Below are 60,948 nucleotides of genomic sequence, written 5' to 3'. Positions count from 1 at the left end.
AGTTAAGTCAAGTTTTTTTTAAAAAAAATAACTCCTAAATAATTCTGCAATCTACTATTGGTACAATCTTCATGTTGCTTTTTAAAGAATAAGGTGTGAGCACTATCAACACACTGTTTTGATTTTATGTTTTAGTTTGGAGATGTCATTTGAGCTATTTCATTTCTTGAAGTATAAACTGCCTTCATACTATCTTGTCTCTTTTAAACTGCTGAAGGAGGTTTGGGGCGGGAGGGGGGGATGTGTGTGAGCACATTTGTTTACTTTCAGTGCTTCAAAAGAAAAAAGAGAACCAACTTTGTGCCAAGCTACTTATTATGGGTTCTACGGACTCCAAATATCTCATGCTCGAAGGAAACTGAGTAATCAAGACTGGATGCAATTTCCTGTTTTAAAAAATAACCGATGGGAGGCAGAGCTTTCAGGATAGGGGGAAGAGGCTGAAACTTGCCCGTTTGCAGCTTAAACTTTCTAGAAAGAACAAGGCAAGGCAGAGCTCCAGCGGCTGAACGCGTTTCCCCAGTTCTCGCTTTCTCCACTTCGGCAAACTTTTGAGCAGTGTACAGGGAGAAAAGTTCCAGCCTCTTGTCAAAGGCTAGCAGGCAATCCAGGGTTCGCAGCGTTTGTTTTCTGAGCGCTGTTTCAAGAGGGGTGAAGGTAGGAGCCGCGGAGTGGAGTAGCTGGAGAGAATTGCACGTGGAGGCGGCGAGATGACCATCCGCTGGTTCAAGCGCGGCTGAAGACTCGTCCCAAAGTGAGTCTCCTCCTCTCTGCCCAGGTTGGTTGGTTGGTTGGTTGGTTGGTTTGTTTGAAGACGTCCCTTTGGGGAAGCGGAGTGGAGAGCGGTGGGCTTGCGGAGTTTTCACCACGACGAAGAGGCGGCGGGAGGCGGCCTTTGCGTCGGGTTGGGTTTCGCGAGGGGGACGATCTGGGGAGCGAGAGATTTTTTGGGGAGGGGGAAGCCTGGGCTGGCGCGGGGTGGTTTCTCCAGCGCAGCAGCGTCTGATTCATCCCCAGGGCTGAGCGTCTTGTGGGCCGGCCAGAGAGGGAGCGTCTTCAATGAACTTCGCTCTGTCTCTCTCTCTGTCTCTGCGGGCGTCGGCGGCGTCGGCGGCGGCGTCTCCTCGCAGGGCTCCTTCCGATGTCCCAGGTGGGAAGCGACCTCCCGAGCCGTTCCACTGACTCGCCCGATGGAGACTCCCAAGAGGATTCGAAGCTCATCCCAGTCCCCAGTACAGGTGAGTGGCCTTCCTTCCTTCCTTCCTTTTTTCTCCCTTCCTTCTTTTTTTCTTTCCTTCCTTTTTTCCTTCCTCCCTTCCTTCTTTTCTTTCTTTCTTTCCTTCCTTTTTTTTTTTTCCATCCGTCCGTCCGTCTCAAATGGAAGGCATGGAAATCCATGCTCCTTCTCTCTGGTCGGATTTTCAAATACTTGCAAGCAAAACACTGCCAAGAGAGGGAATGATCTCTTCCCCCTCCCTCGCCAAACTTCGAGTGTAGGCATGAAGTTTCACAAAACTCCCTGATCCCCAGCTGCTGGCTCCCTCGCTTTGTGCTTTTTATACACATACCAACATACCCACCCTGCCTGGGGCTGCTGTCTCCCCCTCCCAAGATTCCATTTCCGAGGAAAGAAGGGCGCTGGGGCGGCACTGGAAGTCCCTCCACCCTGGCTCCTCTCAGCCTCAACTTTGCTCCTGAAAGCTTTGGTTCCGGGAGAGACCCTTGGAGAGCCAAAGGGGTGGGGGTGGGGCTGAGGGCAAGGGGCGAGGTGAAGCCGACCCCTTCCCCTTTGCCTTCTCTCCAGAAAGCACTCCTCGGGAGCCAAGTTGGCTTTGCAAGAAACTGAAGGCTCTTGCTGGCACTGGGCTTGGCCAGTTTCGGGAGGGGAGCTGAGAATCCAGTTTTTCTCTAGAGGTCTCCTGCTTTCAGCCCCCCTCTCTTGCTGATTCTGGGCCAGCACCTTTGGAGCCCTGGCCTGATTCTTTCCCTGCCCCGCCTCCCAGTCCTGAGTTTTTAATAATTGCTTGCTTGTATCCTCTCGCCCAAACTGGAGCCGAGAAAGAACGTCTCTCTTTGTTCCCTTTAATTCTTTCAACAGATCTGGCTTCAAAATGGGGCGGGGAAATCGGCTTGGTGCTCCAAACCAGGAGGTTGCATTCCACCATCCATGCAGCAACTTTCAGAGCCAAAATAGCTTTTGGGGTTTGGAAAGATACCACAGTGCTACATTCACCCAAGATGCAAAACCCCATTACCAAATTCACCATTTATCTGGCTTTGCATAAAAACACTGGAATAATCAAGCCAGCTGTACTCCGTGGAGATTCTCAGTCAACCAGGTTGTCTTAAAGGTGCTTTTTTAAAAAGGCAACTGGGATTTTTTTTTTCTTGAGGAAGAAGACCTTTTACTTCTCATCCAAGAAGGTTCATCAGTTCTGACTCTGATGAACTGGTGAAGCTTCTCGGATGAGAAGTGAAATGTCTTCTTCCTCAAGAAAAAACATAGTCCAGTTGCCTTTAAAAAACACCTTTGAGATAATCAAGTCAGGTAGGTTCAGCTAATTGGTTTAAGTCACAAGAACTCTAACCAAGATATAATTTGTGGCATGAATGCTTCTGCAGGTCTATATCTGTCTTAAAGGTGCAGTGTGAATAAAGTGGAACAGCCACTTCACACAAGAATGGAAAGGGAAAATTGAGAGAATGAAGGTTGGATTTCAGTTCTGAATGGACAGCTATTGTGCTATGCAACAATCAAGCCACAAGTCTTATTGTGGGTTATTTCCCAAATTATAACACTGAACTATCACCAAAGTAAGTTTCTGCATATTTTTAAAAGCACATCTGGGAATTCTTCCACTCCCCTATCTATGATGAAGTTGTAGCTTTCCAGAAGTGCCTGAACTGCAACTTTCAGTGGCCTAGAGGGTCATAAAAACTCCACATCCCTATTTCAATCAAACTTTACTGATAATATTATTTTCTTACTAAGAAATATTAGATATAAAATAGAGAAAGGAGCTGGAGGCAGATTTAAACAAAACAATTAGCTATGTTTGCACTGTAGGATGTGTAGGATATATAAACTTCAGCAAGCACTCATAAAATACCATTTTTATTCCATCAGTTACAGGCTTTAGATTTACCATGCTGTTTCAACTCTTACATTCTAAATTAGGACAAAACTAAAATACAGAAATTGAATTACATAGATAACAAGACTGAGACCCTTTATAGTCTGAGCTGTCTGGTTAAACAAAAAGTTTAGGTTTTTGCACAGATTAGAGGTGTGCTGATACACAAGCTGTATGCACATATAGGTATGTGTCAATAAATATTGTATTGGCCTCTGAGTGGATGGGATACAGGCAATAACATGTTGGCTTGCAATCTCAGCGTTCATACAGTAGTGTGAGCATATTTGGTGGGAAAAACTGGCCTTTGGTTATGCTTGTGACAATGGCCAAAATGTGCCAGGAGTGACTGATAGTGTCTATACCACAGATGTCTATACTCGTGGTGTCATGTTGTGATCACATGACATTGCAACTTTCTTCCCCATTGAGGAACTAGAGTGGATGTGGCCTGTGTGTGACACATCCAGCCTGCGGGCCGTGGTCTATCCTATTAGCAGAGAATGTTATAGTGGAATTGTGGTAATCTTGTGGTATTTATTATATAATTGTGGTAATAAACTAGCCTATTCATTAACATATTTTTAAAAAATTATGTAAAAGTCTCTGTTGATGAAAACCATGAGGCAGAGGTTAATATTGGTGGGTTCTGTGGTGGACACAGCAAATGGAAGACTGCAACTTCTGGTGTAAGAGGAATTAAATGGAAAGAAAAACCATGAAATAACAATGAAAGGAATAAAACTAAATTATGCTATATGCCCGTGAAACTACAAGAAAAGGAAAGGGTTTATTAGACTTGAAAGGAGATAGTCTGATCTTGAGACATGGGCTTAATGAATACCTGCTTATGGAGGTTAAAATGTTGCAGGATCCAATCTGGGTCAGTCATTGGGACCAAAGGTTTAGTTTTTTGAGCTTTCAGATTTGTGCCTGAGTCCATTCCCCCAGAGAGAGTGAGAGTGATATATATAGAGAGAGAGATATGTGTGTGTATGTATGTGTGTGTGTGTGTGTGTGTGTGTGTGTGTATATATATATATATATATATATATATATATATATATATATATATATATATATATATATATATATATATATGTTTTCTTAAGTTTTCGTGGGTACTTACATGTATGTTATTCAGCTTTGTTCGGGTATTTTCCCACGTCATTATATTTGTGCTTTTAAAGTTGTAGCTTAACATTTTGGCAGAATCTCATCTGCCATCATCAGTCTTCTGTATTGTGTTCATCTGTGAGTCAGACTTTCACAGCTGTTTCAGTTTTAAATTTGGGGCTAGCCTACTGCTGTGCCAGAATGGTTTTTTCTTAATCCTGATTGGTTGGGAGTCTTGGTCTGTGTTTATTGGTCTTGGAGTTTGCTGTGTTCTGCTTGATTGGTGTTTCTAATATCTTCTGTCTGTTTTGTGGCTTTTTTTGTCTTGGTTGGCTGGCCACATTGTGTTCCTGTATTGGAGGCTTTTAGTGCAGCTTGGCTCCAAGTAAATGGACGGCTATCATTTGTTAGGAAGCTAGATTTCATCTGGGTGCCTGGTTGGGGTGTGTTTGAGCTGGAGGTATCAGGGGGGATCTGTTTGTGCCCAGGTGTTTGCCTGGCTTGTGGTGTGGAGATTTTTTTGTTTGTGAGTGCAGGCTTCCAAATAATTGACAGTCTGGTGGAATAATCTGTTCTATTCATGCTTTCAGGTCTTTTTTCAATCTCTATGGCTTCTCTGATAATTCTGTGGCTGGGGTTTTCTATAGTGGGTAGGGTTTTGGTGCCATTGAAGTCGATGCTATGACCTGTGGCTTTCATGTGTTGGACTAGTGAGGAAGTGTGTTCCAGCTTTTTTACTGCATTTTTGTGTTCATCCAGGCGGGTACTTATTCTTCTATTGGTCTGTCCGATGTATGTGGCAGGGCATGATGCACAGGGGACTTCATATATGTCTTGGTTTTCCAGGTCAATTTTATCTTTGGGGTTTCTAAGGATGGCTGCTATTTTTCTGTCTGTTTTGAAGGCAGTCTTGATGTGATGCCTGTGTAGTATCTTACTGATTTTGTCTGTAGTACCTCTTATGTAGGGCAGGACAGCTGTTCCATAGGTCTGTTCATCTTCTAGGTCTCCATTATGTCTCAGTGTGTTTTTGTGGATCAAGCTGGTGATTTTGTTTTTGTGGAAGCTGTTGGCTGTCAGTACTTTAGTCGGGGTGCATAGTTCAGTCTTTATGTGTGTCTTGTCTGCCAGGTGTTTGGTTCTGGCGATTAGTGTTTTGGCCACGGAGTTTATCTGTGCTGGGTGGTGGTGGGATTGGGCATTCAGGTAGTGGCTGGTGTGTGTTTTCTTCTGGTATATGGTGTGTCCTAGTGTGCCATCTGTTTTTTTGTAGATTAGTACATCTAGGAATGGTAGGTGTTTGTTTGTTTCCATTTCCGTGGTGAACTTGATTTTGGGGTGTGTGCTGTTTAGGTGTGTTAGGAAGTTGTTTAGGTTTTCTTTTCCATGGGGCCAAATCACAAATGTGTCATCAATGTATCATGTATCAAGCCTGACTCACAGACGAACACAATACAGAAGCCTGATGATGGCAGGTGAGATTCTGCCAAAACGTTGCTACAACTTTAAAAGCACAACTATAATGATGTGGGAAAATATCTGAACAAAGCTGAATAACATACATGTAAGTACCCGTGAAAACTTACATTCTTAAGTTTTCGCAGGTACTTACATGTATGGCATTCAGTTGTTCGGGTATTTTCCCACGTCATTGTAGTCGTGCTTTTAAAGTTGTAGCAACGTTTCGGCAGAATCTCATCTGCCATCATCAGGCTTCTGATGAACACAATTCTGATGAACACAATACAGAAGCCTGATGATGGCAGATGAGATTCTGCCAAAACATCACTACAACTTTAAAAGCACAACTATAATGACGTGGGAAAATACCCAAACAAAGCTGAATACCGTACATACATACATACATACATACATACATACATACACACACACACACACACACACACACACACATTTTAGGGTTCAAACTTGCTCCAGGTTGTCAGCCTCAGCATTAGACAGATAAATAAAGCTCTATGGAGCTTAAGAGTTTCAGAGAAGCACAGTATATATTCCAGCAGCACTGAAATTATATTCAGCTAAGGCTTCCACACAATTACTCTTTGGTGCTCAGCTGGGATCTTGCTCCTCTGGAACAGGTACAGTCCTGAGAGCTTTATTTTAGGTAGCATGCTGCATTCCAAATGCAGTACTAAGGAGGGAAGGAGGACTAGCCAAGAACTGGCACATGGATTTATATTTTTGCACATTGGTTAAAACTACTCTTTTTCCCCTGCAAGGTTGAGTTTTCTCCTTATAGACGACAATATCAAATCAATATTGGTTCAGGACCTTCTCACAAAAACTCCAGTATCTTGGTTTCTCTAGGAAAGTACTTCTAATGATGTGGTATGAATGTGCACTTAAGGCACTTAAACAATATAATAAAGATCTGGAAATCCCTAAATATTGGGCTCCTCTAGAGAATGCTTTTTTGAGCAGTCACAACTCCCCCCCCCCCAAAGCAGCGAGATATTTATATCAAATAACCATCCCAAAAATCTGAAGGGCATTAATCTTAGCGAATTGCAATGCACTTACCACAGCAGTTTTGGAGGGCCAATACAAAAGAATACTATATGAGTTGAGATTGTGTCCCTGTGGACAAGAAGTCAATGAAATTGTAGCTCATGTCCTGCTGTATTGCTCTTGTATAAGGACTCATTGGCTCAATTTATAATATCTTGCCTGTTAAAATATCCCGGAAATTTTTATGTACAACTACTGATATCAGATCAGTATGAAATAGCTTCTCTGAATGTGGCCAAATTCTCCTATGTTGTATGTAAAATTAGGCAAACTTTAACTGCCCACTGTTAATCTACCACCAATCACAATCTATTATTCCGTCTGTCTTTTATTTTTATACTATTATTGTTTTAATGCTTTTGTTTGCTGGTCTGTGACTGTAATAATGATTGATTGATGGATAGATAGATAGAGTTTACAGGAGGGGGGTGATCAGTTATAGACCTCTTGCAGCTGTGCAAGGATGGTGGCTACTTTTGAAGCCTCCACCCTGCTATGTTTCCCAACATGCCTTTATTATTTTTTTATAAATAACTCAAGGCAGAAAATGTACATAATACTCCTTCCTTGTCCTACTTTTGTCAAAACAACCACCCTGTGAGGAGAGTTGGACCGAGAGACAGTGACTGGCCCAGGGTCATCCAGCTATCTATCAAATCTACAGTAAGACAGGACAAGAACTCACAGTCTCCTGGTGATTGACTTATATTGGCAGTTGACAATTTAAATAGACTGTGCAAGATTATGTGTAGTTGTGTTTTCAATCTGATCCTAAGGCTTCAGTTATAAGCACAGATAGTAGAGAACAAAATGTCAAGCTCCAGGGAAATCAGAAGATCCAAGCAGTTCAAATGAGTATAAACATTTTTTGCAAGCTTCTGCTATCTACAAGAATCTGAACTACTAATGGTCAAAGCAAATTGGTGTTAGATAAAGTCAAAGGAATTCAAGATGGGCTGGACTTAGATCTCTTGTAGGCATGAAGGGACTCGTAACTGATGATGCATTTGAACCTTCCCTCGGGCTCAGCCTGGTCATCTACATAAAGGCTCTAATGAACATAAAGGGGATATAGTTGGGTGAAGCCAAAGATAAGAAAATTCATGAAATGTATATGTTAGGGAAAGTTGCATAGAAAAACAAATGTGCATTATCTTGGATTTTGTATAATGCACTATTAATTTCAAACTTTCATGAAATGAAGATGTGAATGCCATATGTTCAGATATAAATTATATATTTTAAAGAATACTGGCAAGAGCTAGATATAGGATGAAGTATACTGTACATTTCTTTTGGAAAATATGTGCTATTGAATTTACTTGGGTTTATTTTGGAAAAGAATGTTTAGAATTATATTGTAAAAAAATGTTGCTCATAAGTCCTCAAAGCCCTTTTCTGCAGTCCCTAGGGCCTCCCAAAATCATGTCTCCATAATTTGGCTAGAAACTCCTGACAAACAGAGGGATAACTTCTTGCCTATTTTTACAGAAAATAAACCTTAGTCTGCAATCCTGCCAAAACAGACAAACATACACACCCAGAAGTCACTCTTTGCATGATGTCATTATATAATCAATTTGCCTACTGTTACTCTCAATCTCCCCACCTCCCCTATTAAATAAAAGGTAGCTTCTGGGCTACCCAAAGGATGGCCAGCCCTACAGTTCTTCTGGTGGATGTCTATATAATTTACACTTTTGTAAAATAATTTGTATAGGGAACTCAATTCCATGAGAAATGCAGTGATCAGATTTTTCTGCAAACTATTACATAGAGCCAGCTCACAGAAGTGCCAGCTCACAGAAGCATGTTGTGGGTTCTCTCTACAGTAATTATTTCCTGGGTGGACTTAATGTTGTAAGTATTGTCTTTCTGGATTACACAAGGAATTAATCATCAGCATAATCTGACAGATATTTATTAAGAAATAACTCTCTTTGAGTTCAATGGAACTTACTCCCCAATGCCTTTAAGATAGAAATCAAAGGCTAGCACTTTATCTTAAAATGTGGCTCACATTATGCCATAGGAAAAATGAACATTAGGAAAACAATGGTGGTTGTTTGTTACAAATCTCTGATAATGAAAGCATATTTCCTCTACCTATGGACAGTCTGTTCTGGTGGTCTCATGTTCATTTGTACAAATAAGTTAATGAATACAAGATAAAATCATGGAGGTGAATTCAAGAATATTCAGTTTGCTAGTTCCATGAATATTCCCTGTATAGATGTATCTTAAATTTTGATGCTGCCTTTATAAATCCTACTTGCTTCAACATACAAGATTCATCTATAAGGCATGAATGTGGAGCAATTAAGCGGTGAAGAATATATCCTGTAATGTATTTTGCATCAGCCTAACAAAGTTAGCAGTGGTTAATTTTGCCTTAATTTCCAATAAAGTTGTTTAGGAAACTTCAGAGAAGGAATGCAGATTGTTTATATTGTTTTATTTCAGACCCCAATGCGAGTGTAAATCCTATACCAATCAGAAAACTGACTCCCATTTCTGCACCTGCATGTTAGCATAAAGAAAAGGCACTAGCTACTCGCCCATGTTTGCATCATTCAAGATTTTTGATTTCAGAAAACAAAGCAGGGTTTGACTAGACCTGTAGGTGCACTTTGGAAATGTTTAGCTGACTGAGGATCTACAGTCTTCAAAGAGAACAGACAGCTAATTAAATGGTAGTTCTTTTTAAGTAGAGATATCTCAGCAAGTCATTGCTCAACTATCAGATTATCAGAGGAATATATATTATCCTTCCGTGTTAATCTTGTATCCCAGCTCCCTGCTCTCTTTGTAAAATCAATACAAAACTAGTATGCCTCTGCTCATATAGTAGAATGGTATCAAGCTCTTTATTTTTGTTAGATGTTTGAGGCCTTGTCATGATATGCATCCATCTTATAGAAATAACAGGAGCTGGGAGGTCTGGCAAGCCAGATGTCCCTTCTAGGGACCTCACAGTTCATGTCCGTGTGGTACTACCACACAATGAAATGTTATTCTTTATGCAGTGGCAGTCATAGCTTGAAATGAAAGTTCCTCATTTAAAGGAAAGTTCAAGAACGCAACAAAGAAAACTGGGACTTAACATGATGGTAAGCTTTGTTGTGGCATCATTGCATCATTCAGAGGCTTAAACTGACCCATGAGCAAATCTTCAGCAATGTCAGATTCTGAGAAAGAGGTTCATGGATGACTTATAACTCCTAGATTAAAAAAAAAAAAACTTGGCACTTCCAAGGTAATATCTCTATTGCAGTCTCAATGATATTTTCTTGAAATGTAGTTCTGACTCTGACACCAATCAATTTGAATAAAAGGCAGATCTACCAGTCCACTAAACAACTAGTTCACCCAAAATATTCAGGTATTTCAGATATAAAATTTAATTTAAGGCTGGCGTGTAGAAAATAGAGCCACAGATTAAGGTTAATGAAGCCCTCAGTGATGTCCTCGTTTTCTCTTGTCCTCCCACTTCATTATAAAATCCCTAGCTTCTCATCAGCTGGAGTTCTGTTACATCAAAACTAACAAACCTTAGATTAATACTTGTAATAGAATGTGTGGATGACCTTGGGGAATGAGGGGAAAACATACTGCCTAAAAAACAATCAGAGAGGCAGGAGCCCACAGTGGCTTAATGGTCAGAGAAGAAAAGACTTAGAAAAGGTGCACCTAACTGATCAAGTGATTAAAAGTAGTGGCGGGAAATTTGTACCTTCGGACTTGCAAGATTCTGTTAATGTAGCCTTACAATAAAGTAATGAGCTCATCTACAGTTTCCTGTCTGGTTTGCTTGACTAGACTGACTAGTATCGTCAGGATTTTTGTCCTGAAGTGGGGAGGTGGAGAAAAGAGCAGTTCTTAGCACTTATTTTCCAAGCTTTGATTTATGAATTCATAAGCATGAAGGCCAATCCGGGCAACTAATTAGAGAAGAATTGTTGCCCATTAGGTTCCTTAAAGCATTTTTTTGGATAAGATAACCATTGGCTTTCACAAAAGCATGAAAAGTGGAGGATCTCAATTAAGCTCAGTAGCAAATGAAAACATTTTTACCCTCTTCCTCCTCCACTCTGAAATAAGAAAAAGGGGCATTTATTTTGTGTGTGGATGTGGAGTAAGAATGAATACATAAGTCACTTAAAATAGTTATAGTAGAAGAAATGGTTACTTCATAGGCAAATATGAAAACAAAGCCCAACAAACCATGGCAGTTCTGACATGAGTGTCTTTTTCTCTCCTTTTTTCCTGACGCTCACCTTTCCATAACCAAAATTCTGTTTTTCTTTATGATTTACACAGAACTGCATGAGATGTACATGCATTCCTATAATTTTATTTTTTCTGCATCCTTTGCTCTTGTCTTCCTATTTAGCTGTTAGAACCAGTAGCTATCAGGGTTTCAGTTAACACACCCTGAAGCCACTTTGAGCAGAAACCATTTTGGGAGCTTCTTCAGGCCTGTCAGTAGCTCTGTGGTATTTTTTTTTTCTGATTAGGAAAAAAACACAATGGCATCACTAAGTTGTCATGGACATACAGTGCAGCTTTTTAACCAAACCCAGCTAATTTGCCCTGAGGTATAATGTGTGTATTAAAAGCCATTCTGTATCCAGATCCTGGCTTAGCTGTGTTGTCCAGCCCCCTCAGATGCTTCCAAACAATGCATCTTTCACAAAATACTGGGGCCTTGCTCAGAGTTAAGCCTGTTGAGCCAAGCAGAGCATTTATCTGGCCTCCAATCCATCCGTTGTTCAGCCTAAATATTCAGCCTTTTTAAAATGGCGGCCCTTAGTGACATAGGAAAGCCGTAATTTTATGTGTCAGTTTCTTGGTTTAAATCTGCGTAATATTTACGGCCTCACAATGTGGATTTTGCAGCAGGTAAAATGAGAATATTTAAGTATAGCAAAGGAGAAGCTGAGCTGATTCTTTCCCTCAGAGACCTTATTACTTTTATTATGGTGGGATATGTTTTCTTTTCTTCTAAATATGGAACGTTCCAGACAGCATCTGGCTGAAGGTGTTGTGCCAATGCAAACAGGGTCTTTATCCCTTTGCCGGAAAAGATTTGTACTGCAACTATTGGCACCAGATGTGGAGTGAGGGAGAGTCAGAAAGTGACGTCTGTGCACAAAGTTTGATTCTATAAGACTGCAAGAACCACCATGGTGGAATAAGGAGGGTCTATAATAGAGAAGACAGGTTGATCATCTGTGATTTTGGGGGGAAACTGCTAACAATATTGTATCATATAGATATCGATCTGACTCAGTTTACAGTCTGCTGATATTTCGATCTGCTCATTTAAAATACCAAATGTGTGTGTGTGTGGGGGGGGATCAATCTAAGTTGTATAGCTACTGAAACCTATTTAAACTACAGCTTGTAGCAATCTCTTAATAACAGAAGTGGAGGCAATATTGCCTCTGAAGTCAAATGACTAAGCAGTGTCCTTCAAACTTGGCAACTTTGGCAAGATGGGTAGACATGTTGGCTGGGGAAATCTGGGAATGGAATTGAACACATCTTAATAGTTGCCAAGTTTGAAAAACAATGGACTAGGGCCATGGTGGCGAACCTATGCCATGTGTGCCGGAAGTGGCACGCAGAGCCATTTCCCCTGGCACGTGAGAGCTCGCCCAGAAGAGCCCCACTCCACATGCATGTGCGCTGCCACTGCCCAACAGATGATTGTCGGGTATCTGGCACGCATGCATGGGGGTGCACAGGAGACACGCACATGTACAAAGATACACAGCGTGCTAGGGGGTTGCACGCATACGTGCAGAGATGTGTGGTGCACGGCAAGGGGATTTCATGTGCAGACGTGCAGTGTGCTGCAAGGGGATCATGTGCACAGGCGCAGGGGGTGGGGGTGGGGACCAGCATGCATTGCCTTCTGGGTGCTGGCATGCAAACATGCGAGCACCATTATCGGCATGGGAGTCAAAAAGGGTTTGCCACCACTGGACGAGGGCATGCTCTCTTCAGTTCTGCTTTGAAGAAATAATGTGTAACTCTTTTTGGTGGGAGAACTAATATAGGATACTTCAAATTCAAAGCCAAAAAATGCTTTGGAACAAATAGGTGTATACACATATCACTTTGTCTATAACTCCTAAACTGAAACTTCTCAGTTCCTGAGATTGTGCAGCTATAGGCAGCAACTGTATGATCGTAAGAAAGGTTGCAGTTATTTTAAAGAGATGAAGGTACTATGCAGGTGCCCTTAAAATTCAGTGCATTTTTTTGCCTTCACATCCAAAATCCTACAGTTTGATTTTTCCCAAAGTTGATAGATGTAAATATTGGAAATGTTTGGGTTTTTAAGGTTTTAAAATATTGTGTTAATTCTCTGCTTAACACATTTCTGATGATTTTAAGAGTTTATTGCTTTCAGTTTTTATTGTTTTATGAGCTCTTTTTATTTTAAAATATCTTGGCTGTTGTCCTCGGAATCAAAATTAGAGCAAGAATTTACAACCAATATTCAACATAATGTCACTATATTCCACCAATCTCATCACTAACAGCTTCTACACAAGGATTCTAAAACTGCTCCAATCCTTGGTAAACCCACCCAGTCCAATACATTCAGGCTGTGAGCTGGTTCATTTCTGACTCAGCTACAAGGACTTTGAGATCACATCAAAGCTATTACTGTCTTTGGTGGGAACTCTTGTCACTTTCGGCCTCCCATTTCCTGGACTCAATAAATTATCATTCCCCCTTCTCAAAAGGGTTTATCTTTGGAGCAAGTCTACTAAATATTTATTTCAAGGATCCTGATTGGAGATGGTGGGGTGGGGAGAGCTTCAGTTTGGCAGCAGCCAGCTGGTTTTTGTGAAGAGAAGATGAAAACAGAGAGCATCCTAGTCAGTTTCATGTCTGCTCCCTTTCCCTAAGAAGAATTTCAAGTCCCTCGCAAACAGTCAGAACAGCTCAGTGCATTCCTTCCCTCTTGCTGTTTCATCCACCAATTCTGCTTAAGGCAATTGTGGGAATTGCACATGCCAATGGATTATTCTTTTGTCTTCACAGCTCAGAGTGGCTTTAATATAAAAATAGAAGGAACCTTACCTCTGTTGTTAATTTCCCTGGTAGCAACTATTCTATTGTTTTCTTCTTATGAACAGAGAAATACACTATACTAAATGCAATGGACTAAAATTGTGATTGGGGGCACCAGCAGTTTTTTTAATCTCCTAGTCAGCTATTAGGAATGCTGGTTGATATGTAGTCTTAGTGTGAAATGGATGTCGGTTTAAATTGAATAAAATGAGTAAATCAACATATGCACAGGCAAGCACTTTAGAGAAGACTGCTTCCAACTTCTTTTGTGTGATTTGGGACAAGATTGGTGTGGAAGGATCCCCATTTCATTGATTTGTGAGCTGATCATTGTTTTATCACACAGAGAAACAGGGAAAATTAATGTGCAGAATGTATTCAATTGTCAGAATGTATATGCTTAACTATAATCCAAACACTGGGAAACAAGTATATCTATTGATTTTTTTTCCTTTATGAAACACCTATTGCAAGACCTATTTCTCAGGAAAAAATAATAATTTATGGTTGTAATCTGTGTATGATTTTAAACTAATATCTCTAATTTCAGCTGAAATTAAGTCATTTATTTCAGACTGAGCTCCTCTGTAATTTTGTGTCTCACTTCTCTTTCTCAGATAAATTTTTAATTCCTCTGTTGGTGTGCTGTATAACCAAGAAATAACTTTTTAAATGTATCCTGGATCATGTATAGGGGAGGTAGGATTGGGGGAGGACTGTGTCTAGAAATGTTAAATCCATATCGTCAGGTGGAGAAGGTGATTCTACTAGCTCCTTATTCTGACATTGGTGTTTTGATAGCAAATGCAGACAGAAATGTATCCTGGGAAGTTTGAAGCTGAATTAATAATTTCAGATGAGAGAAAATGTTCTTCAGGCCTGGAGTTGATATGCTCACTTTATTTCAATGTTTCTTCCTTTCTATTACTTTCAGACTATATGCACATTTTAGTTTACTGTGCCATCAATAAATGCTACTGAATGTCTCTATGTACCTGTAAAAATACATCCCAGTTTTATTAGCAAATCAATATATTCCTGTTATTATTAAATTGGCAATGCTTGTTTTATATAAAATCTTCCACATACTGAGCAAAAAACTCTTACTATAAGTAGGAAGATTAATAGGCATGGCGGAGACCCAATGAGATGATTCCCTTGGCTTGAATATAGCAATTGAAAGATACAATTTGTTCTAAAGGAACTGAAGTGGTAAAAAGGAAGGAGCAGCTGCACTATATGTTGAAAATATCCATGTGACTGAACTTGGAGATTTATTAGGGAACACCTGTTAAATTCAATGGAGGAAAGAATAAAAAGCAATAAAGTTGTTGATGTCTACTTTCACCTGCCTGTCTAAAGAAAAGATGTGGATAAAGTGTTTCAAAAGCAAATTGCAGATCTTTCTGACAGGAATAACTATTTGTTAAAAAGTCTTTATTTTAAATGTGTCCCCCCACCCCCCCAAAAAATAAAAATACCTGGCTTGTGTTACTGACAGTTTTCTTCCTTATTTATAAGAAAACAAGCTATCCTGGATCTATTGAGAGAAATTTATTGTGTGGTACTAAGTTCTAAGGCTAAATGTAATCTTATATGTATATTACATTTTTAAAACATAGATTTGAATGAATTAAATAAAATGATAACCAGGTTTCCATAAAGGAAGAGACATTTAAAGAGCTTTTTGAAGTAATTTGGGGGGGAAAGGGAGATAATAAGGGCATAGTAGCAAACAATTGAAATGAGGGAACAAAAAGTGGGTGTCAATGTGAATATATGAGAAAAATAGTGAATACCTTTTTTTTTAAAGAAATATATAGGAAATAAATGAGGGGTATATTTCTAAAGAAGGAGCTTGGAATTGCAGATGAGGTATTAAAGAAACCAAAGCTCAGAAGGAGCTGACATTGTCAAGAAAAAAAATGTTAAAGCAAAAGCGAAAAGACTTGGTATATCACCTTTTGTCGGTGAAGATGGCAAAGTAATAACAACAGCAATAGCAAAACTACATCGTTCCTGTGGTTCAGTCTTCTGTAGGAATATATGAATATTATGTAGGATATATGTTCTGCCAGCAATTATAAAAAGAGGGATCAGGGGACAGGATGAAGATTAAGCGAAACATGCTTAGGGAATACTTATTTAGTTTGAACATGTTAATGCATCTTCTGAGCCAGGCTAGAAAGCAGGAGATCATGAATTCAAGTCCTGCCTTAGCTGTGAAAGCCAGCTGGGTGACCTTGGGTTAGTGCCTCTCTCCTAGTCCATCCTACCTTACAGGGTTATTGTTGTGGGGAAAATAGAAGGAGGAAGGTGTGTTGAATATGTTTGCCGCCTTGAATGGTTTGTAAAAATAATACAGGTAGGATACTAACTAACTAACTAACTAACTAACTAACTAAATAAATAAATAAATATAAACAAACAAACAAATAATAGTTGACATGCTAAAGCACTAAAGAAATGCAAATTTTATCTTTATTTTCAAAATATAAAAAAGAAAATTCCATATATCTCTGAACGAATTAAGAAATGATCGATTTCAGATTTTTAAAAAAGATTGATTTGAAAACAAGACAGAACCAGGTCTACATAGGTTTACCAAGAACAAATGTTGTGAGATTCTCTTTGCGTCAAACCTAAGTTTGCAAGGTGAAAGACTGGACATCCCAAATGTCCTCTTCTGAGATCCTTCTAGAGCCACACATCCTGATCCTGCTTCCCTCCTTAGGATAATTGCTTGCTACCACTACTTACCTTCAATACGTTGACTGCATCTGGTGTTCTCCCTTTCTCTCCCAAGAGAGAGAGGGGGAAGGAGTGGGAGATAGGGAGGAAGGGAGGGAGAGAGGAAGACAGAGAGAGAGACTCACAACCTGTGCACCTTACTGGCAAGTAAGATAAAAAGGACAAACTTGAAATAAAATCTACCTTTATTTTAAACAAGGGGGGGGGCATTTTTAGTATTAAATAGTTGCCTGCAAGACATTCAGCAATGAATGAATGGAGATAATAGAGCTCTTAAAGTAATAGACAGCATCTTAAAAAGAAAACCAGAGACACTGAGAGTTGGTCATTATTAAACATACAAGTTTAATAATAATAATCCAATATAAAAAATATCTACCAGAAAAAATAAAGATCACAGGATGTCACTGATCTGTTCTATTCCTAAGTTAGGGGAAATTCTTATGTACAGGTTATGTTTATAACCTGTAAGCTGTGCAGAATTACCTTGTAGGGGAGATGAGTGGCATAAAAAATGTAACAAAAAATAAATAATATAATGAGGATCCGTGTTGCTCAAAAATCATCGTAACAGAATTGTATAGAAATAGAAACAATATGTTAAACATCAACAGTCAAGTTAAAAGTAATCTTATCCAACAATTCCACCTAAATGTTTGTTATTTATCCTTTCAATGATAGCAATTTTCCCTGAAACAAATTTTCCTCTCTCTCAGTTTCTCCTTGATTCTTATCCAGATCCTTGTAGTTTCCAGTCATTTAATTCCGAGGCTGCTGTGAAGATGGAAGATGTTTCTTTTCTCTTCTCAGCCAAATTCAATCTGTGTTTTAAAAAGACACCAGTTTTCTTTCTAATAACAAGGGAAGATTCTGGATAATATGATGTGGCATGTGACCAGAGTGTACAACTCCCCTTATGCAGGAGTGGGATTCTACCAGTTCACACCTATTCACTAGAACTGATCATTAACATTCTAAGCAGTTCAGAGAACCGGTTGTTAGAAGAAATTACTGGCCTAATCCTGTAAGGAAGGCAGGAAGGAAACATTCTGGTGTTGCTTACAGATACTGCCTCTCCATTAACCCTTATTGGCAGGACCATTCTTGGCAGGACTAGACTTCCTGTCTCAGAAACTTCTGTGGAGTTTTTTTCCCCTCCTTTGCTGGTACTTTGCTTGTGTGGAGTGACCATTCAAAATTACAATGGCACTGAAAAAGTGACTTATGACCATTTTTCACGCTTGTGAGTGTTGCAGCATCCCCACAGTCATGAGAGGCCAGGCAAGGAGATGGTGCCTCGATGTGAGTGATATTGAGTTGGCCACGCCCAGCCAATAATATGATTACCAAGCCACGTCCACCAAGCCACGCCCACCAACTAAGCCACACCCACAGAAATGGTTGTTAAAAATTTTGAATCTCACCCCTGTTCTTATGCAGATTAAAGTTCCATGTCTGAAATGAATTTGCATGTGGATTGAAACTCACCCATCTGGCTGTCAGTGAATAAGTACCCTGTCCATTCACTACACACGTCACCTCATTTTGTCTGGGCTATGTCACGTACATCAATGGCTGTTTTTATTTTTATTGCTTTCTAAATGTAAATCTTGCATATTCAGGTCACTGATGTTCCCAAGTGGCTTGCCCTGAAATAAGACATAGACTGATATAACTGGATATAATTACAACTCTAACCAAAGCAACACAGAAACCTTGTGAAAGAAAACACATTTTTTTCTGCAATTAAATGGTTGCATCAACCCTTGAATAGAAACACTGGAACAATGTTGGACTAGGCAAATCCCACAGGGAGTAGAGTTTTAAAGAGGCAGAATGCTATCCCCTTCCCTTGAGCCTATGATTAAATTTCATTAAACAGGACTTGGGCTTATTCAAGAGGTTTTGCTGTCCATGTAAAAGAGCAAGATGGCTTCTTCATTATACATTCTGGTTGGATTACCTTCTTTTTTTTAATTCTGCTTATTCCACTCATCCAATGGTAACAGGATAGTCAATAAAAGTTAGCAAGAAAACAACCATCCACATTCAAACACAATCCAAGGGTGGTATTTATACCAACTTCCCAAAAGCCAATTGTTAATGCCATCCCCAAATTATAGTCGAAGTCAAGAGTTGGCAAGAATTAATTGGAGTGGCCTCGATCCATGTATCCATCAATTGTTTTGCGTCAATATATCACTACAGAGTAGACAAACAGTTGTAATCAAAAACTCTATAAAAAAAAGCAAAGTTGTAAAAAAAAACCTGTACTTACCATATCTATCAGTTCCATCTCAAGCCTATTTTCAGGAGGCAATGATCTCGTTTTCTAGCTTCATTGCAACTTGTCAAGTATCTATATATGTTTAAAATAATGATAAACTGAAGAAAGGGGGAAAAGAACAATAAGCTGCCTTTTGCCCTTTTCAAAGGTTCCAATTTTAAAGCAAAACAAACAAATCTCCCTTCTGGGATCTGCTCTCTACTGCTTAGGCATTGCATTCTTGCACTTATTCTTAATTGGATTTCCTTTGAAATTGCTTAACTAGATTTTATTAGTTGCAGAAACCAAACAGTATCTCATTTGGGTATTCTTGAGTTTCATATTTTTATTTCTCATTCTTTTCCAGAATTGTAAAATCACATGCATGCCAAGCTTCAGTCTGTACTCTTTCCATCCATAGCCTCCCCCATCTGATCTAGTTTGAGCTGTCTGAGCCAAACATTATTTATGGAATGCTGTAAAATGGATGATACAAAAAGCAAACAAAGAAATCTTTTACAAAATGTTAAAGGTACAATCTAAAAAAGGGTTAATATCAAACGAAACAAAACACTGCATAGAGCACTGCACAACAACTAGACACAAGAACAGTTTTCCTCCCTGAAAGCCATCACTCTACTAAACAAATAATTCCCTCAACACTGTTCAACTATTACAAAGTCTGCACTACTACCTTGTTTCTCCAACAATACGGCCTCCACCAATAGGAAGGCCCAACATGATTTCTAGGCATGGGGTGAAATTAAGCCCCGCCCCCCAAATTTAGGCCTATTCAAACCATGCTTTTCCCCTGCCATTTCTCACATTGTTTGTTAGAACTACACGAGGTGAAGAGAAATGGGCAGGGGAAGGGCGGGGGGAATTTGGAGAAAACTTGCCTTTAGACGAGGGGACACAGGCAGCCACGCCTTGCCCCGAAGCACCTGGGGACTCTGCCTTCAAGGGAGCTTTCATCTGCTGATAGAAGCGGCCTTGTGGCGAGGGGAGTATGTGTATATGCGCGCTCACCCCGAGGCTGCTTTAACCAGCCGATCAAAGTGGCTGGTGACTGCATTTGGGGAGCTTCCATCGCCCGAAAGAGACTGCCTAAAGACGAGGGGACATGGGCAGCCATGCCTCGCCCTGAAGCGGCTGGGGACTCTGCCTTCAAGGGAGCTTTTGTCTGCCGATAGACATGGCCTCGTGGCGAGGGGAGTGTGTGTGTGTGTGTGTGTGTGTGTGTGCACTCGCCCCGAGGCCGCTTCTACCAGCCTATCGAAGTGGCTGATGACTGCATTTGGGGAGCTTCCATCGCCCGAAAGAGACTGCCTAAAGGCGAGGGGACATGGGCAGCCATGCCACGCCCTGAAGCAGCTGGGGACTCTGCCTTCAGGGAGTTTTCATTGGCCAATAGAAGCGGCTTCGCGGCGAGGTACATGCGCATGGGCTGCTCTAGGTGGGGGAGGAAAAGACGGCCTACCCATTTTTCAGGGGTAAAAAAAAAATAAGGCCCGGCCTTATTTTGTGAGAAACACGGCATTACTGTTAATCTTCTCTTCACTCCTTATCACCCATCCCCTCCCACTTGTGACTGTATGACTGTAACTTTCTCACTTGTATCCTTATGATTTATATTGACTGTTTCCTAGTATGATTTGATTGCTTATTGTACACTATGACTATTAACAAGTATTGTACCTTATGATTCTTGACGAATGTATCTTTTCTTTTATATACACTGAGAGCATTTGCACCAAGACAAATTCCTTGTGTGTCCACTCACCCTTGGCCAATAAAGAATTCTATTCTATTCTATTCTATTCTATTCTATTCTAAAAACATATAGTAAACAGTAGCTAGCCAAAGACCATCTAGTGAATGACAGAATATAGAATAATAGAGCTGGAAGGGATCTTGAAGGTTTTCTAGTCCAACCTCCTTGAACAGGAGACCCCATGGCTATCCAGCCTCTTCTTAAAAACCTCCAGTGATGGAGCACCCACTTCTGGAGATGCTCCACTAATTAATTGTTCTCACCAATAGGAAATTCCTCCTTAATTCTAAATTGGATCTCTTTTTGATAAGTTTCCTTCTGTTACTTCTTGTCCTGCCCTCAGGTGTTTTGGAGAAAAGGATGACTCCCTCATGACAGCCCTTCAAATATTGGAAGAGTGCTATCATGTCCCCCCTAATCTTTCTTTCAAAAGACTAGATTCACTAGAGACATTCCCGGTTCCCACAACCATTCATCGTACATTTTAGCCTCCAGTCCCCTAATTATCTTTGTTGCTTTTTTCTACACTCTTTCTAGAATCTCAACATCTTTTTTTTGTATTGTGATGACCAAAATTGTGGTCTTACCAGTGAAGATCCTATTTAAAATAGGAAATTTCCAGATTTGCAGCTCTGCATTACAGTTGTTGTCAAATATGTTGCATATTTTTTCTTTGGCTGAAATAAAATTAATAAAACATACAATGTAGAATTTTGAGATCAGGGCCCGACTGTCTGTAAGAAATATTGCATGGGGAGAAGCCTAAATTATGCCATCTTGAAGCAAGGATGTATATCTATTCCATCCTTTTAGCCATTGATAATCTAGTGTGTCACTTTTCTCAACATCATGCTGTCTGGGATGATAGGAATTATAGTCCATCACATCTGGGCAACACCAATTTAGCAAAGATTAACCCATCTCCCTTCTAAGAATGGAAGCACATAGGTACAATGATGCAAGAGTTTTCACAATATTTGCTTGATATAATGTAAGTTGTTGTCTATTTTTAGACAGTCTCATGCAAATCTATAATAGGTATCTATTATCTATATCCATTTAAGCCTATTATTAACTTTCAAATGGTCAGAAAGCTGAGATATTTATATGAAAATTATTTTAGTATTTTTTGAGAAGGTACTGGGAAAACCCCAAAGAAAAGATTCTGGACTTCTAAATGTTAGAGTTTAAAAAAGACTAAATGGTTACAATAGTTCGTCGATTTTTGACGTTGGATTTCTAATAGGCGCCTTCTTGATCTTTTCAAATAATAAATTCAGTTATCCATAGCAGCATGCAGATGGGGGATGTAATGGGAGATGCAGCTGAAGTAACTACCATCCAAAATGCAATGACACTCACCCCAGCCAATGTTAGTCATGCTGTATTCATTAATGGGAGTTAATAGTCTAGCACATCTGGGAAGAGCCAGATCAAGGAAAACTGCAATACAATCCGATAATGCAAAAGATGCTGTTGCCCTGAAAATAGGGGTTGTGAGAGGAGAGAATGGTGCTTATTTCAAAGCAAAACTCTTTTATCCTGTTGGAAGATGTGAGATTGCAGAAGAATTTAAAAGCAGTTGCACTTTATCCATCATGACAAGGGAAGAAAACGGAAGCACCCTTGACCAGTTCTTTACAAGCTGGCTTCTGTGCTCTGTGTAGCTCTTTTATGTTATCAATGAAAGGCCATTCTACCCTTGCCTTGTAATAATTGAAAAAAATGTGGAATTACTGCATCTCTACAGAGTCTCCAAGTCTATTTATCTGTTTTTTTAACTAATGCCTGCAGTAGCAATTACTCTGGAGAATTGGTTTTGTTGCTAAACGTTGTATTTTCTTCAAAATTCTATTGTTTAGATACATTGCACAGGTAAATTCCTATCTGAGCTTTGCACATCAAACTCTTTGACCTTTTGTCCAATATTGTGTTTCCTAAACACTATAAAGTTTGAGAGTTTAAAAATTTGAAAGAGAAATATTGTTCATTTAGAAATGGGGGGGAAAGCAAAGGAATTAGAGCCATTCATGGCATGTTGCCATCTTACATAGAGCCATGTATTTCTACACTTATCTATGTCCTCATAAACTGTGCTGTCATCAATTTTATACCTCCTGGGCTGGTGAATAGAGTCCAGTTCTTACAATATTGCCCTTGGGGTCTTTTTGTTATTGTTGTTATTGTTATTGTGCATGGTACAAAATGGCAGATTGACTTTTAGGATGTTTTTTAAGGATTAGGTTTCAGTGAATCTGTACCTTCTTTCTCTCCCTTGACTAGGGTAAGCACACCCTCTCCTGGATTAGCCTGGTCTTCTTCAGGGTAGCTACCCAGCTTGGAAACAATCTGTCATCTAATGATTGAGGGAATTGTTCATGGAGCTCAAGCTGGCTTCTGTGCTCTATGTAGCTCTTTTATGTTATCAATGAAAGGCCCTCTTGACTGCGTTGCTAGGTACTAGTGCTACTTACAGATAGCTTACAGCTTGCTCCAATGGTCACTTGTGGTTGAGGTACTTCTCTTTCCCCTGAGGTTTCTGACCACAATGCTGGTGACTACAGTTGCTCCTGTTTACAGGAAGATAATGACCACAAACAACCCTACAATCTCTATGGAAGTAGAGATTAGAGCCTATATGGGTTATAATTTGCTTTGTCTACAGACTTTGTGACTGACTGATTGATTCCATCTACAATTTTGTTTATTCATAGTTGTGACTATTGATAGTATGGTAGGTACAAAAATGTCCCATTTGCACAGTTATTATGAAATTCAGCCACTACATAGTGACTCAGGAGCAAGCTATGCTGTTATCTTTCTTTGGTTTGCATCTCAGTACAGAGTAGGGTTTCATTTGTTCCTTGTTCTTCTCTCCTATGTAAAGAAACACAGTGATGGGAAAAATAAGTTATCAGTACAAGACATAAATTGTACTTTGGATTGAAACAAAACCTGTGTATCTCTATCAGGGCCAAGGTCCAAATCTTAAGACAGTTGTAAAGTTGATCAAGATACCCCAGATAGATTTCAGAAGTGACGGGAAAGATGTTTAATGTGAAGAAGCTAAGCAGAATCTCTAGTATTATGGTGCATTCCATAATTACAGGATTAAAAGAAATTAATTCTGATTATAAATTTGTATCTGAGGAATATGGGGGAGGAGTGGAATTCCTCTTATTTTGAAATTTCTGTTAAAAATATGTTTCAAAATATAGGAAATAAATGCTGAAATCCCAGAAGCCACTAGGGAGATATGCACACTTCAGGCCACACAATATTCTTTCCACGTGATATACTACATGACTATAAAAAAATGCAAAATGCTTCCACAATTGCCATATACATGTAGATATACACATACACATATACACATACATACATACATATTATATGAGGTATATAATTTTTTTATTCTACAAATAAATTGACTAAATTACCATTAGGTAATCAGTTCTTTTAAATCATCTAGTGGATAATAATAGGAAATGTTGGAATTTTTCTCAAGTTGCCATTTTTGTTCTCTTCCATAGTTATGATCTTTATAAGTGAAGTTTGAATCCTATGCAATTTAAATTTCATACACAAAATAAGTAGAATTAGAGTTATTCGGTAACTAAAATAAGGAGAACAGAGGACAATATTACACATTTTTGCAATATCTCTAGGTTGATATTCAGAGACTGAGCATTTAGAAATTTCTACAGATGAGCATTCAGGTATATAATTTCATTTAAAATCAAATGTTGTCAAACCAATCAAATTTGTCACTTTATGATATTCTATGATCTACACTGTGGGATTAGTATGACTTACAATAAAAGGAGTCAGATAAATTCAAATTATAATTCTCATTAATAATAATGTCCCCTAGCTCCCATATATCTAATCTTCAATTAACTTCTCCAAAGATCTCTTAAAGGGTTAGAGAAGCACAATTTCCTCTTGAAGAACCTGTGCTGGTTTGACCTGAGAAGGTTAGACAATTATTGTACCAGCATGTCCTTGATTAAACTTGCCATAATTTTTGTTAGTATGATGGTCTGTTTGAAAAGTGTACAGTTACTCAGATCTGTTCCACGTTTTTTTCTCAGCCTTTAAGCTCATGTATTCATTAATACAGAAACAAAACAAAATATATAGTGCATCATAATAGGAAATGTTGCACTACATTTATTTTTATTTATTAAACAAATTTATATATTGCCATTTAACTTCCTTCCTTAAAGAAGCAACTTCCAATAGCAACTGCCACTTTGTCTTAAAATGAAAACATTATGCTGTCCTGTAATGATCTTTCCTAAATATTACCAAATAAAATAGAGGAAATCTTTAAAAAAAAATCAGAATTTCTGTAATGGCTTCTATAGTAAATGTGATTTCTCACATTGTGGTGGTAAAAGAAATCTCTGTAAGCTGCATTTTCTACCAGTCCTATAAGATACTCCCACCCTGTGTGAACTGCTTAAAGTATTCTTATAATAAAACATTCACAACACACTGAATTGAGTAATGGCAAGAGGAACAGCTAGACAGGAAACAATGGCCCAGTAAACCACACTGTTTATATTTGCTGTGACCAGTGGTGTATTAACCATTAAGTAGACTAAGCATGTGCTTAGGGCACCAGGCCCAAAGGGGGCACCACAAAAACTTTTTTTTTGTAAAAATTTTATTTGAGTTTTCACAAAACATAATAAAAATAGAATGTATTTTTTAGAGAACAGCATAATTCCAGGTTATCACATCTCCATACAGATATAATCTCATTTACATACTCATCTTTTGTATTCAATTTCATATCTCACCACTATTTTATCAATTTCTCATTAATTTTTCCTTCCCATACTTTCCTCAACCTTATTTTATAATTGTCTCCTTCCTTTCTAATTCAATTACATGTCTTTTTCTAAATTTCTATATCTTCCTAATCTTTATACTTGTACTTTTGTCTGTCCTGTTTACAATTTTCTACATTCTTTTTTCATCATCATCCCAAAAGGGAAAAGAAAAAAAAAGATCCCCTCCCCTTCCAGGCATTAAAAAGCAAGGTTTCCCCTATAATTACCAAATAGAGTGTGTCACCTTTATATCTTACAATTATTATCCTTTCAAATCTCATAAAACATTTAATGTATACATTATACAATTATACCATTCAGCTTCTAATATCTATTATGTATTATATAACTCTTATCAACCAAATTCTGCTTGGTACTTTCCCTTAAAAATACATACAAAATTTTAAAAAGAAAATATATAAAAATAATAAGTAAAATAATTATTCTATTCAAATTCATCCTATCAACTGATATTGATTTCATTACAAACCTTTCACATTTCATTTCAATTGTATTTATAAATCATTAAAAGCAATTAAGGTATTTTCATTCCTTCCTCTTATTTCCCCTTCTTTCACTTTTAATTCCCTTTGTTTCTTTATTTCATTTAATTGTTAGCAAGCATTCCATTACATAACAATACCAGTTTTATCTTTCATTTTAATCACCTATGTTTCCTATTTTCTAGCTCATTACTATTTCTAATATAACTACATTATCTCTTGTACCCTTGCAGAATCATCTCTTTTAATTTATATTTTTAACCATTATCTCTGTGCCTTTTAAATAGGCTAATACTTTTAATCCTTGTTTGTTTCCCTTGTTTCTTTATTTCCTGTTTCTGTCCCTTATAATTTCTTTTCCTTTTTATCTTTCCCCTGTTTCTCACCACCATTTTTGTCCCCATCTCTCTGTAATTCTTCATTCTGTAATCCACTCTTCTGCTTCTTCCTAATGTTATGTTTACTTTACAAACTGTTCTTTTTTTTAGTTGTTCCCTCTAATCTCACATTTTTAACTCCCTGTTATATTGTAACAAAGTTTCAGTTACAATATATCCTTTGGAAGTCTTTTAAAGTTTCACAGTTAATTCTTTTTGTTTCCAGGTAGCATTCTCTGTTATTTCCAAGTTCCACCCTTTCTTTTTTTTTCTCCACTTTCCACCCTTTGAAGGCTTTAGAGTGTCCAAAAAAATATTTATTTTCCCTTTGACACTTTAATTTCAGCTTACAATTTGCTTACAATTTGTTAGTGTCAAAGTAATTTAGTACAAATTTCTTGCTTGAATCTCTTCTTTTTAGCATTCAAAGCCAACTACAACTGTCGATAACAAGAAAAACATTTTCCCCCTCTCTTCTCTGCCACTTTAAAATCATCTTTTAGAAGTAGCACTCTTAATAATTTTAGGGTACCTTGTGTAAATGTTGTCTCTGCTTAGCCCTGTCTCACAAGCTCTCCCCTTTGTCTTCGCTTCTGTTCAATCTTGTCCAGTTGGGTTCTTCTTTGAGGTAGCCATTTCTGACCACTACTACAACCACCTTCAGGAAAGGGAGTAATGCCAAGCCAAGGAGGAGAGATGCGGCTCCCCTCAACTCAGCTGGTGATCTCCCCTCTCTTTGCCACCTCTATGGGATGGCTTCAGCTCTGAATCCAGAAGACCAGGGCCCTCCGGCAGCGAGCATAGATCAAAACCATGCACGATCGTGAATTTCAGTCCATTGCTGAAGAAGCCCGAACTGGAAGTCCCCACCACAAAAACTTTTATGTAGCCTAAGCTTGGCTTCGTTTGTACAGTATGTACAAAGGAGGGGGCACCAAGATTTGTCAGTGCTTAGGGCACCCGTGAGCCTTAATCCTCCACTGTTGCTGTCCATATCTAAAGATGGTATAGTTGGCATGCTGTTCTAGTAGGAAGGAATAAATAATAAGGCCACCCAGACATTTATCAAAAACACTCCAAGATCATATTCTAAATTACACTGTTTCTGCCTCTGTCTTGTCTTTCAACTATAGTAGGCCAAAGATATGTAAGCCAAGGTTCTGCTTTTATCCAACACTGCCAGTGCTTTGCTGGGAATCTGGTATGTAGTGTAGTTGTCTGCATGCTTAATAAATATAATTTGCATCTTCAAAATGATTTGGTTGACTTAGGTAAACTAGGTTTTGGCCAGAACACATATCGGTGAACTCCTTAGCCATTGCTGCCCTTTTACTAAATATTTTGAATGTTAAACTGTGCTAACCTGATGATTTCAGATTGAATGTAAGTGATCCGGTTGAAGAACCAATTGCTAATTCTTCAGTGCTATAGAACGCAATGAACACTTGCGAGAAACTTTAAAGTATATAAGTAACAATCTTGCTTAAATCCATGTGTTTGTTTAATTTCATTCCCCATATTAATAAAATCTTAATGTAATACAGTACATGTATAGTCAACGCCTTTTCCCATAAAAATGAAAGATAGGTTTAACTCTGACAAAATGATGGCACATGCAATAAGTTGCTGCCAGTACATGGGGTACACTTTTTAAAACTACAATATTTACCCAAAAGGAAGACAAATATTAATTTGACATCCATCTCCAAAGGAAAAGTAAACAGAAAACAAATTAAACAAGACAAAAAAAAACTTTTTTAATACCCTAGCTCTCCTTAGCTTAGCTTTCCTATACTTAGAACCGGTATGGGCTAGTTTTTGCCAGGGAAACTCCATTTTATTGAATTCATTTTGCTCACTTCTGTTCCTAGATGTTTTCACTTTGGACATTTGCCTCTCATTCTTGGGCCTCATAACCTAACATCCTTGCCCTAAAATTCCTGGAAGGCTACGTGATAGCCTTATCAAAGAGCATGTACCATTCTGAATGAGGACAGCAGTGGAAACAAAAGCTGTTCCCTTCTTACTGCTGTAAACAGATTAGTTAGAATGTGCTAACTTCCCTTTTCTTGTTGCAGATAAATTAGCTAGAAACTTTAGTATACTTAATTAGTAGCCTTATCAGTTAGATACAGAAGGGCAAGGGCCATAATATTTTAATAATGAACCCACCTGCTGGGAGGGCCATCTTCTACATGGGTGTGAATATTTTATTGCTTGTTAAGGATCTTGTGCTTCTGTTTCCAAAAGTTGTAAAAGCTATGCTAACTTGTACATTGGGGGCTCTCAATTGTGATTTAGTCCAGAGAGCACACATCTTTGTGCTCTACACAATAAATAGATCTGAAATGTCTTGCCTTGTGTGATAATTGGCTACTTTGCACCAGGGAAAAACAAATCCAGCATTTGGCTGGACTAATCAACAGTTTGGCCAACACTTTGTCAACCTTACATTGAAATCAGTCCTGGAGATTCTGTTTTCTCCTAAATATCAGCACATCTCCTATGTATATATACCTATGTAATGGTGTGTATACATACTTGCTAAAAATCACATTCCAAAAGTGAAAGAGAGAGGGAATTCATATCTATTAATTAAATTGCCTCTCCTTTAAAAATGTTTTATAAAATTGATTCACAAATCATTTTCTCAAGTAACTTTCTCTCACACATAATGTAAAAGAGATAAAGAGAGGCCTTGAAGGACAGGAGGAAGAGACAATTTCGAAGCAATGGCCAGATAAGAGAAACTTGAGCTAGGCTCTTATCTGCGCAATAGAAAAGAATATACCGTATGTAGCTCAAGGTTGAATTATGCTGTCTGAGCTTGGCTGTTCACTTGACATTTCATTACCCAAATAGGTAACATCATCAGTTACCTAGTTATCAGCGCAGGTATTGCTTTGGTAGCAGCTCTTTCTCCTGTCTTTCAAGGAGATTCCCTGGTCCTCTACACCAGTGGTCACCAACCAGTGGGCTAGTGACCACTGGTGATCCACAATAAAATTTTGGTGGTCCAAAGAGAAATTAATTAAAGCAATTAATCCAGGCTGCGCGGGAACACAAGGCTGTGCCACCCACATGGCCCATGGGAACACAAGGCTTGTGTCACTTGTGTTGTGAACAACACAAGGTAGTGAGGGGAGAGGGGAAAGCGCGGGGGGGAGCTTGCCATACTTACCTCATGTACCTCACCTGGCCACTGGGCTGCTTCTTTCCACTTCTTTTTTCTTCTGCTTTTGGCTGCATGCAAGGAAAGCAGCAAAAGTCTTTCTTTCTCTCCCCCAAACTCCACCAGAAATGATTCTTTGGGACCCTGCAAGGCACCCTGCTCCTAGAGGCTGCACCAGCATGCGAAGTCTCACAAAGATTCATTTCTGGCAGAGTTTGGGGGAGAATAAGAAATACTTCTGCTGTTTCTGCTGCTTTCCTTGCATGTAGCCAAAAGTGTCTTCCCCCCCTCCCGAGAACAGAGCTGGAGACAGTATCCTGCGATCCCAAATAAAGAATGATGGATCAGTAGGAAAACAGGGTGGGGAATTTTCCTGCAGACTTTTTGGGGATTTTCCCAGGGTCTCTGCTGCTTTCTACAAGCCACTGTCAGTCAAAATTCCTATTAGTGGTCCGCAGGATTTAAAATTATGAGTTTGGTGGTCCCTGAGGTCCAAAAGTTTGGCAATCCCTGCTCTACACATACACCAGCCATTCTTACACCACACAATTATAATGATGGAGCGAGGGATCTGAAAAGCTCAACTCTGGGAAAGGAAGATGAAGAAGTAATAGTTGATGAAGTTGAGACAATGAGAAGAAATAACTGGATAGAGAAGAAATGATAAGAGAGAAAAACTTTATTTAAATATCTTTAAAAGATTTAAAATTCACCATGTAAACAGCCTTCTTAAACCAAAGCTAATGTTCAAAGTCATCCAATATTTTCAGCAAGCAATCATTTGAAATTCCTGGCCATTTTTGTTTCTTTGCATTCTTAGCTGCTTAGCTGCATTCTTAGCAGTTTGGAGGGGGGGAAATATCTAATCTTCATATTAAGAAACATAGTCACTGTTCTACAGGAAATTTGTAGATTTCATTATGTCACAGAAATGGCAGGATTATTTTTTTCCAATATTTTATTCTATGAACTGTTCTGTTTGTTCTTCTAAAGAATTTCTCATATTTTTCTTGTTCGATTTAGTTTCATTAAGCCTATTGGAAAATTTTGTCCATCTTATTTGCTGTTGTAATAAAATAATAAAAATCACACTTTTGGTTTTCAGTGACAGTGAAAATATGCAGTGTAAACTTTGGCTCTAGAAAGTGCAATAAAGATTTTGGGACCATATGCAGCCTATAGTTATGAGCTGTACGTTCCTGCATTATTACACTATGAACTGATATTTCTGTAGTGTTCAGATATGTATATGCATGTGTGGTCCATTTCTTATATCAGGAAGACTTTATGGAAAAAAGCAGAAAGTTTAATTTTCCTTTCATTCCATTCATTTAAAAATAATAATGGGATGTTGGCCTTCATGCATTGTATGCAAAATTAGTTATAAAACTCATAAAACTACAGCTCCAGTCTCCCTATTATAAAACCGAAGTGTCTGTCTACAAATACTCAGTTCTGAAGATAATTCAGAGAACCCAGCTGCTGCAAAAAAACCACTTCCTTCCATTTGTATAATGATTTTTTAACTGATTTCACTAAAGTAAGATACAAAGTCTCAATAAACTTGGGAAAGATTCATTGTTGATGCAAAGAAAATGTTCTCTTAAGTTTTTGTGGGTACTTACATGTATGGCATTCAGCTTTGTTCGGGTATTTTCCCACATCATCATAGTTGTGCTTTTAAAGTTGTAGCAACGTTTCGGCAGAATCTCATCTGCCATCATCAGGTTTCTGTATTGTGTTCGTCTGTGAGTCAGACAGAAACAGAACAAAGAAAATGTTCTGTTTATATATTCAATTGCTTCTCTCCCCTTTTATACAGCTTTTTGCCATTTAATTTGTCAGTTGTCATTTAAGAGCTTGAATCCAGAAATTAGGTTAAATTATTCATCTCTAATAATAAATATTTATATTACAACATTTCTTACAGGCATTTGATACATTGGCAGCCTTTTCTGGTGTATATCACATAGATAGGAAATAAATGACAAGTTCTGTATTACAATTATAACACTGCAAGCCTAAACACATTTATTAGACAGTGTGTTTAACCGAACACTGAACACCTTGAGGGATTTGCATTTCTATCCAGATTTTTTTTTTTTTGTTAAATGGAATATTTCACAAAAAAGGAAGCTAAAACATGAGTGGATGAATAAAGGAAAACGGTAATGCCTAGATGCCCCATAAAATGCCTATAATGAGCTACTGTCAGTGCACATTTGAAGATCCATCCAGAAACAGGTGGGGCTAAATGCTAAGCATGCAGCAATCCAACCAGTTCCTTTTGCTTCATTAGTCTTTTTCTGATTCTTTCAAGGGATAGAGCAAGAGATAGTTTTGATACTGCAAAATGATAGCTAAAAAACCTATCAGACTGTTTAGCACTGATTATAAATTTAGTTAAAGAAAGGACCACCTCTCCAACTTTTCATCCGATCAATTTCTCCGCCAGGTTTTAGCATTCTGTGCATTTTGAAAGCACACCTCAGAGACTGAGATGTAGGATAATCAGCATGTGGTCAAAATGGGTCAGATTTTTGAACAATGCTATTAATTCTAGGCAATTTTCCGAACCTTCTAGCTCTGAAACTTGTACTTCAAGCATGAGTCAATTGCTCTAGGATGTGGAATGGTTCAAAAAGCATTGAGGTACGGTAGCATGTATTATCTTCCTCTAATTTTGGAGTTTCACATTGATTAATCATCTTAATTAATGATACCAAGAAGTTTTGGAAATGTTTCCTAAATATAGTTTTCCCATTATGCAGCTATGGGCTTATGAAGGAGTGATGTTGGGATTGCTTTGGAAAAGCAGCTGCAGCCAGGTAGAAACACTTCCCACCTCCAGTTCCCCCCTTCTTTTATACCAGGGGTCCCCAAACTTGGCAACTTTAAGAGTTGTGGACTTCAACTCCCAGAATTCTCCAGCCAGCTATGCTGGCTAGAGAATTCTGGGAGTTGAAGTCCGCAATTCTTAAAGTTGCCAAGTTTGGAGACCTCTGTTTTATACATTCACTTTACTTACAAGCATTCAGGCCAGTGTTGTAGTTGCCTATGATCATTTAGCCACACACTGGGTTTTTTCAGGGATGTCTCAGCTTGCCCACTTATGCTCTTGGCTTACAAAATCAAATGCTGTGGGGAAAGGGGTATAGGAGGAAAGGTAATAAGCAAACAGAATACAGACAGGGAAGTAGAGGCAATATCTGGAGTTTTGCAGCTATTATAAGGCAGGAGGATTATCGTCCAACTGTTAGGACTACAAAATTTGGTTATCAGCATATTATGGTGGGAGTCCTGTCTGGAGTTTATAGCTTTGCTGGGAGCTAGGTAGAAAGTAGAAGAGGAACCACCATAGTAAAACAGCATCTGATCCCAATTAGTATAAGAACCTTTGGGAAAAGGCAAATTTTATTCTAATTTATAGACTTTAAGATTCTTGTTTGAACTGAATATTAAAAGACTAAGTATAAAGATAAGACATATGCATGTGGCAGGGGGATATGTGGCCCAGTATAGAAGAGTGGAGTTGACCCAGAGCAGTAACCCATAGCACACACCTGGGGAACATGTGTGCTGCAATAAAGCATTGCTTACAGATTTGCTACACTATGGTGTGTCCAGTTCTTGAAAAACAAAGAACCTTACAGGGCTATCTCCTCTTTTAATAATCATCCTCTAGGCAGCATCTCTTCCTCAACATTCCTTCTTCAAAGTCATTCCTACATACTATTACAGAAAAGCAAAAATAGCAATTTCCAAAAGTAATTATAAAAGGAAGTATGCAAACTCAAGACACCAAGAGCAGTTTGAGAAGATGACTATTCCCCTATCTCCCAGAGCTCTAAACCATTGGAAACCACTATCTTATGATCTCCTTTCAAGAAATAATTATCTGAAGCATTGGTGGGTGATTTCAAGTCCTCTCATTATCCAAGAGGAATTATGAAGAGGTGGCTTCACTTGCGGGCTCTTCATTCCACTGTGGTTGTTGGCTATATTTTGAGTGAAGCAATCTTCAACTCACAATTTCTTGGTGTTATGGAAATCCATTGAGCTTCACTTAGGAATATCAAATCCTGAGGATGTTAGGCATGTCCCCTGGAGATTTAAAGTGAAAAACCAGTACTTTGAACTGCACCCAGAAGCATGCTAGCAGCTCATAAACTAGAGGCACTACATACATTGAATAACTGGCAACAATTACCACCCAAGCTGCCACATTCAGCAGCAGTTGAAGCTTCCAAATGCGGTTCAAGGGCAGCCCAACTTAACATTAGAATGACTAATATAAATTCCAAACATTGCTTAGTTTCTAAAATATGATTATTCTAAGACAGAATGAAGGGAGGGAGGGAGGGAGGGAGGGGAGAAAGAAAAGAAATCATCCTTAATTAGGGATAGGATTCAATTTTTTAAACAACCGGTTCTGTGGGCGTGGCTTAGGTGGTAGGCATGGCTTGGTTGTCATGTGACTGGGTGGACATGGCTTGGTGGTCATGTTATTGGCTGGATGTGGCCAATTCAATATCACTCACATCGAGGCATGCATATCCACACCTGGCCTCTCATGACTGTGGGGATGCTGCAACAGTCGTAAGTGTGAAAAATAGTCATAAGTCACTTTTTTCAGTGCCATTGTAACTTTGGTCACTCCACACAAGCAAAGTACCAGCAAAGGAAGGGAAAAACACTCCAGAGAAGTTCCAGAGACAGGAAGTCTCGTCCTGCCAAAAATGTAATAAGGGTTAATGGAGAGGCAGTTTCTGTAAGCAACACCAGAATGTTTCCTTCCTGCCTTCCTTACAGGATTAGGCCAGTAATTTATTCTAACAACTGGTTCTCCAAACTGCTTAGAATGTTAACAACTGGTTCTAGCGAATAGGTGCAAATTGGTAGAATCCCACCCCTGCTCCTTAATGATTTCCAGAGTGTATCTATAGTGATGTCAACAGTTGCTTTAGTTTGGCAAGATTATAGTGAGGAATAATAAGAGAATAACAGAGTTGGAAGGGACCTTTGACATCTTCTAGTCCAACCCCCTGCTTAGCAGAAATCCTACACCACTTCAGACTAATGGTTGTCCAACATCTTTTTTTAAACTTCCAGTATTGGAGCATCCATAACTTCTGGAGGCAAGTCACTCCACTGATTAATTGTTCTGTTAGGAAATTTCTCTTCAGTTCTAGATTGCTTCTCTCCTTGATTATTTTCCATCCATTGTCTCTTATTGTGTCTTCAGGGGCTTTGGTGAATAGCTTGACTCCCTATTCTTTTGGCACAGTATTCTGTGCCTATGTGTGTATGCGTATGTTTTTTTATAAGTATACATGTTGTATATGTCTATAAAATCTTTCAATAAATTATTGTAGAGTGTAAAAAAAAATTTGTAAATTGTATGAAGTTTCTGGTATTCCTTACAGTAGTTTTAAAGAGCAATATGTTGAAAGAACTGTTTAATCTTTCACTGATAAAAATGTTAGAATGGGAGGTTTGCCTTAGAATAATTCCAGTATTGAGGAGGGAGGAAATGGTTGGCCAAACCAATATTTGTCTTCCTGTTTTTAGACACCAAGCTTCATGTGTGTGAAGTCTTTCAGAGAGCTCTTTCTTGAAATATGACAGAGTGCATTGCTTTAAGCACAGCTGAAACAGATCAGGGAAAATGCAAGGTATTTTAATGCATGGCCTGGTCTTTTTCTCTTCTACAAAGCTGTAGTTTTCTTCGAGTTTCTTATTCTGGAGCAGGAGTCCCCAAACTTGACATCTTTAAAACTTGTGGACTTCAACTCCACAATGGAGAATTCTGGGAGTTGAAGTCCACAAGTCCACAAGTCTTAAAGTTGCCAAGTTTGGAGACCTCTGTCTGGAGGGTGAGGCCTGTTTATTTAAGAGATATACCGCAGTATAGGTAATACATTATGTGGTTTGTGATATTCTTTAATAACAGTTCAGTTCTCTTTGAAGGATTTGTTCCATCTTTGTGTGTGTGTGTGTGTAGAAAAACTGCATGAGCCTGTCTGCTTAGCTAAAAGAAGTTATGCCTCTGTGCTGCTCCTGATAAAATCAAAGCAATTTATAGTTACCTGTGCATAATAGATCTGATAAGAGAATCTGTGAGGCAGGGAAGGCCAAGTAAATGATCCACTCTTTTGAGTTAGAGGCAGAAGGAATATGGAACATTTGGCTGTTATTATGATCACATAAATTATCAGAAGATGTTGTTTGAATATTCACTCACTTGATAATAGGTGGCATTCTGTAAATCAGAGTAAGTCTTATTAAATAACACGAAACAGGGATGGGACATCTGTGGCTCTTCAAGTTTTTCCAAATAACAATTGCAAGCCTCTCCCTGGCTTGGAATATGGCTAATAATGAAGGAGATTTGTAAGTATAGATTTGCCAACTTCTGACAACAGGATCTCCATCTTGGATGATAATCCATGATTCTCACTGTACTTAGGTAGTTATTGCTAACCAGCTTGCTTCCAATTCAAAATTAGAAAAGTACTAAAAAGTATAGTTTCTAATTATAGAGGCAAGTTGTATTTAGCAGGTAATATATATTGCAGCATATTTCTGGGTCTGCTTTTTGGCTCAAAACGGCTCCACACTGCTTGTATTTACAATACAAATGCAGAAGTCAATGTACAAAACAATGAAGGCAAGGTAAACAGCTCACTTAAACTGAGCATGCAATATCTAAATTAACATAATTGAAATAAAAATACCCAAACCCCTACCATATCCTTCCTCTTACCTTAAAGGAAAACAAAACTGTTCTCCTCCCCAAATGTTGAATGAGTAGGAATAAAAAAACCACACATGAACACACACACAAAAACAAACCCGAGAGGTTTCTTGCCTCTTAGGAATAAATACCTGCCTGATTCAAACTTTATGGCAATCTGTAATTGTTGGAAAACCATGAACTGCGTGGTAATGGGAAAGGTAAATGAGCAAAAGCATGATTTGGTTGTGGCATCTGAGTAGAGTTAAGGTATTACTGATTCAGTTAATAAGATCCTGCAGGGAAGACTGCAACATCTGCAAATCTCTAAGCATCATCATAATCATAAAATAAAATATTGGGATTAGGAGACATTACTTCTTTTTTTATCCTAGATACAAGAGAAACCAGATGCAAGTGGTTATTCAACTCTTTGACTGAGAAAAGTATAACAGCAATAAAAAGAATGTTAAATATGAGCAAAATACCTAATGCTTTGTAACTGGGTGTTAAATTAAAATTGGTAAGAAATGTTTTACTAGCTCATTCTCCCTCCTTTGCTATTTTAATGAAGCACATCTTTACACACTGTTGGAGGTTTGGTACCTTGAGCTCCATCAAATGAGAGTCCCCACTTTACCACATGTTAAAGAGAACAAGGAGAAAGCATATTCAGATGTGCCAGATTTTCTCATTATAGCTTTTACAATAAAAGTAGTACTTACCTGAATAGCATTGATTTTCTAGTCTGGTCTATTTGTTGAAGTCACAGGAAGCAATTTTCCATAATAGCTACAATAGTAGACAACTTTAGCACTAATCTACTGCTAAAAGTCTATTAGCCATGCAAGTTTAAAGATACTATATTTAAATATATAGTTTTAAAATGAAGTTTATTAAATTATTTTTTAATCACATGTTTAATATTGTGTTTCAGATAATTCAGGATTTACAGAGTACAGTGAATAACACAAGTATCACCTCCAATATCTCTTACTTAAGCACTGGATCCAGGGGTGGGATTCAAAATTTTTAACAACCGGTTCGGTGGGCATGGCTTAGGTGGTGGGCATAGCTTGGTGGTCATGTGACTGGGTGGACATGGCTTGGTGGTCATGTTATTGGCTGGGTGTGGCCAACTCAATATCACTCACATCGAGGCACGCATCTCCTCGCCTGGCCTCTCATGACTGTGGGGATGCTGCAATAGTTGTAAGTGTGAAAAATGGTCATAAGTCACTTTTTTCAGTGTCATTGTAACTTTAAATGGTCATTCCACACAAGCAAAGGAAGGAAAAAAAACTCCAGAGATGTTCCTGAGACAGGAAGTCTAGTCCTGCCAAAAATGTAATAAGGGTTAATGGAGAGGCAGTTTCTGTAAGCAACACCAGAATGTTTCTTTCCTGCCTTCCTTACAGGATTAAGCCAGTAATTTCTTCTAACAACCGGTTCTCCAGACTGCTTAGAATGTTAACAACTGGTTCTAGCAAATAGGTGCAAACTGGTAGAATCCCACCCCTGACTGGATCCATATGGCACAGGGCCCCACAAATGATGTAGAACTAAGGAACATAATTGGCCTTTGGATAGCAAGTTTAAACCATATCCTAAAAAGTTATGGCTGTGGGCAGCACAAATACTAGGTTCAACTACATGTTACTTTCATTTTATTAAAATTAAAATATAATTATATGATTGCATTACAATATGTTTCTTATTTTGCTGGCTCACTTATTATTTTTTAATATTGTGCAACACTTGGAGTCTGGAAGATGAGCAGATTTGAAGACCATATTAAACTGGTTTCACTTCTGTCAACTTAAAAATGACGATGCAGTTGAACTCTGGAGAGTCCAATGGGGCCTTTCTTGGAATTAGGTAATTTCCCAATTTAGTTTGTCCCCACACTTTATTGGGATGGGAGAGGGGCAGGATTATGTAAAGGACAGTGAAATGTGGAAGATGAACAGAAGCAACAGGTGATGGTGAGGAGAGGGATTTTTGGAAATTTATTTATTTTTTATTTATTAAATTCCTCACATAGAAAAGAGACCTTTCCCATGAGCTGCAAAAGCATGGCTGAAGTTTCCAGTGTGATAATAATAACAGGATTGTTTTGTATTTCAAAGGACAGGCCAGCTTTTCTTTATTAAAGTAAATGTTCAGGAAGGGAAGAGCTTACACTACATTACAAAGTGATGGCTTCTGTTTGATGAAGATTGCCAATTGCTAGAGCACTCTGACACTGAACAAAACTACCATTTCTGGGAACACTTCTACAATGCTGCTGTATGAGTCACCTCAAATCATTTGTTTATGCAGATGTTTCTGAATCACATAGAAAATAGCTTGTTAACGACAGTACCCCTAGACTCTATCCCTCAGTCTTCATACTGGGCCCTGTGTTACAATGACTAAAATTATATGTGTGCGGTCTGCCTTCTTCCTCCCTGACTGCCTGCATGTAGGACCACTTGTTCTATTCAGAATAATGATGGGTCCAAGCTTCTTGCTTCCTGGCTTCAGCCCCCTGCCTGGCTGCAAGGAGGGCTTATTGTTACCGGCAGTGTAATTATGGGTGTTTGGTCTTATTCTCTTCACCTAAGGTGTAATTTACTTTATATAAAATGTGACTCCACCCCTCCAAAGCTGGTGCATCCAGCTGCTCATCTTGTGTGCAAATTGTTGCTATTCTGAGTGCCCAGCAGGAGCTGGAAGGAGCCCAGAGAGTAGGAAGAAATAGTGCTGTGGGTGAAACTGAAGATGTTTTATGGGTGAAGAGAGATTTGTCAGCCTGCCATCTCAGGGTCTCCATGGGAATTTGGCCCCTGATTTCAGTGAATCTCAAGTTTTCTTCTCATGCTTTGATATTCCTCTCTTTCAACAGGTTCCATTTCTACCCAATAAAATTCAACAATTCATCAAGCTATCTCCCAATTACACATACTTTACTGTTCTTGCTTCACAAATGACCTCAATGCCTTTTTAATTGGTGAGTTTTGCCAGAAAGGAAAAGGGAGCAATTGCTATGAGGCACATATATGGCTGAGTTAATTCAATATTTGAAAGACCCTTTATTTCAGTTTTGAGTGTTCTGTGGACTAAAATAAATGGACAAAAAAGTGACCAACTTATGTAGACTTCAATAGAGAAATGATGACTAGTAATACTAAAATCTAAACACAATGAGTTTAAAGTTAATTATAGTAATGTAGGAACATATATAAAATAGTATTATTAATCCACTTTTACAATATATTTCTTGGTATATACTATATTTGTACACAGTCCAGCCATACACAAATCCTTTCCTTTTTTCTTTTTGATACTGTGCCATAATTTCCCATGATGTCTGAAGCACATGATATTGTAATCTGATTCAACACTATACTAATCCAGCAGTGCCCTAAAAGGGGAAACATGAGAGAGGAGGATGGAGCACTCGGGCTTATACATAAGTCTACTTCTAAACTAAACTGATATCCTGTCACATGTGTACTGTATATACAGTACGTCCAGATGGATCTTATTTAACAGAATAGCAGAGTTGGAAGAGTCCTTAAAGGTCTTCTAGTTCAACTCCCTGTTTATGCAGGAAGGCCTATACCAAAGAGCTGCAATGGCACAGTGGTTAGAACGCAGTACTGCAGGCTACTTCTGCTGAGTGCCGGCTGACTGTAATTTGGCAGATCTAATCCCACTAGGCTCAAGGTTGACTCAGCCTTCCATCCTTCCAAGGTGGGTAAAATGAGGACCCAGATTGTTGGGGGCAATAGGCTGACTCTGTAAACTGCTTAGAGAGGGCTGTAAAGCAGTGTGAAGCAGTGTATAAGTCTTAAGTCCTATTGCTATTTCAAATAAATGCTTGTTCAATCTCTTCTTTAAAACCTCCAGTGTTGGAGCACCCACAACTTCTGGAGACAAGTCATTCTTCTGATTAATTGTTCTGTCAGGAAATAACTCCTTTGTTCTAGCTTGGTTCTCTCTATTAGTTTCCATTCATTGCTTCTTGTTCTCCTTCAGAACAGGGAGAACTGTCTTCTTTGTGACAGCCCCTTAAATAAATATTGGAATATTGCTATCATATCACCCCTAGTCTTTCTTTTCATTAAACTAGAGATATCCAATTCTTGCAACTGTTCTTCATATGTTTTAGTCTCCATCTGTGAGGCTTAAATACCAGCCTAACAAATCCTTCCATCTATAGAATTTAGAAGGCTGGGCTAATAGAAGCCCAGGAAAAAAAAAACCCAAATAGGGATACTTGAATACTAAATACAGAATCAAAATAAGGATGCCATAAAGCATTTGTCCTACAGTTTCAAAAGTGCAGGACTGTTTTTTTGTGCTACTCCGTTTCTCATTTTCATTGTGGAAGAAGTAGTATGTGAGAAGAGGGCAGCCAATATGAAATCGGGATGCTACAGATCATTGGGAGATTCTGAGGAAGAGTGGGCCAGTTTTACTCTTGCAGAAAATGGCAGATGAACTGCATGCCAAATAACAGAGGGTCACAAGCCCATTTACTTTTTATTTAGCCACTGCTGATATATGATAATATATAATGGGATGGCAGACAATGAAGTCCACTTTTCTATTCCTATTTATCTCTGCAGGCATGTGTATGTAAAAGAGAGACAAACACTTCTGTAATGATATTTCCACTTTTTATCAGCTTGAATTTTCTGAAGTCACAAGCTGTCCATAATATAAGTAAGCTATATTCACTCTGAAACTCTCTTTTCTCTTTCAGGCCAAGATACAAACTCATGCCCTTCCTCCAGGCCAACTTCAGAGGTAGCATCAGCAACTTCAAACTTCATAACCTCTACTCCTAGTTCTCAAAATCAGACCACAGTTGTGAAAGAGGAAATCTCACTGGAAGAACGTTCAATGTCTCATAGATCCCCGATGAATGGAAATTCTTCATCCAATACAGAATCCGAGGGCAACTTCACAATAGTAGAGGCAGTGACGTGTATGTTTTTTTCCTTCCTATCACATCATCTTTTTACTTTCCTTTTTTAAATTGAGAAACAAAATATCCCGATAAAATAAAACAAAGTTACCAAATGAAAAATAAATTGTGGCAAAATAACATTTTAAAAAATGAAAGCAAGTGTATGTAAAACAGTGAGTGAATGGAAGCGTCTATTTGTTCTTTCTAGAACAAATATTCTACAGACAAGGTAATATTTTTTAGGGAAAACAGTTTTAATGTAGCTAATAAATACCATAATAAAATTTGGAAAAAGGTCCCTTATAGTAGATCTTTTTCAAGACCCTTTGTAATCATTTGAAAATTTCAAGTACAGCCGTTTCCCACAGATTTAAATACCTCTGATCAACTGAAAGTTTTATTTCAATTCTACATTTTGGGGGTGATAACAAACTGGGCAGGCAATTGAAAAACTGAATATTTTTTATTTATTTAAATATTTTTATTTATTAGTATTTATTTCTTAATTTTATTTCTTCATTCTTAATTTTTAGAAGAATATTATATGACTTAGCAAATATGGTCAATAATTCAAAGCAGGATTTATTATGAAAGGTTTCGCAATTTCTTCAAAAGCTTGTGACCAAAAAATATGCAAATTTGATAAAGATGCTAATGTAAACACATATCTTTACAATCTCCCAACATACCGGAAAAACATTACAATTTGTATTGGCTAATTTTTGCAGTTGGTAATTTTATTTATGAATTATGCTGATGTTTAATTCTTGGCATCATGCTATAGAATATTATAAATGGTTCCAATTAGCATAGGGTTCATATAATAAACAAACCTCCTTGAACTGTTGTTGTTAACCTTAATAAATTCTATGTTATTTATTGTTGATATGACATTGTAACATTGATGTTCTTGCTGTCAACAGAAGTGATGTATGCTTTTTTCAAATGCTCTCTCAATTGATGAGATCTAAATAATTTAGGGGGGAAATGAATAGATTTCCCTGATTTGAAATTCATTTGTTTGTTTTTTAGAAATGTTCATTTATCTAATTTCATTAACAGGCAGAAAACTATAAAATGCATGTGCTCCAATCCTAATCCTATTCATGGTGTCCTTTTATGTCAATTTCAGTTAATGGCTTGATTGGCTAGGTATACTCAAACTTATGGCAAACCTATGTCTTCAGTTTGGCAACTTTTAAATCAGGCTTGCTTTGTATATGTTATATTAACATATTGAATTATTAAAACTGAATTTTAACTTGCAACATATAACAAAAGTAGAAAGGTGACCTTTTCAGTAGGTAGAAGCATTGAGGTGAGCTTGTTTGAGCCTGGAAGCTTATTTTGGCTTGAAGCAGGGACAAACTTGGTTTGTTCTCAAATGTGAGACTAACAGTAATGATAGATAGCAATTTCGGGTCTGTAGGATAAATTGGGAAATAAAAAAAGCAAATTAGAAGCAAACAGTGGTAATCTTTTCCTCCACTTTTATTTAGAAAACTGCCTGCTAGTGTCTATGTAGCTGCCAGTTGAGCTCAGTTGAAGGGCAGTGCTCAGACTGAGTTGAGTACTAAAATCATAGTATCTCTGAAATTTAATATAGAAACCACTTCTCTTTACATGATTGCTTTATGTAGGAATAAAGCAACTTTTATATAATGTAGCCCAACTTACATTATAGCAGTATGGATGTAGTTGAAGCCAACTCAAAGGAAGGGTCATATCATCACAAGAGCCATGGTGGGACAGCGGTTAAAATGCAGTACTGCAGGGATATTTCTGCTACTGACTGCAAGCAGTGTGGCAGTTTGATTCTCACTGGTTCAAGGTTGACTCAGCCTTCCATTCTTCTGAGGTGAGTAAAATGAGGACTCAGATTATTGGGGGCATATGCTGACTCTGTAAACTGCTTAGAGAGGACTGTAAAGCACTGTGAAGCGGTATTATAAGTCTAAGTGCTATTGCTACATTGCTATTTCAAACATCAGTGGCTGAGCCTTTGAGTTAAAACTTTTTGCTACAAAATCTATTCTCCCCCCAAATAATAAAAATAACATTTCTTACATTTTCTATCTATAAATGTGGAAGACAAATTTCCTTGGTTTATTTTATATATATATATTAGTTTGAGTTAAACTCTCACTCTCTTTGGTGAGCTTGTTTGAGAGAAGCTGCCTGTTGACCATATAAATCCGAATCAAAGAGACCATTGGAAATAATTGAGATTGCTAGTTGAGCACAGGGTGTTGGTCTGGTTTGAAAAGGGAGACTGTTGGAGGGCCAAGAAAAATTGTAATAACGTGCTAGGAACAAAATTCTTTATCATCAGCAAAATTCCCACCTGTAATTATCTGATTAGGTGAGTCCCCACTCTATAATTTTATCCCTAAAATAATGATGATTAGAATGGTTCACCCATGTCATTGCAGTTAAGGTCATGTCAGTGTGTAAACCCATATTCTCTTGGGCTCCATTGAACTCAGCCAACAAAAGTCATTCTTAAATGTAAGCTGAAAGTTTTTCCTCTCAGAAAGCATTTACATACAAAGATCGAACTTGCTCTTTATTCTGCAGATATAGTTGTAGATATAGTTGGATCTTGGCAACCATTATTAGAAACAAACTTTCATGAAAAATTGCTATTAGCATGCTAGTGCAGCCTTTCCAAAGTCACAAAAAGGCAGAAAGGAAACCACAGTGCAGACTGTTTTCAGAATACTGATGTTTGCATACCTGGGTCATGGATGGGTCAAAAAATAAACTGTATTTTAAGAAATAATTTCTTTTTTTTTTTTAAGGGTGAAGAGACTGTACTCCTAACACGTAGTCTAAAGGAATGTAAACTTCATTCAATTTTAATTGTAATACAGTATACATAGGGTATATGTGATATATGTAATATGCAGCAGTACATACGTCCTCTTAGTTCATAGCCTCATAGTTATGAATTAACTTAGGATAATTGTGGCTAAGAGGATAGGACAATATCATAAAATGCACCCAAGCCTTGATTTGGAATACTTTGAGATCATCAATTGAAAAGTGTTCTAGATCAGGGGTCCCCAACCTCCAATCCGTGAAGTGGCACCGGGCCATGGCATGCCACAATTGGGCCATGCAAACAAGCAAAGCCCCATCTGTGGGATGCAGGCAGCATACAAAACCATGCCCCCTCTGGTCTGCAGAAAAACCTCTCTCCACAGAACCGGTCCCTGGTGCCCAAATAGTTTGGGGCTGCTGTTCTAGAAGTTTTTAAAATAAAATTTAAAATTGTTAGAGGTGGATGTTTCATAATCATGAAAAGTACTCATTGGCCAGAAATTGTTTCTATCTATTTTCCAGGAAAACAATCCTTACAGAAAGCCAAATTATTGTTCCATTCTGTCCTGTTCTTTAAGGAAGAAAATCTTCACAGAATGCTTTCATGCTTATTTCATACAACTATTATTAATCATCAACAGTTCTGACTTAAATTCTTTTGATATTTTATCTGTCTATCTTAGCATTCTCTATGTGTTTGCCACTGGGTTTGTAATGAAATTCTGCTTATAAATGATTTCCCTAGAAGGAGAGTAGTTCAGTTTTGCTGCTTACACAGAGTGCTTTTGCAGGACCGAGCATCCAATTTTATTGATCAAACCAAAATCAAAGCAGCTAGATATTTTCTGTATTCATCTAAAGATGTATACATAAGTGCAAACCACAATATTAATACATCCTCACGCATTCCATTCTACTTGTTTTCTCTTTGATTCCAGTATTCATAATAGAGATTTGAGTACGAGTAGCACCCTTTTGATAGGTTACTCGTAACTAAAGAGATTAGGATTGTACAGCCGGGCATCTACTGTGCATTTCCTCATTTCTCCTCAGTATCTTGACACAAGGAGCATCTTGTGCTTGAAGGCCATGCGTGGTCTCTCAGTATGACTCAGTGTGGCCCTTTTCATCTGAGAAGTTCAGGAGTGCTGTCCCGTTGACACCCCAGAAAGAATATAGCTTCTGTTTCTTGAATTGGCTCCTGGTGCCTTTAGCTTTCAACACTTTGTGCTAATTCACTGCTGCTTTACAAATCAGAGAGAGGAAATGTACAATCTATTCCCTCCCCAAAATACATGATCTACTGGCGGGGGCAGGATGTGCTGGTTCATTGCTTGTTTAACCAACTTTTGCTTTGCTCTGACCTAACAAGATTCTGCTATTACTTACTTACTTACTTACTTACTTACTTACTTACTTACTTACTGTATTTATATAGTCACCTATCTCACATGAAAGTGACTCTGGGTGGTATATAGCACTCGATTAAAAAACTATAAAAGTCACATTTAAAAAAAAAACATTAAAAGGAGGATAAGATATTAATTACAGTAAGGAAAATCTCACAAATCTCTCCAGTCCCCTCAGGCCTGATAATATAGCCAGGTTTTGAGGGACTTTCAGAATGTTGAGAGGGATGGAGATAATCGCACATGCATACATATACAATTCATATGTATTTATAGTTCATAATTGGTTTAAATTACACTTTGTTCCCTTCAAATATCTTTCCTGGCCAAGATAATTTAATTTTTTCCATGGATCTGTCCATTGTCTATTAAATCAACATTTTTAAAACAGCTTCAACACATTTTGTATACCCAAGGATTGTTCTGTACTCTTCTGATTACAGGAACATTGAAACATTACTTAATTATAGTCTACTGAAAGTTAAACATTTGACTAACACTGAAAAAGTTGGGAGGAATTCTTCAAAAATGTACAAAGTGCTTCGTTACCTTTTCCCAATTATTTTGAGTAGCACTTCTTAAAAAGCTCGATATGTTTTGATTCACATATTGTATTAAAGTGACAGTGTGGTTTTGGAGGACTTTGTTTTAGTATATTATGTGAACCCAGTTGATTATGACACTTGGTAAAAGTCCATGGCATAAATATGTGAACCAGGCCATTTTCTGTATATCCTGTTCATTCCAGATATATCGACTGTAGAAAATACACTGCTCAAAAAAATAAAGGGAACACTTAAACAACACAATGTAACTCCAAGTCAATCACACTTCTGTGAAATCAAACTGTCCACTTAGGTGGCAACACTGATTGACAATCAATTTCACACGCTATTGTGCAAATGGAATAGACAACAGGTGGAAAGCATAGGCAGTTAGCAAGACATCCCCAATAAAGGAGTGGTTCTGCAGGTGGTGACCACAGACCACTTCTCAGTTCCTATGCTTTCTGGCTGATGGTTTGGTCACTTTTGAATGCTGGTAGTGCTTTCACTCTAGTGGTAGCATGAGACGGAGTCTACAACCCACACAAGTGGCTCAGGTAGTGCAGCTCATCCAGGATGGCACATCAATGTGAGCTGTGGCAAGAAGGTTTGCTGTGTCTGTCAGCATAGTGTCCAGAGCATGGAGGTGCTACCAGGAGACAGGCCAGTACATCAGGAGACATGGAAGAGGCCGTAGGAGGGCAACAACCCAGCATCAGGACCACTACCTCCACTTTTGTGCAAGGAGGGACAGGGGGAGCACTGCTAGAGCCCTGAAAAATGACCTCCAGTGGGCCACAAATGTGCATGTGGCTGCTCAAATGGTCAGAAACAGACTCCATGAGGGTGGTATGAGGGCCTGACATCCACAGGTGGGGGTTGTGCTTTCAGCCCAACACCATGCAAGATGTTTGGCATTTGCCAGAGAATACCAAGATTGGCAAATTCGCCACTGGTGCCCTGTGCTCTTCACAGATGAAAGCAGGTTCACACTGAGCACATGTGACAGACTTGACAGGGTCTGGAGACACTGTGGAGAATGTTCTGCTGCCTGCAACATCCTCCAGCATGACCGGGTTGGCAGTGGGTCAGTAATGGTGTGGGGTGGCATTTCTGCTCGCCAGAGGTAGCTTGACTGCCATTAGGTTCCAAGATGAGATCCTCACACCCCTTGTGTGACCATATGCTGGTGCGGTTGGCCCTGGGTTCCTCCTAATGCAAGACAGTGCTAGACCTCATGTGGCTGGAGTGTGTCAGCAGTTCCTGCAAGATGAAGGCATTGATGCTATAGACTGGCCCGCCTGTTCCCCAAACCTGAATCCAATTGAGCACATCTGGGACATCATGTCTCGCTCCATCCACTAATGCCACATTGCACCACAGACTGTCCAGGAGTTGGGGGATGCTTTAGTCCAGGTGGGGGAGGAGATCCCCCAGGAGACCATCCGCCACCTCATCAGGAGCATGCCCAGGCGTTGTAGGGAGGTCATACAGGCACGTGGAGGCCACACACACTACTGAGTCTCATTTTGACTTGTTTTAAGGACATTACATCAAAGTTGGATCAGCCTGTAGTGTGTTTAATTTTGAGTGTAACTCCAAATCCAGACCTCCATGGGTTGCTAAATTTGATTTCCATTGATAAATTTTTGTGTGATTTTGTAGCCAGAACATTCAACTATGTAACGAACAAAGTATTTACTAAGAATATTTCATTCATTCAGATCTAGGATGTCTTATTTTTGTGTTCCCTTTATTTTTTTGAGCAGTGTATATGCACCAAAATTAGAACCTCATCTGCGTGAAGATGGACTTCAAAATATCATGCCCTAAAAGAGTTTAGTTAAAGCACCGCCATTATTTTTCACTCTTTAAATTAAAATTTTTCTCAATTTATGCTTAAAGGAGTCTTGAACATTCACAGCCAAACCACAATCAGTTAACAGGTTGCCTCCAATAGAGTGGTTGCCATTTAGATCTGGTTACTTCTTACTCCTCAAGGAACTGGTATATATCATTTGAAATCTGGTGTGCTGGTGAAGTGGCAAATTAAGCATGTATACATATGATCTCTTAGCCATAAATACCTAGTAAGTTCCACTGAAGAAAATGCAGCCACACAGTTACAGCTAGACAACAGTTTACAATCACAATTGCTGTTTTATTGTCAAATGGTTTGTAGTGGAGAAGAGCTGAATAACAGGTCAGCCAGCACTGGGCTTGTCTAGCAGTGCTCAGAGAAGACAACAAAGGTGCTTAACACAGAAAAGGCTGATCGCCCAAGGCATTACATACAGCCAAGGAGTTCTGCTCTCGCACCATCACCAAGAAAGACTTAAAAATCAGGATAATGTTTGTATTTTTCAAGCAGTTTTTCCCAGATAACTCAATTTCCTTAAGGGGCTTCTATATGTTTGTTTTGGACTTCTGCTGTGATCCTGAGCACAGTTACTAGTATATAAATGCAATTAAAGTTGAATGGAAATACTTCCAAATGTGTATTTAAAAAAAAAACTGGCACAGAATGAGTATTTAAATTATACTTTTCATGCAAACTATGTTGCATTATACATAGTTTCAATTTTGGCATGTGGTCAATACAATTTTCTGAGTTTTAAAACTCATAAATCATTCTTAAAAATTCTGAATTTGATATTTTATTACTATTTATTATTAACTTAATGTACTTCTATTCCAACTTTCTGCCTGATAGCAGCCCCCAATGAGACTGAAGGTAAGGGAGAATGAATGTTTTAATGCTTACTAAAAGCCCTGTTGATTTACAGATGTTCACTTTTTAGGTCTTAGAAATTTTTGAAATGCAGAAAAAATGATTGGTTAAATCTCCTAATATCATACTTTAATCTACATGTTTAGTTTAGCTTTTTGTCATATATAGTCTAAAACCTATTTTAAAAAACATCTATGGAGATTCTCAGTCATCCAGATCATGGTTGCCTCAACGAGCAATTGGACTGTCTGTTTTTTTTCTTTGAAGATATTTTGTTTCTCATCCAAGAAACTTCTTCAGCTCTGACTGGATGGTGAGGGAATGGAAGCATTTATATTCTTTGCAGACAGTTGGTAATTTGCATTCTTTTAGAGAGTTGTTGAGGCTACCTGGAGGTTTATCTATGTTGTCAGTGTCATCTGAGTAGTGCAAATGGGTGTGGAACCTTTTTGAAACTGTTGGAAGGGATTGTGTTGTAGACTAGAGATAGAAGGTGTCATATCCCTCCTCTTCTATTGAGAAAGGACTCTTCAGTTTTGACATAGATGGCCTCTTTGACCCCTCTTGCAAATCAAGGTCTCCTCTTTGTCCAGAATGTTGACTTTGCTCTCTTCAAAAGAGTGGCCTTTGTCTTTTACATGCAGATGGACTACGGAATCTAGTCCTGATGAGTTTGTTCTCCTTTGTTGTGCCATGCGTTTATGAAGTGGTTGCTTTGTTTCCCTAATGTATGAATCTGCACATCGTTTACTACAATTGTACTGCATATACCATGTTGCTCATTTTGTGTCTGGGTGTTTCATCCTTGTGGATAAGCTTCTGCCTTAATGTATTCTTGGGTTTGAAGTGTGCGTGTATGTTGTGTTGGCTAAAGATCCTCCTGAGCTTTTCCAATATTCCTGCCATATATGGAATGATGACATTGGTTCTTTTATTGTTTCTTGTGTTGTCTGTTATGGAGGAGCTCCTGTAGGATCTTTTTTGAGATTTGATGAAGGCCCACTTGGGATAGCCACTATTTAAAAAGACCATACTATTTTAACTTTTGAAGAAAAATTATTTCCAGACAGTAAATTTCTATGTATACGTAGTACATGAGAACATTGTCCTGCATTTGAAGGACTTTTTAGCTGTGTCAGACTTTGAGAACTGTTATTGTTAAGGGAAAAGGAGCAACCTCATCTTTAGCTTCTTTTTTCTTTTTCTTTTTTACTGCTCCTCATAGGAACAGCTGCTGTCCTACCTTACAGCATAATTGTCTTTGATTACTACATCATGTTTGTTTGCATCTATCATGAGAGAAATTTATCTCTGCTAACTTGTGACCAACCTTTGTTGCTCACAGCTGAAGCTGATAATAAGGAAAGCTAATTCTCTGAGAGCTGACTCATAATGGGACAAATCATTGCTAATCCCTTAGTTGCCCTGAAACAGAAGCAATAACACGAGATTTTTAATCATTGTTATTAAGAAGCTTTATTTCCTCTATGAGTTAAGATTCAAAAAGATCTTAGTCACAGGAAAGGATATTGCTGGAAACAATTTCAGTTACATACCTAGCTAATAGATTTAATTGCAATAAGGACTGAAGAGGGAAAGTAGACTTTAAAAATAACTAGTTATTTCTCAAAATGCTTTCTGAGAAATTAAAGTCAATAAAACAATTGTTCTATGAGAAAGTTATGCATAGGAGAAATGATAACAAGAAATAGAAAAAATTCCAAGGAGTCTATTTATTCTCTTTTGATCCAATAATAAAATGCCATTATCAAAAATGATAGCACAGAATCTTGATTCAAGATAAGATAAATCTCATGTCCCAAACGTTCTTTTTCAAGAGGCAACTGGACATTGGAGTTTTTTTGTTTTAAACAGAAAGTCCAGTTGTGTCTTGGAAAAGCACTTTTGGGACAACCATGACCTGGATGACATAAATCTTATGTGCACATCAACTCCCAATTTAATCTTGTGGAAGCTACAGGTATCATTTTATGCTGTCATATTTGTATGTTTGTTTTTATCCAGATTCATTTCAAAAGATCATTCCTGGTCTTGAAACTAAGGGTTAAAAAAATTAGCTACAGATTCCACAGATTACTTTGCCTCTACCCAGTTTTGCAGAGGTATAGCTATTACATAAAGTCTGGTTAGATTTTTTAAAATGTGTGCATCAACTGGTGAGTTAACTTAATATTCTGTATAAAATGGTGATAATAACTGAAAAAGAAAGAAAATACATCCAGGAAATTGAAAGAAATCCAAATGGTGAGCATTTCCTTGACACTGAATAAAAGCAAGATTATTTTCTGTTTAAAGTTTATTTCTTTTTCTTCTTTTTTAAACAGCTTATGTTATCTATCAAGTCAAGATGTATACAAACTTGGTACGTTGACTTAGGATTAGGATTGTTTTTAAAGAAAAAAATTGTCTTTCCTCTTGCTACAGGTCAGCCGCAAAGCCGAGTCACTGTCCAGATTCCTTCAGACTTAACTTCTGTCTCGTTGCTACAAAATGGTGCTGGATATATATCAGATGACCTCAGCAATTCTAAGGGAGAGGCTGGCAATGGGATCTTATGTTCCGAACTTAAATCACTATCAAGTTCCCAGAAGCCTCATCGGAAACTGCAGTCCCATCACTCCATCAACAGCCATATCAGCAAAAAAAGCAAGAGCAGCTCCAAATCAGCATCCTCTCAGATCCCTACTGAAGCACAGGAAGGTATCTCTCTGCTTGCATGACTATTTCCACTTGCTTGTTCCCACTCAGTCTTTTTTTTGTGACACAAACCAAGAACAGCCTCCAGGACTGTAAAATTGGTTAAACTTTAATCCCCATCCCCTTCGAGCAGTTTTTTTTTTTTTGTAACCTTAGTAACTTTAATATGCATGGACTTCAACTCCCAGGATTCCCCTAGTCAGCCATGTTCGGTGGAGGGATTCTGGGAGTTGACGTCCACTCATCTTAAAGTTGCCAAGGTTAAAAAAACTGCTTTGGAGGGAAATCAGGTGATTGCAAAGACTTAAACAGAAGGAATAGAGGCAGAAGAGGTATAATGAAGGAATATAAGATGAGAAAGAGAAAAGCATAGTTCTCATCCAACTTCAAAGATTGAAGGGCTCGTTCATTTTAGTTTTGGATTTCCCTCCCCTTTCAGAATTTGGTTAATTAAAATAGGATATCAGCTCTAAATCTTCAACTGGTTCTTCACCTTGGAAGATTATTAAGAACTGGGCCTGCTTTTTAAAACATGAGTGCTTGATCCCACAATATTGGTATCCTTTCCATTCAGGTTTATGGCACTGAGATGGCCAAAGGTTGGTGGAAGACATCATGTATTTTTTGGACTAAGGGAATTACTTATATGTCCACTGTCCTCAAAAGCATTAACCCAAAATAGGAAAGTTCTTGGCAGTCTTGTCTTTATTCTTTTATCTTTAATTATTTCTGTGTCCCTGTATGAGAATAGCATTTGAGAAATCACAATAGAGCAATTTTGCTGTGCATAAACATAAGTTCGGGAAAAGTTTTCTGCTTTTGAAACTAGGCAGTCGGGAGTTTGAATACCATTGCTCCTTTCTGTGTTTTGTCTACACACTTGCATTTTGTTTTTCAATATAAATGCCAAACTCCTGCTTCACTGTGTATTTTCCACACCCCTGCAAATTGCATTCCTGAGTATATTTTTTAAAGAAAAACATGGTTTTTACTATCTAGAAGACACTGTACAAATAGGGAAAGAAAGTTAATAAGAGGATAAGTAATGCAAGCAGATACTCACTTATTTATGAGATGATTTAGGAGAATAGCAGTTGAAGCTCCACAACAATTTGCAATTCCTGAATCTTTCTTTTTTGCAGCCTTTCTCTCCTGCCACAATTCCCAAAAGTTAGTTGAATGGTTTCCTGTCATTTTAATGTGAGAAATGCAGATGTGTTATAACCACTCGTGCAGCAATCATTCAAACTTGCAACGATGTGAATAAGGAAGACTCATGATCAGTCCTCTGAGTTCTAGTCATCACAGTGTCCCCACAGTCATGTGATCATCGTCTGGGGATTTGGCATGGTATCACAATTATGGTATCACAGTGAAGTGCAGCCCAGCAATCACAATTTCCAACATTCCCTATCAGCTTTCCACAAGTGAAGTCAGCAGGAAGTCATGGTAGCACAGTCAAATGACATCATGCCTTAAGACTGTTGCTTAGTGTCAGCAATTCCAGTCCCAACTTCCAAGTCCAAGGACTACCTGTACAACAACACTTTTTATGAAAATCTTAATATAGGCTTCATCTCTATTCAAGGTTTCCAAAAACAAAGCACCTAGGGAAGTCCAAAGTCCTGGACTTTGGACAATCCTAAGTGAAATCGGCCAAAAGTGGAAGTTTTACATTGAGTTTCCAGTCATCCTGGATTCTTCCTGCAGGAGATTAGTATTATGTAAGCAATATCCTTGAAGAACAAGGCTTATCTGGCACATCCTATACAGATTGAACAGCCACTTGTCCTTAAAACTCTCTCAAAATCAAGAAAGAATATTCCGCAGAAGGACCTCATCCAAATCTGTTCACTTTTCAACATCACACCACCTATTGTAGTCAGTACTCCCCCCAATTTTTTCCCCCAATCTTTTTTTTAAGCACTGATTTTAGATCTTAATGTAGTTTTAAGGTATTTTTAAGACATACTTTCACTCTTGAATTTACTGGGGGCTAATGGTTATTCTGCCAGAGAAGCACAATGGTCATTGTTTCCAAGAACTTGATGGAAGGACTCTTTGTCTGGGGAATTCTGCCAGAAGAGCTAATGCTAGTGATGTGGAGGGGCTTTAGTTCTTCAAAAATCTAGGAGGGTTACAAATACCCCTGTCAGTGCTATAAATAGTTGAGACCAGGAAGGTTTCATCAAAAATCATCCCTACTATCTCTGGGATTTTATCGAGAGCTCAGAAGGCATTATCCAATATTTGGTACTCTCCTGCATTTTCTTAGTATTTCTTCCCCTCTCCTGTTTACCTTTGAAATAAAATCTGTTAAAAATAGAAAGATGGACTAGCTACACTGTTGATTGATAGTACTATGAGCTTATGCATCTGGAATTACTCCAGACTTGCAATCAAAACTGCCAAAAGATTATTTAGGGGTGTTGTTGTTTTGCCTCCCAAATAATCACTTACTCACTCATACATTCAGCCCCGTCACAGGCCACTAGTTTCTATTCTGATCCATGGAAGCAAGAATTTTATATTATGAGGCCCAGCCACCATCATCTACATCTGCAGGGCATTTACAACATCTCCTAAGGCTGGTGCTAGGAGCTTTCAGATGCCAGTGTGCAATTGGTTTGTTGCAATGTTAGTGCTCTTCTTGGCATCCTTAGAGCTTCAGAGTGATGCCTTTGCAGCATCCTGCTGTGCTCTAGCTGTGCAGAAAGTTGTCCTTTATTTCTCCTTCCTTCCAATTTGATCCAGCCTTCCTGCCCTATTTCAGCCTCTTGTGCTTGGCTATCTGTGGCCTGCTTTTGATAGCCTTGTCTCTTTCTGATTCCAGACTGCTGCGTCCACTGTATTCTCTCCTGCCTCTTCTGTGAGTTCCTGACCCTCTGCAACATCATGCTGGACTGTGCCACTTGTGGCTCCTGCAGCTCTGAGGATTCTTGCATCTGTTGCTGCTGCTGTGGCTCTGGGGAATGTGCTGATTGTGACCTGCCCTGTGACATGGATTGTGGCATCATTGATGCCTGCTGCGAGTCAGCTGATTGCCTGGAGATCTGCATGGAGTGCTGTGGCCTTTGTTTTTCTTCCTGAAGTCAAATCTTGATCCTTGAACAGGAGCTCCAAGTGGGACCCTTAGGGGAAAACTGTGCTAATTAAGTCTCTGTTGTTCTTCTTTAGTTATCAGATGGCTGAGGTTTGAGAAGTTCCAAGTTTGAAACCAGAGACCTGAATAGAAGAAGTTGACAGAGTTAATTCTATTGGATTTGATTCTGGGCTCAGAAACTGTTTAGAAGATGTGGTTCTTTTTTCCCCAGACTGCAATGAAAAGTTTGAAGTAACAGGATATCTCCATGTAGTCATCGTCTTTATTCTTTCTCTTTGTCCTCACACCAGAACTTTCCACATGGAGGCTGGGGAATAGCAGAGTTCCTGCTGCCTGAGCCAAATACCAGAGAAGAATAGTTGCACAACTAGCTATGCCGGTTGGTTGAAATCTGAAGCAATTACACAAAGCCAAAGTTCATAGCAGACATGCCCAGGCTGTGTTTAGTATGATAGTAAGATGTTCCACCTACTGGTCCAACTGCAGGGGTTTATTCTAATTCTGGCAGTTACTGCTGCCTTATCTGATGCCCAGTAGTTGGTAATTTTGCTGCCTCCTGGGCATCCAAAGCAATGGCAGCTCACCTAATATTTTTATGCAGTTGTTCTGGATTTATCCCTGGCACACCAGCTGAATTCTTCCAATAACATGATGCAGAGAATAGCCGCTAATTCATTCACAATAACATGGATCCATTTGGTATCTGTCAGCAGTTAGGAGCAGATCTTTCCTGTGAATTCTTGGATGGGACCCATATCTCATTCCTGCTGCTCCATCTTCCATTTGTTCTTTGATAGGGACATGTCAGTGTTGGCATTGTGTCATTTCATGTGACCAGAACATGTCGCTCTTCATTTTCAATGTACAACATTGAGAGCCTTTTTTGCCACCACTGGCATCTGTCAGAAAAAAGCTTTTGAACAGAATTGGGAGAGATTATTAGTTTGAAAGAAGACAAGGGAAACTGCTTCCTTCGCTTTTTCCCACAGCAGGAAAACACTAAACCTAACTCAAAGACACCGGATATGAGTCACTTGCTGTTAAAAAAAAATTCATATCCTCTTAAAAAGAAAATTGACAATATGATATTAAGACATCCAGTATCTTGAGGACAGTGGATGAGACAATTTGTAGCATGTAAGGGCAGTCCTCTGCCTCTTTGTAGTATGTTGTTATTGTTAATAAAAATATTTTTCACTTTTGACTTAAAATTGTTCAGTGTTGTATACTGGTTTGGGAATTGAAAGTACTATACATTTCAGTTGAAATGTTTTTTTACATAAATATATTGCCTTAATACAAAATATACATACAGAATGCCTCTTGTTCAAATTTAGAATGTACAAACTTCAACAATTTACATTCCTTATAGTGTACACATGCAGGTCTGTGTGGGGAATTTACATACACTTATCTTGTATTATCAATATATGGAATTGCTTTAAAAGAACATTTTAATTTGCTTCCAGTTGCAGCTATCCATCAATAATGGGTCTTGAAAATGTGTTCCAAAATATTGTTTTTATACATTATGCAAGAATCATACACGTTTCTAAACAGTGAATCAGTTATCTAGCATAAGAGTAGGAATGCTAACACAAATATATACACAAAGTTTAAACTTTGAAAATAAAATCATGTTAAATGGCAAATACTGTAGTAATTTAGATATCAAATTATTTCAAGAACAGAATTTTTCCTTATCTTTTGGGAATTATATGAATAAAAGGTTAAACCCAACATTCACCTTATTAACCACTCAAAAGGATATTTCATGTGAAAAGCAACCGTTGGAATTCACCTTAAATCCGTTAAAAGTATAAGATTTTTTATCTTCTGTTTCTTTTATTTACTTAATTTTTGCCCTAATATAATTTTGCTACCCACCTGAAGCATGTCCTATGCTTGGCCGTCTGGTTGGGAAAATTGCTGGCTTGGAATTCTACAGACATGAGTAAGGGAAGAGTTAACCAGGCTTTGGGAAATTAATTAACAACAGATGTCTTTGCTTTCAATTAATTATCTCTTGCCACATTTGGTTTTTACAGTTCCCTGGGAAGCCATTCTGCAATGACCAGCTGTTCAGATGCCAAGGCAAGCTCACTGCTCATAGGGTTGGAGGCTCACGTAGTAACTGGGCAGGGAGTAAATGGGTTTGTTGTTCTTCTATTTGTGTTGCGCCAGTTAACAGACCAGCAAACTTCCACTAATGTTAGCAAAAGTGATGCATTGCACATCAGGCTTCTCAGACAATTTCCCAAGGATTTATGGGTCAGTGGCCAGGAATAACTGCCACCTGGTACTGTGTTTTTGGAGATGTTAAAACTCGGTCCATATTAGAAAAAAAATGTAGTGTTTTGATTAGTTGCAAAGGAAAGGAGGGCACAGATTTCCTTACATTTGTAGGGAAATAATTTTTAAAAATGAGGTGATTTATCTTCAGCTGATGGTTCACATGTACAACAAATATTTGCTGAGTTCCAAATTGTCATGCTGAGTAAGCACTAGACTCCTCAAGGGGAATATGTTTCTAGAAGGGGAATGGTCAACCGATAATTCTGGGGCATATAGACTCATAAAGCAACAGAAGATTAGGCATAACCACTTCTTAAGTTAGGAGATGCAGATGAGAGGCGTAAACCCTTTAGATCAGGGGTGTCAAACTCGTGGTCCCAGGCCAAATACATCATGTGTTGGCCACGCCCACCCCTGGTTTAGCAAAGGGGGAAAACGTTGCGATACATCACGTGACAGTGTGTTGTTGGGAGTTTGACACTCCTGCTTTAGATCATAGGTTTTCTTTCCGAAGGATTTTGATGTACAAATAAAGACGAGCAGATTATTCAGAAGCAAGGAGATACCGTTTCTGTTGTGTCATTCTACCCTTATTAAAACACAATGCCTTTAGAAACAATGCAGTCCACAATGTATTGACTTGTTCCCTATGCCAGGGGTCCCTGACTTCTGATCCAAGGACCAGCACCAGCACAGCATGCCAGTAACCTGGCCCCGCAAACAAGCAAAGTCCCATCTGTGGGATGCAGGCAGTATGCAAAATAACACTGCCTCCCATCCATGGAAAAAAACCTTTCTCCACTGAACCAGCTCCTGGTGCCCAAAAGTTTAGGGGCTGCTGCTCTATGCCCCTTGGTTTATCCCCAGTGCCCTACTAAGACTTGAATTAAGATCTTCTTCCAGAACTTCCTGGATAAGAATATGTCCGCCTAAGATACTGAAACTAAGCTGGAAGACGTTCTTTGGTTCAGCTTATGCAGATAATTTTAACTCTTCATTCTATCTGTAGGTAATATCAGTGATGGCTTTGAAGAAAGCTACATCTAACACAAATAATGCACTCCTGATTTCATGGTAGAAGGTAAAAGATCTAGTTTCAAATAATGCATCAGGCAACTTCTATCACACCTTCATTTTTCAAACTGCCTCTTAAACATTATTTTTCCCCCCAAACAAAAAAGGCATTTACTTTAATATCCTGATCTTAAATCCAGTGCATTCAGTAACATTCCTTATCTAGTCTGCCACTGCCAATATTCAGGTGGAGCCACTGAAACAACATCTCGCATTTTTGTGAACTATATCAGGTCTGGCGATTTTATTACAATATTGTATTGCATCCAGTCTGTGTTTGTGCAGATGTTAAACCGAGTCCAAAACTGTACAGTTTTTATTAGCAGATATTTCCACAGAAACGTCCAAAAAACATCCAAAAAAGTCACTAGATTCTTCTCCATGGCAGTTGCCATCAAAAATCAATGGGCTCAGCCCCACCCAGGCCTGGATTGGCTTAGTGTCATTTATGGGACTAATATGTACTTTTCCAATGTCAGCTACTGCCTTATTGCTTATTAGTATTTTATTATTTAGTATTATTTAGTATTTGTGGATGTATGCATAAATCTTCCCTAGAATCATTTAGCTGAAATTCAATATGTATCACAGAAAAATAGACTCCAATTTCATACTAATTTTGGCTGAAAACAAGCTGGTTGAAAACACCCTTAGAAAAATTTATCATATACTACAGTAGCAATAAATCTCAGCCACTCCACATGCATGCCCTAAATTCCTTGTTCTGCTTAAGGTTAACAGTAATGTTATTGTGATCCTAAACACTATAATTTTTAAAAAAGTTTGCCTCCTTGGCTTCTGAAAGTATTACTGTTTAAGGTGCAGTTGTTTCATGAAACAAATGTATTACAATTAAGTTTTAATTAAGTGAAAAATTAAGTGAACTCGGACATGTTGTGTTTTAGAGTTTACAGGTGGCAGCATCTGTTTGAACTTACCTGAACTTGGAAGTTAAGCAGGATCAGCTTTGTCTAATTCTTGGCAAATTATTATTCTACTGAATTAAGAAACCTACATAAAGTCAGCAGCAGTCAAAAGAATTTATTTTTTTAAAAAAATAAAGAGATTTCCCCCCACAATACAGCAGCACAATATATCCACAATATATTGAATATTTTATGTGAATTTCCTGTCTAGTTGCTGTATGTAGGGTTGGAGCCACAGCTGAATGATTTGAGATAATACAGCCCATTTGACTTAGCTCTGTGAAAACTTAAGTCACACATCTCTACCATGAAGTCATTGTGAATGGGCCTTGATATTGTCATTCTCTCATTCATGAACTAAATTTCTTTCAAATAATAAATTAAAATGAGAAAAAAAATAGTTATTGTGAGGATGAAATAAACAAAATTGCTGAATGAAGAATAAAAACAAGGAGGCAGAAGACTTTGAATACATATAAAAGGGGTGATTGAATTTATTGTGCAAATATGTTTATTGTGCAACACTTTCCATACAAAATTTCCCTCTATGTGGTATCCTTTTTATTTATTTCCCAGGAGAAATGTTTTAATAGTAAAATTCTGTTGCTACCAGTATTTCAAGTGCAACTTGATGAGCCAAGATCAGATCAAGAACTAAATCCTGATTCTAATTTTTATCCCTTCCAAACTAAAGGGATTATGGTATGATATTTGTCAAAAGATCTGATCTTTACTGAGATTATGGTTTCACTTCCTCTTTGATCTACTCTTATAAAATAGCAATAGTGATACTCAACAAACAGGACACGTTGAAACCACAGGGTCTCCTAATACTATAGCAAATACATATACTGCACTATACATTCACATGCAAGAAGCTCTTAAGGAAAGCTTTTCCAGTTAACTACCCCATGCGGTGCTTATTCTATGAAGAGAAGACAGCCAGATAGACTATATATTTATTTCCTTGGTCAGCATCATAGGCAAATGAGAGATCATAACTACAGGAAAATAAATATCCCCCAGAGACTGTAAATCCTCTAAATTATTTTTATGTCACTCTAAGCACATAAGAAGTCGAGATTTAAAGGGCCAATATAGGGCCAAGGCAGAGGTGGTATTTAGCAGGTTCTGACCAGTTCTGGAGAACCGGTAGCAGAAATTTTGAATAGTTCAGAGAACCGGCAAATACCACCTCTGACTGGCCCCACCCCATCTATTCTCTGCCTCCTGAGTCCCAGCTGATCAGCTGGGGCTTTTTTGTTGTTGTTGTTGTTGCCCTGCACAGGAGAATGGAGCTGGGGAGCAGTTTAGTGGGGTGGGGAGGGAATGGGATTTTGCAGTAACCCTCCCGCAGGAGTGGGGAGGGAATAGAGATTTTACAGTATCCTTCCCCTGCCATGCCCACCAAGCCACAGAACCGGTAGTAAAAAGCTTTGAATCCCTTCACTGGGCCAAGCAATGCTTTAACTCTGGCAAATCTAAATTGCCTAGGGACCATAAAAATTGTACATGTGATGGCAGTTACAATCAAATATAGGGGAAATCAAACTTTGGGTTACTTGCAAAAATGTTTTGTTAGGAAGAAAAGAGAAGGAGATAGCTTTAAATCAATTATGTCTTCAAGTGAGGATGACCTGTTCACTCAGAGTAGTACTAGCCATCCAGTCACAATGTGATGGAGGGTAGAGGCAGGGGATAATAAGCACTCATCTCTTGAACATCCATTGGATTGCCTAAGGTTGACAGCATGCCTGTGAAAAGGTAAGTTGCAATCAGATTGTGCTTCTAAATTGCTACCTGCATTGGAATGGTGTGGGAGGGATGTGAATTTACCATTGCAATAGCCTATATCACAGGTGTCAAACTCGTGGCATCACATTGCCCTCACGTGATGTATCATGATGTTTTTCCCCTTCGTGGATCTGGGCTGGCCTGCAGATGATGCATCTGGCCCGCAGGCTAGATGTTTGACACCCCTGACTCTCTATTTAGAGAAACAGCCAGTTGTCTTCTCTTTTCTAGATGGGGTAGGCAATCTTAGAGGCATTGGAACATTGTGACTTTCTGAAG

At 38.4% G+C, this 60,948-nt stretch overlaps 1 protein-coding gene across 2 annotated transcripts; it reads left to right on the top strand.

Moving 5' to 3' along the window:
* Positions 1-419: 419 nt before the first annotated feature.
* Positions 420-56,232, top strand: MDFI (MyoD family inhibitor). Of its 2 annotated transcripts, none has more exons than XM_026720004.2 (5): positions 420-754; positions 1,131-1,238; positions 41,045-41,269; positions 51,205-51,480; positions 54,311-56,232. In XM_026720004.2, exons 2-5 carry the CDS (start codon positions 1,142-1,144, stop codon positions 54,565-54,567), a joined length of 855 nt encoding a protein of 284 aa, XP_026575789.1. In that variant the 5' UTR covers positions 420-754; positions 1,131-1,141; the 3' UTR covers positions 54,568-56,232. The 2 variants fall into 2 exon arrangements, with proteins under 2 accessions (XP_026575789.1, XP_087785643.1); XM_087929517.1 differs by having other exon boundaries at positions 458-778; positions 54,311-55,888.
* The last annotated feature ends 4,716 nt before the right edge of the window (positions 56,233-60,948 follow it).

The sequence above is a fragment of the Pseudonaja textilis genome, chromosome 3 (assembly GCF_049901715.1).
Source record: "Pseudonaja textilis isolate UNSWEBS1 chromosome 3, rPseTex1.2, whole genome shotgun sequence".
Taxonomy (NCBI): Eukaryota; Metazoa; Chordata; class Lepidosauria; order Squamata; family Elapidae; genus Pseudonaja; species Pseudonaja textilis.
This window is presented reverse-complemented; position numbering and strand designations above follow the sequence as displayed.

Excerpts from the sequence above, each read along its gene's own strand:
- MDFI (XM_026720004.2), top strand. The coding sequence starts at position 1,142 with ATGTCCCAGGTGGGAAGCGACCTCCCGAGCCGTTCCACTGACTCGCCC. Across the intron at positions 41,270-51,204 it reads AATAGTAGAGGCAGTGACGT|GTCAGCCGCAAAGCCGAGTC; the intron begins GTATGTTTTTTT and ends CTCTTGCTACAG. Across the intron at positions 51,481-54,310 it reads CCCTACTGAAGCACAGGAAG|ACTGCTGCGTCCACTGTATT; the intron begins GTATCTCTCTGC and ends TTCTGATTCCAG.